General features: G+C 54.7%; 1 protein-coding gene across 1 annotated transcript; it reads left to right on the forward strand.

The window, feature by feature from the left end:
• Window positions 1-1,134: 1,134 nt before the first annotated feature.
• EPHA8 (EPH receptor A8) lies at window positions 1,135-48,142 on the forward strand (the record flags this gene model as incomplete). The annotated part of the gene is made up of 17 exons (XM_084274682.1): window positions 1,135-1,219; window positions 13,296-13,360; window positions 23,373-24,036; window positions 34,723-34,878; window positions 35,871-36,206; window positions 38,477-38,601; window positions 38,804-38,966; window positions 39,423-39,519; window positions 40,179-40,246; window positions 40,747-40,872; window positions 41,791-41,976; window positions 42,564-42,625; window positions 43,026-43,235; window positions 45,073-45,222; window positions 46,311-46,501; window positions 46,881-47,036; window positions 48,028-48,142. The coding sequence occupies 17 exons, from the start codon at window positions 1,135-1,137 to the stop codon at window positions 48,140-48,142; spliced, it is 2,955 nt and encodes a 984-aa protein (XP_084130808.1).
• Window positions 48,143-70,419: the final 22,277 nt, after the last annotated feature.

Here is a 70,419-nt window from a genome sequence, read left to right on the forward strand (position 1 = left end):
TTCCTGGGGTGGATTTCTGGGACAAGGGAGGGCTGCAATCACACATCCATCCCCTGGTCCTGAGCAGGTGAGTGAGGTGAATAGCCCCACCACATGTGGCATAGGTGGGAGTCAGCATCTGTGCTTACCATGGGCAGGTATTAGTGATCGCTCAGCATTTAGATGGGGAAAGAGTCGTGGCCACTGTAGGGGGTCTGTTGACAGATGCTGAGTGTTTAATGCTGAGCAAGGTACTCGCCCAGCTCGGCAATCCTGGCGGCTCCAAACGAGATGGATGCAGAGACTTCCTTGGCAGGGCACAGGCTCTGTGCTCCCAGGGCAGCTTCGGCACCAGTTGAAAGCTTCCCTTGCCCAACAACTGGCCTTGCTGCCCTGGAACAACTGCTGCATCCTCCTGAACTCTGCTTTTGGAGGGGTTGGCCCTGTCTTGGGTGGCCAGCGTGGCTGTAAACAGGCTGGGTGTTCTGAGCACTGGCCGTGTTGTCCCTTGCTTCTGCTGCCCCAGCTCAAGGGCGAGCAGAGGGTGCCTGTCCTGAGAGCAAGTGGCATGAAAGGCATCAAGGGGAGCAGGTTCTGCTTGTCCTCCCCAACCCAGGGCAGGGGGTGGGGGGAGCACAGACAAGGGGTTTTCCTCTCCATGCATACTGGGACTGAAGGGCAGCTCCATCCCCTTCATGCTCGAGCGTGGATCTTCCTGCTGGACCAGAGCTCAGGCTGCAAGTTCCACTTCAGCATCAGCCGGCCGAGAGCAGCGAAGAGAGATGAGGAGTGTGAGGAGCAGCGGGGGCTCATGGGGCGGGGTGTGGGGGGGAGGAAGGACGGATGGATGGATGGATGGCGGGGGCGGGGGGGGGGGAGCGGGCTCCCGCCGTCCGGATGCTGGGGCTGGGTACGGTGTGCGCGTGTAGCGTGGGAAGGGGGGCTCGCTGCAGAGCCCACCCACCCCATTGGCTTGCGAGCGGTGACAGGCAGGCTGCTCCCTCCCTGCCGAGCCACTCGCCTGTGTGGATGCGAGCAATGTGCGCAAAGTGCCTTTGCATGAGCCGGTGCCTGCTGTAGCTCCGGGCACTGCCTCGCAGAGGTGCTGGGACGACCAAGGTGGCCCTGTCCCGTGCCTGGTGGCCCCGCCAGACCATGGCATGGGCACAGAGCGACCTGACATCCCCGCTCTTCATCATCGTGGCTCTGGCTGCCTGCCTCTCCGCCACCACCAGCGAAGGTAGGAACTGGGGTGGCCCTTGTCATGACAGGGCGCTGTTGGGGGGACCTGCAGGATCGTTGTGGTTGCTTGAATGTGTCTGCAAGGGCTGGCTCGCTCTGCCAGGCTTATCTTCTCCCTGCTCCCAGGGGAGCACAGCTCTAGGTTCCTGCCTGCCTGAGTTTGCTGATCCTGGAGCTTTTGCACCGGAGGCTAAACTTCGGAGCTGGGCAGGAGGACTTGATTTCTGCAGCAGTGCCTGGCAGCTCTGCCTGGCCTCCCCTGCAAGGGCTCTGCTGCAGAGGGGACAGGGATGCAGGCACCAGCTCAGCTGTGGTGATCCACATGCCCAGAGCTGGCAGCAGCAGCACGGGGCCGTGCGTCGTGGCTGGGTGGTGTCTGCTGTGATGGAGCAAGCGGGTGGCCAAGGGAAGATGTGCGGAGGGTGCTGGGAGCTGGGAGGGCACTCGGGTGGGGGAAACTTGTCGTGAGGGAAAGGGCTGGAAACTTCTCAAGTGAGAAGCAGGGATGCAGCCAGGGACTCTCTCCCAACATCTCGGTGTCAGGCCTGCTCATGCCACCCAGATGCTCCACCCTGCTGCCGGCTGTGCGCATCCCTGGCCCTTGCCAGCGTTGCAACCCTGCTCTGGTATCTTGGGCCCCCCTTGGCTTCGGCAGCGCGGCTCCTGCTGCCTGCCACCCACCCGCACGCCTGCATCCTTCCGTGCTGGCAGCGGCGGCATGGCTGCTTCCCAGGTCTGCTGATCTTCATCACCCAGAGATCTGCCGTTCCCGCTCCCCAGTGTGTCCTTGGCACCGGCAGCAGCATCCTTCCTCCCTTCTGCTACATCTGAGAGCTGTGGGCAGCACGGTGCAGCCCTTCGCAGCAAGCGCCTGTTCGGGTGTCCCTATCCGGTGGTGGCAGGGGTATCCCTCCCTTCTCCTGCCCCTGCATCCCTGACATCCTTCCGGCACGCTGAGGCCCACAGGCTGACACCCACGGGCCTTGTGCACTTTGTAGCACCCCGCCGGGCTGGGTGCTTGCTTGTGCTGCCATCTTCCAACATCCATCCCCATCTCCCCTCCCACTCAGCCTGTCTTCCTCACCTGTATTACCCATTTCCAGCTATTTGTGGGTCCTCACGCTGTTTCCTGCCAGCTGCCCGCTCCCTGGCACTCATCCTGCCCCTTTTCCCACTGGCTCTCCTGCCTTTGCGACGGGATGCGTTGAGCTGGGAGTTGTCTGTGACTACAGGATAGGACCCCAGCACCCCAACACCCCTAGTCCCTGCTTGTCCTCTACTCCAGGGTGCAGCAGCTGCCTGTGCCCTGAGCCCCAGGCAGGGTGCCATGCAGGATGCTGCCCATGCTTCCCCGGACTCTCATCTAACCCTGGGCATTGGCGAGTGAGACTGAGGCCTCTTTGCTTTCCTTTGCGGAGGAGATCGCTGTCTGCTGGGGTGAGATTTATGGCATCAGTATGGACAGGCAGGCAGGCCCTGGACAGCTGGGAAAGACCTGGCTTTTGGAAAGTTAAAGCTATTCTGAAAGCAGCCTGGGGCTGGGGGTGAGCCAGGCTCTGGGCAAGACCAAGCAGGGTGGATCTGGGTTAGATCAGGCAGAAGGTGCTGGGCAGCACCACAACAACGCGCGGGATGCTGCGGAAAGCAGGCAGCGCCCTGCCCACCACCACAAGGATGCTGGTGCCTCGGCGTGTACTGGGGCACAGCTCCACAGTGCCAGCCAGCTCCACGTATGGGCAGCGGAGTTGGGGACGTGGCTGCAGCCTCCTGCCATCTCTGGGTGCTGGGACAAGCTGCTGGCAGCATCCGTTCTGGGGCAGGTTGCGGTGCAGCCTGGCGAGCGCTCCAGCATGGGGTTGGGACCAGAAATGTGGGGAGACACAGCACAACATCCCCTGTGCTCAGCTTGGCTGCTCTGGCTGTTCAGCTGTGGCGTGAGGGTGTAGCCGTGGGGGCACAACCCTGCCCGGAACCGCTGCTGCCCGGAACTGCTGCCCGCTCCTCGCCACGCAGCCCTGGCCACGCTCGCCAGCGAGCCCGGCACTCGTTTGGAAGAGCTGCAGGGTAGAAAATTACAGCCACAAAGCAAATTCCAGGCCAGCGTGTGCTGCGCTCTGCGTGTTGGGAGGCAATTGGGACATAAAGACACGCCATAATCTGAGCAAACCGCTTCGGGTGATGGGTTTTTTTTTTTCACCCCTTCCAAGAGCTCCCAGCACCTTTCTTTTGCCTGAAACGTTTGTTCCAAGAAGTTTTGAGGTTGTATATATATGTATTTTTATCCCTTGGAAATGGGGAGGGGAAAAAGGGACCTGCCATTCCATGGGAAATCCCTGTATTCCAGCCTGGCAGCCATTGAAAAATGCAATTGGAGCCAAAACTCAGGGATTTTTCTAGATGGGTGAAAATCTGCGGGATGGGGAAGATTTTTAATTTGGATCGCTGGAAAAAAAAAAAAAAAATTTAAAAAATTGCCTGAAATTGTTACACTTCTTAGGAGCAGGAGGTAGAAGATTTATCTTCAATAACGTGAAGACAGCGCGGTTGGTTCAGTATTTACACTGTTACACACTGAGTCGCAAAGGCAAAAATATTCAAGTGGGTATTTTATATGATACCATGAAGTGAAGTTAGATAATAAAAGATGAAATATTTTTGCTATATCGAAAGAAAATCAGAAGAGCAGAATTTGCCATATTTTGGGCTTATCTGAGGGGTGGAGAAATTGTATTTTCTGCCAGAAAATGGCATTTCAAATGCTACTGAGGTCTGTACCCTCCCAGGTGATGCCTCTGCCCTCTGTCCATGATGTGGGCAACCTTCCTCCCCATCACAGCATGGACCTCGTGGCATCTGGGTGAGCTTGGGTGGTACCTTCGTGGGGAACGTGGTGCAGCAGGGAAGGGGGATCCAGAGAACATCTTCCCTGGCTTTTCAGGGCATGCAGAGGTGGCCGAGGCAAGCAGCAGGGGTTGGGGACAGGGTGATGTACGGGGAGCGCACCTAGAATGATACAGAGCTGTTGACACAGGGATGCTTGCCTTTTTCCCCACCACAGATCTGGTAACAGAGACGTTTTCTTCTTCCCTGCAACAGGGATGGAGTATGGGAGAGCTCCAGGGTCCTTGGGAAAAGCCAGCGGCTCTAAACGGGGGCCAGAGGAAGGGTTTGTGGCAATCTCACCCTCTAATCTCTTGATTGTAATCTCATTAATTGCCTCTCTGCTCAAACAGAAAAAGAGGTAAAAACTCATCTGCCTGTTTATTCAACACTACTTTCCCACCCCTTCCGCAGCAGCGCCGAAGTCGGGGCTGAAGTCGGGGCTGTGGGAGAAGTCAGGCTCTGAAAGGGAAAGGAAACAGCTTTTCCAGTTGGAAAAAGGCTGTGAGGATGCCGGGTTCTCCCCTAGGAACAGGGAACAAGATGTTTTAGGTATACAGACTTTTTGGAGACAAGAGATGGAGAGGCATTAGTTTCGTTTCGAACAGGGAGTTGATTTGGGCTAAGAAAAAGCAAGAATGGAGGGTGTGTAATTTTTTGATTGCTCACAAACTGCTGATGTAAAGCAAATAATACTGGCATGATTTAGGTAGGCTCATGGGGAATGTGTTTCTGATATCTTCTTAATTTCTGAAATCTTTCTCGTTTCCACCCTTCTTGTGTTAATACCTTGTAAAACTTCTGGAAAATGAAATCCCCAAATTTGCAGGAAAATAACTCAGTGGCACACAAAATGCACCTACACTACAAGCCTTTTTTTTTTTTTTGATTCTTCTTGAATCCTTGTTTTCTGAAATGGTGAAGGGTTTATTTACAGTGACAATAAATAGGGACCCGTTTCGGTGATGCTGGAAGTAGATCTGAAAGCCTGACAGATTATTACAGGGATGAAGGAATTCCCTGGGTTTTTTTTTTCTATTGTTGAGAAATTATTAGAAAATTTAAATTTTTATTATTTTTTTTTTATTTTTAAAAAAGAAAAAACCCAACAAACCCCAGTCCCAAAGGATGCTCAGTCAGGGATTGAGGGAGAGCGGCTTGTCCCGCACATCTCGTTGGGGTTGGTGAGGGCAGGTGCAGGACTCTGCGGAGCGCTGGCTCCATCAAGACATCCTGATACCTCTGGTCTTTGTTTCGGTCAGGTCCTGTGCTTCCTGCATCCTTGCTGGCCTCTCTGGCAGCCTCTGGTGCTGCCTTTATCTCCGGGGGCAAATCCATTAATATGATAACTCTATTCATACTCTGACAGTTTTTGATAGTTCATTCTCCTAACCCCGGAGTGTTTGCATGACCAACACTCAAAATTATTCCTCTGCCACAGAGAAACAATTAACCCCTTCAGCCCTGGCTGTTCAGAAGTGAACAGCAGGATCATGCAGTTGGATTTCCTTCAAAAAGAAAAACACCCCCCCCACCCCACCCCATGTCCTGCATTTATGTGGTTATTCATGACCTGAAGTACTACACCTCCATGAAATACTACATGTGTAGTACTTCAGGTCATGAATAACCACATACAGGTTGTAAATCCTTTGTGGAACAGGTCCAGCCACAACAACAAAGCCTAATTAACTGTGTTTGGCACAGAGATACTGTCTGGAAAGGTATTCGACATTTATCTGAAGACATCAGCAAAGGCAGAACATCCCTGCCTTTTATAATCCCTTCCAATGGCTCATCAGCCCTGGCCTTAACAATTTGGACCCCACTTTCCCCTAACACAGATTTGCCTAGCTTCACTTCCCAGACATTTGCTCTTGTTAGGCTTTTCTTCCTGGATTAAAAGCCCCTATTTTTTTTATCACCAAAGTGCTCCGAGCGCAACCGGGTGCCTGGCTCCCACTGTGGGCACAGCAGATCAGGCTCTGCTGGTTCCCCTCTCTCTGTTTTTGTTCCTCCAGCCCCAATACCTTGGTTTCTCCTGTATCCTCTGCTCCTATCTAAAATTCCTTCACTGTGTAAGCAAGTGGCAACACCGCTGGCTGCGGCTGGACCGAGCATCTCCGTCCCAGCACCGATGGTGCACACTGATCGCTGTCTTCCTCCTCCCATGTGCAGTGCCTTTTGTGGTAGGAAATGCTCCCCAACAGTTTTTAAGGAGTCTCACAATATTTCATCACCGGTGGCATGAGATATTCAGCCTGTCCCCTCAAATGTTTTTAGTATTGGTGGTTTTGTCTGTGGAAATGTTCAGGTTCTGGAAGCTGTTTTTTTTAAGAGAGCAAAGAAATCGCCTTGAAAAGCGATTAACTTGCTTTAAAAATGCCACTGGGGTAAAAACAGCTACACACCAGTTCAGGGTGGCTGACTGGGGTGAAAGCAAAAGATGTCCTCAAAGAAATTCGGGAAAAAGCACCCGGCAGCCTGAAAAACTACCACACAAAGCCCCTCCGGATAATCCAGATAAGTGAGTGTATTTGCAAAAATCCACATTTCTCCAGTGAATCCTCTGGAGAGGATAAAAGTCAAATCTTTGCCAGGAGTGCTGGGATGCAGCCATCAGTGGAAAGGGCAGGGTGTCTTTTTGGGGTACTGCAAGCTGTGTCCCTCTGATGGACTCACAGGCTCTGCTACGGGCACAGGTCTCCAGTGCCAGGTCCACTGTGGGTGGCATGGAAATGGCATGAAAGAGACACCGGGGAGTCCTGGTTTTGGGTGAGAAAGCTGCAAAATCCCAGTCAGGAGATAATTGAGTGGGCATGCGGTGTACAGCCAGGGTGTGGAAGCCCTGAGATGCTCTGGGATAAGGACCTGGGATGGTATTAGGCCCCTGCCTGGCATTAATTTCAAGTCTGCAAAAATGCAGCAGAAGTTGGAAAACTCAGCAGCTGAAGCTGAAAATGCACCTGTGTCTGTTGTGCTGTGCCAAACGCTGTGAGAGAAGAGAAGAGGGTGTCAGGACCAGCGTGTGTGCCAGCCCAGAGGACCCCAGAGAGGCCACAAGCACAAACCAGAGAGGGCTCCCATTTCCCCCAGTCTGTGCACACAGGATTTGCTCACCCCAAGCAGAAGAGGAGTATTTTGTGTTAGAAAATCCTCCAGTCTAATTTTGAAAGCCCATCACGATGTTGCGTTACTGGTGGCATGAGATACTCAGCCTGTCCCTGCTTCTGAGTGGAAAATGGGAAATCTGGTCCCTTCACTGTTCACAGAGCTCCTGGGTTTGGGGACATGGGATGGGGATGCAGGCAGCTGCCCTTTGTCAGCGTGGGGGTTGAGTGGATTAGCTCTAGCCAGGCTTCAGCCAAATGTGGTGCTGAGGGGTGGCTGTGCCTGCTCTGCTAACAGACAGGTCCATGCCATCCTTCTGTCCTTTAGGCTGGGGATGTTGTGTTGGAAAGGAAGAGCTTCTGCTCTTTCCCCTGCTCACATCGGATGTTTCCATGGAATTTCTTGCTTCCCTGACCTTTCTCACTGCCCCCCCATCCCCAGAGCCTTCCCTCCTCCTCCTCTGGCTTCTGCCCTGAATTACAACAAGCCTGGCCACCCCTTGAGCCCGAAATAGCTCCTTCCCCACTGGCACCAGCTCCTGGACCGGGAATGTGGAGATGTGCGCTCGCCCCTGGCTCTGCTCATCAGGCCCAGCACTGTACTCCCTGTCCTCAAGCCCTGGGACATCCCATGGGATTTTAACATTTCCAATCACTTGTTTATGTCTGGCTCTGACCACACACATTTTGCACCGACAGCTGCACGTGCTGCAGTGTGGAGCTGGGCACTGGCACTGTAACCCAGCCTGCCAGCGGGTGGTGTGGGCTTTAATTTGTGGCACCCAAGCCAGCCTGCCCAGTTCACCCTGGATTTTCCACAAGCATCAGGACTCTCAAACAGAGTAGGAAACACCAGCATTTTACATCTATATTTCCTCACCTGTATTTCTCAGAGGGAACATTTTTTGTTGTGGGCTTTTGATGTCTTTTTTTATTATTATTATTATTTCTTTTCTTTTTTTTTTTTTTTTCTTCCTGGGGAAAAGATGCTGCCCTGTAATTTCAAGGGTTTTAGCCTTGGAAATACTTTATCCAGGGTGTTTTGGTTTGTTTCCTTTTTTACATTATTTGATGACATCTCAGTCCTTACCACAGGTTATGCTCTTGCACTGCATATTATCTTACCTGATATCATGCAGGGGCTGGTAGGACCAGGTTGATCATTTTATTTTTAAAACCTGAACTGTGGCTTTTTGTTAGCACTGATTGAACAAACAAGCTTTCTTCCTACATCAAAGTATCTTCTGCTCCTGGTATACTGAAAAGGGATGACTCTGGGCAGTCCTTATGGGCATTACCGCTCCCGATGCATTACAAAATGATATAAAATTAAATACAAGAAAGTTCACAGCAACAATCTGGAGGTCTGAGAAGAAATCCTGAAATGGGAATTAGGGCACATCCAGAAAGCAGCACTGCTTCTTTTTTTTTTTTTGGGTTTTTTTTTTTTTCACAGCAATTGTTTGAAAATGTTTCTTTTCAACACATTTATTTATTTATTTTTACAGCCTGAGCCCTGACATTTCCATAAATGTGGAAATCCCACGTTCCTGCTGGATTTGGTGACATCTTTTTTTATCTCCCTGCAATGCTTTCCTTAAACTCCCTCCCTGGGCAGCCGAGGCCAGCGGGTGCTGATGCGAGCACCATCCCCGCTGTGTCCTTCCTACGTGCAGCCTCTTAGATGAAGCAGCTGCCCAACAAAGCCTGCCTGGATCCAGCCACTAATGCCCAGAGCACTGGTGAGCATCACCCCACTGCTGTGGTGCCGACCTGGATCATGGGGCACATCCCTTCCACACAGCTCCCCAGTGGGAAGAGCTGACCTCCCCTCCCCAGGCTTGCTGCTTGTAAAGCCCCAGTGGTTGGCCTCATGTGTTGGTGAATAAATGACCCTTTTTCTTTCTTTTAAGATAAATATTGTGTGGGGAGGAGGAAGCTGAAAGCGAAGCACCCCGTGCCCCTGCGATGCTCTGAGGCTGGTAGGACGCAGCTTTGTTGCTCAGCTTTGCCTCCCAAGTTGGAAAGGTCGTGGCTGGTTATTCAGCACACCCTTGGATTAACTGGTGGGACATAAATAGCTGACCCACCCCGGCCCCACTTGCCCCTTCTAAGTCCTGCCTGAGTGTATGGGAAATGAATCCCAGTGGCTCTTGTTCCCCTCCTCTCCAGGAGCCTCTCCCTGCCCCTTTTGCTCTCCCCACTGCAGATAACCCTCCAGGTGTCCTTCCCCTGCTGAGTGGGGCTGGGGCTGTAGGGCTGGGGGGGGGGGCTATGCAGAACTATGTGGGGCTGTGGGGACTGCACCCACCTATCACTGGGTAGCAGGGAGCTGGAGCACCTAACCATGCTGATAAGAGTTTAATTATCAATGCAAAAGGCGTTGTTGCATGGAGGGGGGAAGCCTTGCTGTGAATCTTGGGAGGCCTTTGAAGTTGTGATGGAGAGGAACTGAAGCCCAAGGGAACAGGGCTGCTCCCACTGACCCTTCTTCCCCACGCCTGCACTACAAAGCCTCTGCCTGGGAGGGAGATGGTGGAGTAATTAGAGTGAGGTCTGCAGTGGGTTAACAATTAGTGAGGGAGCTTGGAGCCCTCACTGCTTTTTTAGAGGCTGGACCTCAGTTCATCCCCCAGCACACCACCCTTGAGCTTGTCCCACCACCCCATCATACACTTGCGGGAGGGCAGAGGGTCCACAGGCTCCTCTGAGCTGAGCAACCGTGGCTCCCATGGCATCCCACATATCACAGGATATTTGGATGTGGGATCCCAAGGTACCCAAGCCTCTGTAGGGACGTAATACATCCCTGCAGGAGCTGTGGCCACACCAGCACTAAGGTAGGCGAGTGTTTCTGAGCACTCACTCTTTATGGGCCCAGACAAAATGCATATCCTCTGGATGCTAGTCCCTGCCTCATCTTCCTGACTTGTCCCAAGTGGTGTTTAGAATTTGGTAGATATGGGTGTGGATATGGATCCAGATATAGATATACAGATACAAAAATAAAGAGGTAGGTGTAAATAAATTATACATGTGGATATAAGCATTGTGTATGTACACCTGGGCTTCTACTCCCACATAATCTGCATCGCTGGGCGTGCAATGTGCCCTCCTGACACAACATCACATCCATGCAGCTTTATAAAGTAGCAAGGAGGTCTGCCTTGCGTGAGAGCCCGTCTCAAGACCCCAGTTGGCACTGGGGAAGCGACCTGCTCGCTCCTAGGTGCTTCCATTTGAACGGGCAATCAGGCTTGACAGCTTTTCCACCAGGGTGAGAATTTCCCCTGACACCTCCTGGTGTTTTGGCTCAATACGCAGAGCCAAGGCCAAGGCACAGAATAGGGGAGAGACAAAATGGTGCTCAGGAGAACAAAATGGAGCTCACAGTTTGAGCCTGATACGTGCAGACAGTCCATAACATCAAACAGAATTGCCCAGCTGTAGGAGAGAGAGGTCTCCCAAACTGGTGTGCTTTCTGAGGAATGTTTTGGCTGAAAGGGGTCCTTTGTGGGGCTGGTTTCGCTCACCCTTTGGGATCAAGAGCAGGCTCTTTCTGAGCATCTCCCCTGAAGTGACACAGCTGGGAGATCATCTGCAGGGGGCTGAACAGGACCCTTGTTGCAGGCAGTGCAGCGGGTTCCCCTCTGCAGCCTCTCCCCGCAGCGGGCGGCTGAGTGTCAGGAGGGTTTGGCCTCCCCATATCTGGGCACAGCAGGTAGAAGAGCTGCTAGGTGGGTGCTCATACCCCCAGCTGTGTGTGCTGTGCCATAAGTTAACCCAGGAGCTCTTGGCCACACGATGCCAGTGTATTTGTGCGGTGCTCGCGGCGGTGGGTTTAATGCTCAGGACTCCTACTCACTTGGCTGGAAAACTGGCTTAGGAATAAAGGAAATATCCCAGCCTCCTCCCTGCCAAGAGACACGAGCAATCTCATCTCTGCACGTTGCAGGGAATGCAAGTTTGCCTGGTTATCTGTGCTCCTGAGAGGTGACAGCTCCTTCATCTGTATAAAGCTGGGTGACAACCCTACGGCCCACAGGGTGGGATGGGGTGTAACCAGCTGGCTCCAGGTCCCACACCCTGTGGTGCAGACAAGCCTGGGGAAGGTCTCACTGTGCCTGCTCCAGCCTCAGCGTCATTCCCCATGGAGTGATGCTCCAGCTGGACCCCAGCCCGTGCAGGCTCCTCGTGCTGCCTGGAGAGCAGTGAGAGGCAGCAGCATCCAGCACTGAGCATCTCAGCGTGGGAACAAGGGTGCAGAGACCACGGCAGGGGGGAAGAGAGAGTCTGTGAAAGCGGTCCCCTCTCTGCAGCCTGCCTGCTGAGGGTCACCGGGACCGTGCTCCTGCACTGTGAGCAGGAAAACTCCTGAGCCCAGGCTCCTGCTGGGCGAATTACCCAGGGAAAATAGGCAGAAAATCTTCAGATTAACAATAACAAATAAAAATGGATTTGAGATCTCTGAGGTAATTACTCCGTGCTGAGGGCAAGGGGCCTCTTTAGCAGTGGGAGCAGCGTCGTGCAGGGAGTGGAGGGGCTCAGCCTGCTGTTGGGCCAATGGAGTCACACAAGAAACCCTGGAAATTCTTTCAAATTGTTCTGCTAACATTAATAAATGCCTCAAAAGCTCCTAATCTGCTCTGTCAGGAGCATGACGTCCGGGCGTTTCACAGCCAGCTCACGTCTCTGCTCCTCTCTCCCCCCTCCCCTCCTTCCCTGCCTGGTAATAGTAAATGAAAGTGGCACCCGTTCCTCTGGCTGCTGGGACCAGCATCATGCTGAGCCCAGTCTCTGCTGGGGCTGGAGCTGCTGTCCCAACATGCCCCATCTCTGCTGCGACAAGCCAGTGCCTTACTTCAAGGCTGCCGTCCTTCCAGAGCCCAGGGAGCAGCTGAGAGCTGGTGCTGCAGCAGGGATGCTGTGCCAGGTTGCCTTGAGGCCTCACAGTGTCCAGAGAGGGCTTGGCCATACTGGGTGGCTGCAGAGCAAAGAGCACTGGAGGCACTGGGGGTCCCTGAGGAAGCCTGGTGCTGGTGAGGGGTGAGGGGGCATGGGTGCGCTGCCCTCAGTGCCTGCTGCAGTCACTGCCGAGGGTCAGGGCTCTGTGCTGGCACACCACAAATCCTCTGTCCCTCTGGATCTGAACCCTGGAGATGGGGATTGGATTCCTTCCCTGGATGCTCAGCCAAGTCAAGGGGAAGGCTCTCCTCTGCCTGGGGCTGCAGGGTCTGGGTGTGTGGCTCACAGGCAGCGTATGGCATGCAGGGGCAACTCACCCTGTGCCTGCAGCAATGCCCTGGCTTCCCACTTCTCCTCCCTGCTGACACTGCAGAGGTTTCCATGGGAAGCTCCTGAGCACATTCAGAGGTATCCTTGCCTCTCCCCTGACAGAAGCTGCTCCCCTCTCCTTGCAGATTTGCCTGTGTCTCCTTGTTAAGCCTGGCTCCCACTGGTTTTCATGGACCTCCTCAAGCAGCCAGGCCCCCATGGTCCAGCCTCTCCAGTGGGGTGTCAGCCAGGACCATGGAGGAGCACTTTGTGCTGGAGCTGGGCAGGGAGGTGTGTAATCACAGCAGCTGATGGAGTGCAGACTTCGAACTGGTGATGCTGGGAGGAATGTGAGGCTAAAGGACTCAGTGGAGCCTCTGGAGGAGAAATGTCCATGTGAGGAACAGCGTTCCAGCTCCATCAGTACTGGCTCAGAATGGGACTGGTGGACAACCTGATGTTCAGAGTTTGTTTCCCCAGCTGCCCCCTTGCTCTGCATGCCCTCTGACCTGCTCTGCGTCCCCTCCAACCTGATGTTTGTAGTCTCCTCTCCTCCAAAAGGACACGTTGCTTTCAGTCCCATGGTAGGGCTGATACAGCCCAACCCAAAATCTACCCCAAACCAACATAATTTATTGCCATCCCCTTGCTCCATACCTGCCTCAGCTGCAGACAGACAGGTCCTGGGCAGCAGGTTCATGGATTGATGGGGTGCAGTGAGTGGGGTCTGAAGAGGTATGATTTATGGTGGCTTGGTTCATTGCCCCTTGAGAGCTTTCTAATGCTGTGTTTTGCTACTGTGTTTTCCAGTGAACTTACTAGACACATCAACAATCCTGGGGGACTGGGGCTGGATGACGTATCCCTCACATGGGGTAAGTATGAGGCAGCTGTTGGCACATGGATGGGTCTCCACGAGTCCCTGTGGGCAGGGTGGATGGACGTCTCAGCCCCAGGCTGGTGTCTTGGTCAGTGCTGATGGGTCAAAGAGCCAGTGTCTGTGGGGGGAAATGCTAGTCTGGAAGAGCAGTGGTAGGATGAGGCCAGTTTGGAAATGTTTGACCCTCTGTGTCCGCTGGTAGGGATCAGGTTGTCATCAGGTTCTGAACTTTGAGGGAGCTCAAGAGCTGGGTCCCTCCATAGGCAGTCACATTGAGAAGCATCTCATTCCTTTCTGCACTGGGGGAGCATCAGGAGGAACAGACCTAAAAAATGACTGGGAAGCTCTCAACTGCCTGTAATCAGAGTTTTCAGTGGGAACTGGGAAAGAGGAGCAGGGGAGCATCCCCTGTGGATGGTTTCTGATGGGGAGTGGGGATGCACTGCCCTGCAATGTGGCTGATAGGGATGCAGGGGTGGTGACTCCCCTTGAGCCTGCCATCTCTACCAGCTGGATCCTCTTGGCACATTCCCTTCACTTGCATTTCCATGCTCAGGTTGTCCTGCCACAGCAGTTTCCTGGGAGCTGTGAGTTTTGGGTAGCAGTGGTGACCTGGCTGTGAGGATTTTGCTCATCCATTTGGTGAACAGAAACAATCCCATAAACACACACACACACACACACACAGGAGCAACTGCAAGGCACAGTGGGGTTTGCAGCACGCACAAAACATGCAAAATTGGGGTCCCTACCTGGCTGCTGCCTTGATTTTTCACATCCACTCTTTTTCATCCCCTCTCTGAACTAAACGTTCCTAATCTTTCCAATTCCACCTCCCACAGAAATCTTCCCAGGCCTCTAATCATTTTCATTGATCTGTTGCTTGAGACTTTCAGTCCCTGCACTGTTTGAGCAGGAGTGATCAGGACCGTGAATTAATAATCATAACAAAGATTGGATTTATATCAGGCATTGTTATATATGTAAATGTATTAAATCATTAACCCACCTCTAATTTTAGCAGTTAGCTGGTGGAGTGATGACTGTTGCAATAGATTCAGAGGTATAAGGTCAGAGGGGACCACAGAGCTAATGTGATGTGATGTCCTGCATAAATACAGGCTGTTGGACCTGTCAGTTCACTTGTGTCTCAGAAAAGCCCAGCTTTGAGGGAAAAAACCCGTCCTTGGCTACAAAACTGCCAGTGCTGATAAATCCTCATGGTCCTGGAGGGATGTTGTTAACAGGTCACTGTTTAAAAGCCATCCCTACAGGGGTCTGCCTGGCTTTACTTGCCAAGCATCCAACTCTCTTCTGCTGTTGCTCGGATGGGGAGATGTCCTCCTCTCTGTGGGCCTGCACAGGGCCTGCAGGGCCCTGCGCCATCACGCTGCTGCTGCCATCTCATGCCAGCCCTGCTGCCACCTCCTGGCATCTGCAGGGGCCTGGTGCAGGTACAGGGCATCAGGACAGGACCAGTGCTTCCCCTGCCCCCCCAGGAGGGGGGATGTTTCTGGGTGTTTCTGGGTGTTTCTGGGTGTTTCTGGGAGTGAGGCCTGTTTTGTTCGTTTGCACCGCTCTGCCACTCACCACATCCCAAGCAATTCCTGACCACAGACAGACCCTCCACTGCTCACACACTGCACAGGACTCTACTTCTGGATCCTCCACCATGAGTCCAGCTCTCCAGATGCCTGTGTAACCACATCCATAGGCCTGTTGCTAGGTGTCAGGCGTGCAGATGGCATCCATCATATCACCTAGGTGACCTGGGGGATGATGAACCCACCTGAGCTGGCTGTCCTGAGAACATATGGGTGTGACTGGGCAGGACTTTGCACTCCCAAAGAAGACACAGGATTGAGCCAACAGTGCCTCTTTCTCATGGCATCAGGGACTGCCATGACTGGTGCAGCATCCTGTATGGTACAGCTGAAAACTTAGGGGATGAATCCTGGGTCCCAGCCTGTTGGGGTTCTCGGATATAATAGGGTTCTGGGTCTGGCTTACAGGGTAGTCACCGCTGTGCTGCTCTCTTGCACTATAGCAGATGCCCAGCAGCCCTTCACCAGAAGCCCAGCAACTTCCAAACCACAATACATGTCTGAAGTCTCCAGTTTATTAGTGATCTTTATTAGGAATAGCTAATTCTGGATGCCAAAAAAGACTTGCACAATACCTAATGCCAAAGCCACCTCTTGGATATGCTGCTGTGTCCTACAAGTCCTAGGTAAGTCATGGGGCAGCATCACTCTTCACTTGCCCTGTGCTTTTACCCAGCTCGTGGGTCATGTACAACCACACAGCTGTGGGAAGACTGTCTTGAATACCTCCAGGGTTTCAATGAGAAGTTCTTTCACAAACAATTTTGCAAATCTTTTTCCAGATGGATGTTTGAATGGCTCCCCTGAACGCTTGCCTGGACTGTGGTTCTTCCACTATGGGCCATTGCATCACATCATCCTGAAAAAGCATCTCATTCCTTTACTTTACTGCTGCTCCTTCAGCTTCAGGTGCTTTTTGACTGGCAGATTTGCACTTGGATTCAGTTGCCATCACTGGAGAGGAGGTGGGACAGGGTGCTGGTGCCTCAGAGTAGCTGCTGTGCCATACATGCTCTCAGTGCCCATGGTTTGGCTCTGAGCTGGTGCCTCCTGAGCAGCCCCACAGCAGGGTTCAGATTCAGGTGGGAGAGACCTTGGGTGTGATCTCTGCTCTGGAAAAGGGACTGAGTTTGCTGGTCACCACCCCAGAAGTACTGCTGCTGTCCCTGAGACTGTCCCTGCCCACTGCAGCGTGCTGGGGCTCTGGCAGCTCTTCACTGGGTACAGCCCAGTTGCTGGTGTACTCTGGAGCTGGCGTGCTGCCAAGCCAAATTTTATTCAAGGCCCCTTAATTTTCTTGCTGTTTCCTTAATTCACATACTCCTGCTGGAATAAAAAAGGTGTCAGTGCTCCCCATGCCTGAGCCACAGCTGGAGACTGCACTGGGTGCCAGGGGCTGTGAGATTCCCCTGCACAGTGTCAGCTCCATCCACGAACAGACTCTTCTGCCACAGCATCCTCCTGCCTGGGGACAGCACTGCTGACTCTGGCTCCCCTGGTGAAGTCGTGCTTGGTTTTGCTTTACCCACATCTCCATTTCTCTGCCCTGTGTGAGCCCAGGGCCACTGCCTGGGTGACAGTGGGAGAGGGGTAGTTCTGGCTGGGTCTTTGCATGGTGCTGAGCAGCACAGAGCCCCAGCCCCCAGCCCGAGGAGCTTATGGAGGGGATTTCTGTCCTCTGTCTCAGTCCTTGGTGCCCTCCAGCTTGCTTTTCCAGCACCTGCAGGTCCTGTTCCACTTCTCAGGGCCTCCCAGGGATGCCAGAATAAAAGTGTCAGTCTCAGAGGTTTCCTCTTCTTGACTGGAAGATCCCAGAGCTTCCCACACAGCCAAGGCAACTGCTCAAAGCATCAACAGTGCAAAGCTGGAAGGGTTTATCCACACGTGAATAAGTCCTTATGTTTTCATCACACCTGAGGCAAGGTGATCTCACCTCACTGGAAGGGTGTGGGGTTTTTCCTCTCTCAGTTTGCTGTGGCCAGTGAGAGCAGAGGAGCAGGGGGCTGGGAGCTGTGGGCACAGTTGGGGGTCAGCAGTACCACCCGCCCTTGGGAGTGTCAAGCCATCAGGGAGGCACACGTGGCCTGTTTTGACATTTCCTCTTGCCAGACAATTAACTGTAGGGTAATTGGCTGTAATTGCCGCTCAGGGGATTAACTGTGTCCCCCCCCCCTTCACCTCCACCCTGGAGACACGTGCAGGAAGCGGAAGGGTCACCGGGAGCATCCCTGTCCCGCAGGCTGTGGCTCCTCTCAATTATAACTTCAAAGGGCTCCCAGGAGCTTTGCAGCTCACTCCAGCCCCAGAACAATTCCCTCTGCATTGAAAATTAAACTCTTATCGGCGCTGTCAAAGAGGCTACCCCTTCCCTTTCTGTGCCTCTGGTTTCCCAGCTCTCCCCAGCAACACGTCCCAGTGCCCCAGTGCCCTTCTCTCCCCTCTCCTTGCTTGGCATGTGACCTGCTGGTTCAGAGGGAGCCCGATCGGCCCCTTTGCAAATTGCTTTTCTACTGACTAATTAAAACGCTGATGAGATAAGTCAACATATTATTAATAATTATTGTATCGTCTACTTTGATTTACAAAGTCAAACAGGAAATGATTTTGTTCAGACACAGGGTATCTAAGGAGCTGGGATGATGCATTGCCAAAGCTCATTATAATGGGAGCATCTTGAATGCTGCCCACAGCCTCTGCCCCTCAGCAGCACCCCCATGGCCTGACACCCCAGCATCCCCCTCTGCATGGGGTCAGCCCAGAGAGATGGCAGGAATCTGCCACCCAGGCAACTGCCCCAACACCTGGGATGCTCCATGTTGTCTTTGCTGGTGGAAGAAGCAGGAAAGCCTTTCAGAGGTGGTCTGCACCTTCCCATCTCTGCCCCTTTGCTCTGCTGAAGGGGTGAATACCAAGGCCCCTGGGCACAATTAACCAGGAGCACTCTTCCCTCCTTCTGCAGTAGCTCGGGAAGCAATCTGGCATAAGGGCACCAGGTTTGCTTAGACGACCAGCTGAGAGCACAGATGACATGTTTGTGCCCGTAGGACAGTCTCTCAGCAGTGTCTGCACGTCAGGGGTGGGGATTTCATGCTGGCACACTGCCCTGCTTGTAAACTGCCCTGGCTGATGAGCTTGTCAGCTCTGTCAGAGTTGGGTCTCACTTTGCCCCAAGCCCACCCTGCAAAGACCCTCTCCTCAGTCCAAGCTGGGCAATTTCAACCCCCTTCAGGGTTGTGCCTTTCTCCTTCAAGCACCAAGACATATCAGAGCTCTCCCATCTGCCCAGGACACATCTTCTACCCTCCATCCCTTTGATGTTCTTGTGCCATTTACTGGGTTTCTCTTCCAACTGGGAGGCTGCGCCCGGATCCAGGAACACCTGGATCACAGGGCAAGCTGTGGCCAAACTCTTTTTGTTGGAAAAAAAGAAAAAGACAAGTAGGAATGGAACCTTGGAAAATAAAGATTTAGACTAGTCACTGAGATAAAAGCTCATCTCCCAGTGCTTGTTCAGTAAATGTTGGGTTATTGCTAATTCCCCAGTCTCTGGTCACTACCGGGAGTTAATCACCTGTGGTGCAGCTCAGGATAGTTAACTGCCTGACAAATCCCTCCTTAGCCACAGCAATGACTGATTTCACGGGGATTATCTCCATTAACGCCTCCCATCTAATGATTTATAACTGCAATAACATCCTTCTCTATTTTTTCCCCCCCTCTCTCTCAGTGGCAGTGGTGTGAGTGGCCTGGCAGGTGCTGGGGCGGTGCTGTGGCTCAGGGCTTGCTCTTGGGAGGAAGGAGTGTTGGATGTCTCAGCAGCAGCAGACCAGCAACCCCCCCAAAAGTCATCCCAGGGCTGGGGAGACCCCATCCCTCAGTCCCCTTCATGGGCACCACAAGGGTGGGAGGAGACTGAGCCGCTGCTCCGGGGGAAACGTGGTGTCTCCTTACGTGTTTGCCTCCCTCTCCTCCTCATCTCCTTTCTCCCAGCTCTGCTGTGCCACACAGGCCCTGGGAGATTTCTAAGACCTTGCTCAGCCACCCAGATATCTGGTGTTTGCATCTTCCACCTCTCATAATCTGCCAATTTTTGGTTTTTTTTATACTTGGTGTTGACTTTAATTTAAACTATTAGGCAAGGCCCTGCATACAGATGCAATCATGCCCCCCCCACACCCCCTGCAATGCCTGCACTCACCACCTTAATTATGATGTCCTCATTTCCGTCTCACTAGGGGATCTTATCGCAGTGATGGGGGCCAGGCTGAGCTCTGTTTAATAAAAGCCACTTCAAACCATCAGCCGAGAGCCGGCAGCGCGGGGAGGCTGGGTGTGTGCACAGCGCCTGTGCTCTTCAGCTGCTCCTACCCAGTGACAGACACGCCTCTGCCTGGCTGTAAGAGGCTGTGATTAAGGTGAAAGAGAAGTCAGGGTTCCTGAAGCTGGTTCCTCCAGCCCAGGTGCCTGGCAGGGCTGGGAACCTGGCAGAGCTGGTTGGACCTGTGTTGCCTTGTGCATGTTGGGAAGATGTACCTATGGGATCCAAACCAGCCCTTCAGCTGTCCTGTTACCTCTCCCAACATTTCACAGAATCCCAGAATCATAGGGGTTGGAAGGGACCTGGAGAGCTCCTGGGGTCCAACCCCCTGCCAAAGCAGCTCCCCAGCTCATATTGCACAGGGCGGCGTCCAGACGGGGCTGGAATCTCTCCAGAGATGGAGACTCCACACCCCCTGGGCAGCCTGTCCCAGGGCTCCCTCACCCTCACTGGGGAAAAGTTCTTCCCCAGGTTGCTGTGGAACTCCCTGTGCTCCAACTTGCAGCCATTGCCCCTTGTCCTGTCCCCACAGACACTGAAAAGGGGCTGCCCATTTCCCCCTGCATCCCATCCTTCAGATATTGATAAACATTAATCAGGTCCCCCCTTAGTCTTCTCTTCTCCAGGCTGAACAGCCCCAGCTCACTCAGCCTTTCCTCACAGGGGAGATGCTCCAGGCCCTTCATCATCCCCGTAGCCCCTCTGGATTCTCTCCAGGAGATCCCTGTCTTTTTTATCCCAGGGAGCCCAGCACTGGACACAACACTCCAGGTGGGGCCTGACCAGGGCAGAGCAGAGGGGGAGGATCCCCTCCTGTGACCTGCTGCCCACACTCCTCTTGATGTCCCCAGGATCCCATTGTCTCAGCCCCCAGGGCACACTGCTGGCTCATGGCCACCCTGTCATCTACCAGCACCCCCAGGTCCTTCTCCACAGAGCTCCTCTCCAGCAGCTCATCCCCCAGCCTGTACTGACTCCAGCAGTTATTCCTTCCCAGGGGCCAGACTCTCCACTTGCTTTTTTGAACCTCATCTGGTTTCTTACCGCTTTCCACCCATGGAAGAGCACTTGCCCTGCAGAGCATGGATAGAGGTGTGGTGTCTTGGGCTGGTCTCAGACAGAGATCCCAAGGCTCTGCCTATGCCCCTGGGAAAGAGCTGACAGTTCAACTGCAAAAAGACACCGGGTGTGAAAGAGGGATGCTGCAAATGCAAACCCTCCAGTTCTCCCTTGTGGTTGACTTGCCATTGCCAGAGCTTGGGGATCAGGGGTTTAAGCTCCCTGCTTTCTGCCAGCAGTGAAGATGCTGCCAGACCTGGAAGTGCCACAAGGGTTTGGGGACACTGCAGTCACAAGCACCGTCTCCTCTGCCAGATTTGAGATAGAAGTGAATGTCTGGAGACCCAATGCAACCACAGTAGCTAGATGTGCACAGACATTTCAGTGCACAAAATCACCTCATAATTCCCATGCTGGACACTCCTGGAGAGCCCTGAACCTCACAGGCCTTGGAGAGGGGAGCTGGCTGTGTACTGCAGGGAGCATCCCTGCTTGCCACCCTCAGCTCTGCCCTTGCCCTGAGTGTCTCCTCCCATGCACAGCTCTGCTTCACTTCCCCCCCCCAAGGAACTCAGCAGGGAAAAGACAGGAAACAGATGTTGTGTTAATTTGTGCTCGATTAATTTCGACAACGACTTCCACACCCTCTGCAGCACAGCAGTGCCTGTGCACTTGGATGCAGGAGTGGGAAGCTGGTTGGCTCCTGCCGGCCCCGGTGCAGGGGTGTGCATGCTTCAGGGCACCCCTGTACCCCTTGGCCAAGCAGCAGGAGTGTATCCTGGTGTCACAGCACTTCCTACAGGCTCATCTCTGTGGTTGGGGAAGCTGAGGCATGGTAAGGGGTACTCCTGCTCACCTCTCCACAAAGCTCACAGGTAGCCAGGCCCCTTGCCACAATGTCTATCCCAGTGCTGGGGTGCAGAGCATGTCTTCAGTGTTCCTAGGATGATCCTGGTCAATTCTGGAATTCAGAAGACTTTTTTTTTCTTTTTAAAAGATCCAGAAACACTTTTCCCTCCTGGCTGTGGTTTGACTTTCACACGCTTAGCAGCGTATTCCCCTCTGAACAAGCTTTCGTTGAAGTTGGCACGTGGAGCTGCTGCTGCCTTTTCCAGGTCTTCAGGAATGAGAAGCAGAGTTTTCTCCTAAATGCAGGATGCTGGGGGAGTTGGGAAGATGCTCTGATCACCCTAGCACTAGCCACCCTGGGAGCTGCAGGTCAAGGAGATTCAATGTGCAAGGAGTTTGCCATGTGAGAGGGGAGAAGGGAGCAGGCTGTCTGGCAGTAGCACTGATAACCCATTTCCAATCTCTCTTATGTTCCAGAGGTGTGATTCCCTGCCTTAGCCATGTCCTGTCCCTCCAGTGCCTGTGGCCACAGGGTGCCTGTCCCATCAGAACTCCTGCAGTCACAGAGGGGAAGTCTCCAGGCTCATCCCTCCCAGCTGAGCATCAGGCTCCTTCTGTCCCCACTGCTGTGGTGACCACCCTAAGAAAATATCGTGTTTGCCCTGTCAGAGCACACCCAGACTTTTATTTACTGTACTTGCAATGCTGCTTAAAAAGATCTGTTTTCCTGCTCTGTGCACCACTGCTAGAGCTGTTCTTGGCTCCCCCAGGCAGCACACAGGCAGGCAGGGCATGCACAGTGCTGAGGTGGGGGTGGCTTTGTCAGATGCCCTCAGTGGTACAGGCAGAGCACTGAGGAAGGTGAAGGCAGGGTGGTGCCAAGGCCTGGGGGGTTGATGGCTGCAGAGGTGCCAGTACCTTCCTCAGATTCTACAGGGCTGCATCTGGGCCTGCTCCTCACAGCTGGACTTTGGCATGGTGGTGGGACTTGGGCATCTTCAAAGCCTGTTGCTATGTCCAGGGAAAAGTCAGGTTTGAGGTCCTCTGCTCCTCTTCCCCCTCCTCCTTCGCCCATAAGAAGAAGTCAGGAGTCCCAAACCCATCCATGGGGGATGTGATCATGGTGCCTGGTTTGGACAGGGGTGTGAGCTGAAAAGGTAGTGGGAATCCCCCAGAGAAGCGAAGGCCTGTGGGTCCTGGTGAGAGGTTGGTGAGGGTGCAGAGGGAGATGTGAGTCAAGGGCGAGCCCTCAGAAGTGCCCTATTGTCCCCAACAGGTAAGTACAACTTGTCCCTCAGCTACTGAGCTAATTTATATCCAAAATCTAACTACTTCTTCCTTCTCACCAGTCAAAACCACTTAGCATCCCTCCCTTGGATGACACAGTTGTCACTGTCCCTCTAACCTCACCCACAGTACCATTGCAACCCTGCTTGCTGCAACCTGCTTTTGCCCATCATCTCCTCCCCAAACACACCCTGCTGTCACCACTGCACTGAATTTTAACCCCAGAGCTGTCCTGGCAATTCCCCTGGTTCCCAGAGCCAGCACCCAGTCCAGACTCTCTGCTGGGCTCACATGGAGGAACCACGCTGTCTTCACCTTGCCTGGGAAGAAGGGGGGCTCTGAGGCCCCATGGACCCCTGTTTCCTGCTGCAAGTCTTGTGTTCAGCACGTGCCTGCCCTTCACTCCACATTATGCACCCTGAAACTCATTCTCCAGCTTGGAAAGTGCCCCCTTCATTTTCTGCATGAAACAGAAGAGACCCAGGTGAGCACCACGCAGGTGCCTCCCTCCTGCTGCTGCGACTGGCAGGTTGAGGACCAAGAAAAGGGATTTGCAGACATGGTCTGGAGGGTTTGAAGTGTGTCCCCCCCCCCACAAGCTCACACTGCCATCAGATCAGACTCACACCAGCATTCCTGGCTGCCAACAGGGGTGCACGTCACCCAGCTCTGCATCTGGGCTGTGAGAATTGCTGCCCAAATTAGTGCTGGGTAAAACCTGCTCATCCTCATCTTCCTTTGGTCTCTGGCAGCAGTGATGTCTCCTCCACCCACACAAGCAGAGGGGCTTCATCCCAGGGTGGGGGGGATGGCACAGCCTCCTGCATGCCCCATGCTCACCCAGCGTTCGGGGGACACCAGGAATGACCTGTTCTCTCTCTGTCCCGCAGTGGGATTCCATCAATGAAATGGATGAGTTTTTCAGCCCCATCCACACCTACCAGGTCTGCAATGTCATGACCCCCAACCAGAACAACTGGCTCCGGACCAACTGGGTTCAACGGGACGGCGCACGGCGGGTCTACGCTGAGATTAAATTCACCCTGCGGGACTGTAACAGCATGCCAGGGGTGTTGGGCACCTGCAAGGAGACTTTCAACCTTTACTACCTGGAATCTGACCGGGACCTGGGCACCAGCACCCGAGAGAGCCAGTTTATGAAGATTGACACCATCGCAGCTGATGAGAGCTTCACCAACGTGGACCTGGGGGTGAGGCGCCTGAAGCTCAACACGGAGGTGCGGGGAGTGGGGCCGCTGAGCAAGAGGGGTTTCTACTTGGCCTTCCAGGACATAGGTGCCTGTATTGCCATCGTGTCGGTGCGGGTGTACTACAAGAAGTGCCCGGCGATGGTGAGGAACTTGGCGTCCTTCTCTGAGGCTGTGACTGGGGCAGATTCATCCTCCCTGGTGGAAGTGAGGGGAGAGTGCGTGGGCCATTCGGAGGAGAGGGACACCCCCAAAATGTACTGCAGTGCCGAAGGAGAATGGTTGGTGCCCATCGGGAAGTGCGTGTGCAGTGCTGGCTATGAGGAGCAGCAGGATTCCTGCATGGGTGAGTCGCCTGCTTCTTGCTAGTGGTGCCTGCAAAGGAAGGGATGGCTTGCAAGGGGCTCGTGTCTCTTTGGGGAAGGGCTGAGGGCAGAAATCATAGAGTCATAGAATTGTAGGGGTTGGAAGGGACCTCGAGAGATCATCGGGTCCAACCCCCCTACCAAAGCAGCTCCCTAGGACATATCACTCAGATAGGCATCCAGATGGGTCTTGAATATCTCCAGTGAAGGAGACTCCACCACCTCCCTGGGCAGCCTGTCCCAGGGCTCCCTCACCCTCACTGGGGAAAAGTTCTTCCCCATGGTGCTGTGGAACTTCCTGTGCTCCAACTTGCAGCCATTGCCCCTTGTCCTGTCCCCACAGACACTGAAAAGGGGCTGCCCATTTCCCCCTGCATCCCATCCTTCAGATATTGATAAACATTAATCAGGTCCCCCCTTAGTCTTCTTCTCTCCAGGCTGAACAGCCCCAGCTCACTCAGCCTTTCTTCACAGGGGAGATGCTCCAGGCCCTTCATCATCCCCATAGCCCCTCTGGACTCTCTCCAGGAGATCCCTGTCTTTTTTATCCCAGGGAGCCCAGAACTGGACATAACACTCCAGGTGGGGCCTGACCAGGGCAGAGTAAATCTGCTCACAAAGACTTGGACAGCCAGGCTCTGTGGGGGACAAGGGATGCCCAAGCCTTTGCTGGCCAACTTCATGGTTCAAAGATGTGTCTCTTAGAAGAGACAGCTCCTTGGGAGCTCCTGGGAGCCTGACTGTCACAGGTCCTGGTGCCCAGGGCACAGCCTTGGGGTGGAGACTGGCTACACAACAGGGTCTGGCATCAGGGCAGGGGCTGCCCTGACTCCCTCTTTCCATGCCATGGAACATGTGGCCCAGAGATGCCAGACTACCATCCCCAGCAGCTGATCAACCGGTGCTGAGATGTCTGCTGGTGCACTCCAGCAAAGCACCACCTGGCCTCTCCAAAATGTCCCTCCACTCACTTCCTTGTGGCAGGGGGGGGGGTTGAAAGTGAGGAAAGCAAAAAAGGAAACCACCAAGCTTTTATGACACAAAGTTACTGCATCCATCCATCACCCCTCCCCGGGGCTGCTGCAGAGCCCTGCTGTCTGGGGGTGCAGAGCACCTTCCCAGGGGTCCTTTGTGCTTCTGGGCAAACTTCAAGCTGCCGACTGTACAAACTGTGATAAGGAAGCAGGGTGACCAGCAGCAGCCGTGCAGCAGGCACGGGGAGGTGTGTGTTCAGAGCACGGCGCTCGGGGCTCCCCAGGAGAGGTCTCTGTGCAGGTTTGTTTGCTCTCCCTTTCTTTACGGGACGTGTTTAGGGGAGGAGCACAAATAAAAGTGTGGGGGGCCTTTGTTTGAGTTGGCTGGAAATGTCAAGTGGAGCATTTGTCTTAGGGAGGCTTGACACAAGGTTAGGACGTCCGATGCCAGACTGGAATGGATCCAGGTGCTGCTGGGATCTGCGCCGCCCCCAGTGGGTCCCCAGCTACACAGAGTGGAAACTCAGGGCAGAATAAATGCTCCTATCTGAAAGTCCTTCTGTCTGCCACCACTGATTTGAAAGTCATCCTGGGATGGAGCTGATAATTCAGAAGGGGACGTCTTCTCCTGTGTTAAAGAGTGGATGCAAAGCATGCACGGGGCTGCCTGGATGTCTGGGGCACAGCCCCACCACTGCCAAGGAGTTGGAGCTGGAGGTTTGGTGGAGAAAATCCTTCCCCCCTTCCCTGTATCCCCCTCCTGCAGTCCCGTGCAGCAGGCTCTGCACCAGGACATCACCACCACAAAGCCCGGGGGCAGAGAGAAGCCCTGGGGTCTTCTGTGTTGTGCTCAGCCTGCCTCATTTTGCTGTGTTCCCTTGGACATGTTTGGCTCTTTCCTGGGAGCAAGAGCTCTTCCTCTACCATCCTGCCCTCTCCTGGTGGGATTCTCCTACCCATTGGTGCAGCACAGGAGGGAAATACGGTCCAATCTGCCTCCCTGGATGGAGAGGACAGAGACAGAAGCTGCCCTTGGACTCCAAGCCATGCTGCTCAGCCAGCAGTTCTCCCAGGCGAAGCTCTCCAGGGCTTGTGGCATCAGAAACTGGGTAGCAATGTCACTGGGACTTTCTCTGACCTCGGCATTGTCTCACCATCCTGCCTTCCCTGTCCTTAACACAGGATGTTGGACTGCCCAGCCTCAAGAGAACAGGGGCAACACCTCCTCCTTGGGATCTCCTGTGGTGGGTGGGTGTGGAGTTCACATATCGACACCGGAAAACAAATAGATGCAAATCTCTGATCTGAGCTGCTCGTGCTTGGTTGGGGCAGAGTTCATTTTTCACGGTGAAAAGTGTCTTTTGGGAATGATTTATAAGCCCAGCAGCTCTGTGGGAGCTGGAAATTAGCCGTTTTAATTGTCAGGAGGACAAAAGCAGGATTCCAGCCGCTGTCGCCCCAGCAATTTTTCATTCTCTGTCACAGGGATGAGATGATATAAATCACTCCTTGTGGCCCTAATAATCTTTCTATAAATATCAGAAAAATTCATTTTTTGCTTGGGGAGGGGAGGGAAAAAAATTAGAGAGGAGATACTTTGCCTCTATGGCAGTGTTTAAAATGTGATTCCAAATTAATTTCGTTTCGCCTTTCACAGCCAGACGCCTTATTTGTCAAGGCTAAAGATGTTTGAACAGTGGAGGTTTCTCCCCCTCCTCCTTAATGCTCATTTTTCTAAGGACCTGCCAGAGTGATGGAAGGCGTTTCAGGAAACCAGCTCATGTCCAGAGCTATTCCCAGCCCTTTGGAGGAGAAGGGAGGCTGTGCCACAGAGCTGGGGAGGATGGGGTGAGGTGGAATGTGGTGGAGGATGCACAGGAACCCAGGGAACATCTCTCTGCCTCTCATCTCCTACTCTCAGCCATCATCTTGTTTGGGGAGGAGGGTGGTGGTGGATAACTCTGACCCCTTGTACTTACCTGGGCAGGACACACAGGTATGTGCCCTTGTGTTTGCCATAAGGATGTGAGGAGCACTTCCATAGGACTGGGGGGTTTGGGGGGCAGATCTCAGCCCAGGGGCACCACGGTCAGGACTACAGTGAGGTTGTCAGCCTGGCATGGGATGTGTCACAGCCCTGCATCGCACCAGGCATTTGTCTCTGCTGTGCCTCATGCATCTCTCTGGTTTATCTTCAGAGGCACAGGACCTCTCTTCCAGCTGTGGCTGGGCTCAAGTGCTGCAGTGCCTTACTGGGTGGAAACTGGGTTCAAGCATGAATTGCCACAGCTGCTGATGGGGCCCTGGGGTCTGCCAGCTCCTGAAATTCCTTTTGCCAAGGATGAAAACCCTTCAGGGTCTCTCTCCCATGGTTGCACAGCCCTGCTGCCCCACCTGCTTTTCCTCCCTGGTTTCCAGGCTCTGAAGGATCTTGCTTCCCTCATTCCCCATGAAGCACAGCCAGCCTCAGATGTGCTGCACTTTCCTCCTTTAAACGTATCAGCCCACAGCAAGACACGTTAGTATCTCTTGTGCACAGCAAATAGCAACTGCTTTGCCTAAATAGCAGAATAAGCAGTAAGTGCAAAGGATCTGTCCCAGCAATTTATCAGATAAGGCGACAATCAGCATGATTCACCTGATTTATATGCAGCTGCTGTACAGGACACAGAGAGACCCATTTCAATAAGGTCAGTACAATTAGAGAAATGAGAAAGGGGAGAGCTTGAATGCTGGGTCTGCTTCTATGGGAATGGAAGGAACCCACAAGCCACCTCCTCAATCAACCATGAGGCTGACAGCTGGGTCCTCACCCACACCCCTCCTATCAGCCCTGGCCAGACTCACTTTGGGGAGGGCAGCTGGGATCCTGAGCCACTGTTGCCTTGGGGTCATAGAATCATAGAATCCCAGACTGGTCTGGGTTGGAAGGGACCCCAAGGATCACAGAGCTCCAACCCCCTGCCACAGGCAGGGACACCAACCTCCAGGCCTGGAGCTACACAAGGTTGCCCAGGGCCCCATCCAACCTGGCCTTGAACACCCCCAGGGATGGGGCACCCACCCCCTCTCTGGGCAGCCTGTTCCAGCCCCTCACCACTCTCTCTGGAAAGAACTTCCCCCTAATATCCAATTTAAACCTTCCTTCCTGTAGCTTCACTCCATCCCCCTTGTCCTGCCATTATCTACCCTCTCCAACAGTCCCACATCTTTCTTGTACTGGGGCCCCAGCTCTGTTTGGGCTAAAATCTGTTCAGCTGATTTCAAGCTGTACTTGCACAGGGAATTGGTTTGGACCATTCATAGCACTGCCACAGCCATGGATCACGGTGCTGTTCCCTGGGAAGTGACACAAACCCAGCCAATGAGCCAGCCACCAGCCATGGAGACCAGAAGTGACAGGCCCCCTCCCCTGCTGCCAGAGTGGGTGGTTGAGCCTTTGGCTGAAGTTGCAGCTCCCCAGGGTCATCTTTGTGACATACCCTTGGGTTTCAGATGTGGGACTTGCTGTTTGGACTTCTTTGTCAAAGTTTGGGATCAGGTGTCTCAGCCTCAGGGTGCCCTGATTGCTCTGGCCCTTCCCCTCTGTGGGCCTGGGGCTTGGCTGGAAAACAGTGATGAGGGAGCAACAATTAAGTAATTAAGGAATTCTGCTCCATCAGCCCATTTGCACTCGAGGATGGGTGTTTGTAGCCTGTCAGGGCTGAGAGAGAACAGCTTCTGAAGAGGGGTCTGAGGTGCATGGTTGAGCGAGGATCCGTCCCTGGGCCAGACTTTCCCTGTCTGTCCCTAAGCTGAAGAAATGTCCTGGGTCCTTCTAGGCAAGGCTGCCACTGCTGGGACTCTCCATCTGCAAAACTGAAGGAGAGATGGGAATAGGAGAGGGATTGCTGGCCCTCACGGGCAGACCCCTCTGCTTCTGGGCTCTCTCGTGCCTCCCGTGGCACATGGGTGGTGTGAATGGATCTGGAGAGGCTGCTTAGCAATCTGGAAGCCAGTTATTTTTTTTTTCCAGTTGGTGGGATTCATGCTGATGAACCAATCAGCAAATTTAATGTACCTTAAACCTTCCTCGTGGGCAACTTTAATTGAGCAATTAAAGCACCACGGCATTGCTAATTAAGAGGAGAAAATACCCAGCTTGGTAATTATGTGCTTGTGAATACAGTTTTGCATCCATGGACCTTTATGAAGAAAGTCAGTGGGGAGATGTTACAGCTGGTGGAGCAGGGGGGAAGCAGAGCTCTGTGGTGTGAGATGAGGGGAAACCCTCTCCACTGCACCCCATCACCCAGGAACCATGGTGGTGGGTGGGCACGACCCTAGCACACAGGGGCATGGTGAGGCCTGGAAATGCAGGAGGACAAGATGAAACAAGTGATGCCATTGCAAGGGGGAAGCAGGTTCACAGCCCCTGACTCCAGCTGGGCTGGGCTGGGTGATGACCTGTGGCCACAGCAACAAACCTTTGCAGCTGCATGAACAGATGTGGTGTTGATGTTGGGAGGGAAGGAAAGGTGGAGGCACACAGTCTGCTCTTCTCAGGCTTGGGCACAAGGGGACAGACTCCTTCACCCAGAGCCCTGCAGGTGGGGATGCTGCTGGCCCCTGCACACATACACCAGGGAGAGCACAGCCTGGCTCCCTTCCTTCAGTGCAGAAGGGGTAGTGAACCATGCAGGCAGGAGGAAAGGTGTGTTAGGGAACCCACCAGAGCCTTGCTCCATTCCCCTTTTCCTCCAGCTTCCTTAGCCCTTCCTAAGTCAGAGAAGCTCTGAAAAGCCTCAGGTTTTCCTCTCCTTTTTCTGCTAACAGTGTGGCTTTTTTTTCCCCACCCATGTGAAAACATTAGGGAAAAACCAGGAGCTCCTTGTGTTGTGTCTTCACGAGGAACATCTGGGTCACGCTTCCTAATTGGAAACAGGACACTGGCCTGACTCCATGCAAAACCTGGTTTTCCTGGATCTGAGATACACAGGGGCCACAAAAATGGGCTGGGGGTGGTGGGGGGGGGGGGGGGGGTGGTCACCCATGCCTCTATCAACCAGCAAGCCTGGGGTTTCAGGGTACGTGTCACCAGGCTGTGCTCCACCTCCCTTAGGTGCTGCCTGGAAGCATATGTACCATATATCAAGGTGACAGATGCGTGTCAAACTACCCTGTCATTGCAACTCCAAAAAAGACATGTGGGAATACACTTCCCATCTCTGTGCAAATCAGGGTGGATTTCAAGGAGACTCTCCACACAAGCCCCAGCTCGCACGCCCACGCCGAGCCACAGGCTGGCTGGGCTGTATCCCACCTCAGTGATGCCTGCTCAGAGCCTGCTGGCAGGGTACCAGGCTGTTGTACCCAGAGCTAGACTGTACCAGCACCCTCAGTGCCTCACACAGAGGGCTTCTGCCAGGAGTGTACCTAAACAAACCTTTCAAGGGCAGGAGCGGTGACAGTGTGCAGGATGCGCTATGGGAGTTATGCAAATGTCCCTTCAGTGATGCCAGGCAAGAAAATCAAAGACACTTAGTGACTCACCACAGTTCCATTGTTGCTTTGCAAGCCAGTCAGCTGCTTTGTAAAACACAAGCGATACTGGCTGGTAAGGCTGTATCAGCTTCTGTGTATCTCCTGCAAAGCCCTGCATCCTCCAAACCAAACCCAACCCAACCAGGTTTATTTTCCAAACCACATAAGCTAAGTCTCTCCAGGATGTAGGGATCAGGCTTGAGATGGGAACAGACTGCAAAGAAGATGTGTCAGAGACGTGAACTGCTTGTGAGATTTGGGTTTGACATCAGGAAAAGCTTATTCCCCAAGAGGATGGTCCAGCCCTGGGATGGGTCACTGCAGACACAGCACAATCCCCATCCTTTTGGGACTGCTTCCAGATTGCAGCCCCAGACATGATTTGGTTTCAGTGTCTGTGTCATGGGGGAGCTGAGGTTGGAGGCATCATGGTGAACCTGGCTTGATAGGAGCTGGGATTTGTGTTAACTTCTGCAACAGCCTGGTAGCTATGACACCCTTACTTCCATCTCCACCTCTTCCCAGCACTGCCAAGGGGAGGCACATGGCCACTCTTGTGGTGCTTGCTGATGCCCAGTTTCATTGCAGAATCAGGGAAGGAGGCACCTGATGGCACCAGTGCCATAGAGCTGCCCCGTGGCACCCTCCTGTCTGTGCCCCTGTCCTGCCTAAACCTCCTGGGCTCTGGATGGAGCCAAGAGGGAGCGACACAGTGGTGATGCTCACATTGGCACCCTATTGAGATGGCTCTTGGTGGTCCCTCCAGGGCCACCTGTGGAGCACTAGTCCCAGACAGCAACTTGAGGCTGAGAAGAGCTGCTTGTTCCCAGCTAGTGTAGCCCTGACAGGTTCATCCATCATCTCCCTAGTTCTGCCAGCTTATTAACAGATGTTGTCCTGTCCCCAGAGGACAAAGAGGGAAGGAAACAAATGGACCAAACTCCAGATGGCTGGCAGAGCCCTCCCCACGCTCACTGTTTCTGAGACATGCCTGCTGCTCAGGGGCCCCTTGGGCTGGTGATGCATGAGGGAGTGATGCTGGTGGGATGGGAAAAGCAGGCAGGATGTGTAGTACAGGGGGGGATGTCAATGGGAGCCCCACAGCATTGACCCCAACAGGTTGGGGTGATAACTGAAGACCTGGAAAACCATGCCATGAGATGAAATTGCAAGGACAGGCAGCCTTGGCTGGGTTTTGCAAGGGGAATGGCACTGGGGGCTAAAGGAGGATACCAGTAGCAGGGCTCCTGGTGGTCCACAAAGAGGCAGGACCAGCAATCTTCAGACACAGAGCAAGGTCACCAATTGTAGAGAAGGATTTTATAAAAGAAATCCCCACCTTCTCAAGAGTCCTGGGAGGGCTCTTCTGGCAAGTGCCAGTGACTTGTTGCCGTGAAGACGACAGGACAATGGTTCTGCACCTCACTGCTGGGTGGCTTCAGATTTTGGTGGCTTTAGAGCGTGCTGTGAGGCTGTGGGGCCCTGTAGGTTTGAGACCTGGTGTATTTGATTGTATTTTTCTCACTGGCTCCTTGTCTGCTGGTTTGCTTTTCCCACAGCTAACCCAGGAGGTCCTGGTCTTCCACATGTCATTGGCCTGGCATGAGAGAGCTCCATCTGAGCAGGACATGCCTGTCATCCTATCCTGTAGGGATTGTTCATACCTTGTGCAAGTTCCAAGTTGGTGCCCTGGCTCCCATGCCTGTGGAAGGCTTTGCATGTTTGTCCTGCTTACATCTAAAGCAAGGACTGAGACACACAGAGGTGCATGACCCCATCCAGAGCACGCCTGCCCCAACCCTGGTTGCTCTCCAGGCCTCCTCATGTGTTTGTGCTGCCCAGGTGTAGGGATGTGGCTCCCAGCAACTCTGCTCTGGTGCAAAAATTCACCTGCAATTCGTCATTTAGGGTAATTTTCCCCCTGAGTGCATCTAAAATAATTGTGAATCATTGCTACAGGTAATTAACGTGGGCTTTTTTTTACAGCATTGAATGCTAAGTGATTACAATTGCTTGGTGAGGATCTGCTGTGCTTCATGTTCCCATTCTCCCTGCTGGTGCCTCTCCATCCCTGACACAGCACTGGTTTCTCTGCCCTTAAATATTGGTAGGGGGAACCACTCCAGTGCCTCTTGAATGAAGAGTCCCTGGTTGCTGCATGGGTAGAGATGATGGTGGTCTGCAGGTCCAGGGAGGATTCATGCAAGCTGAAGGCAGCAAATCCTGGATGGGTGGTAGGGCTGTCCCATTGCCTTGTTCCCATGCTGTGTCTTCATCCTTTCCAACATGGAAAACCTGGGAACTTTTCTTTCTGAGACATTTGGGTGGGGTTTTTCCACAGCCTGCTATCTTCCAAATGTGTCCCCACCTGGCAACAGGGTGCAACAACACTCCTCTCCATCCTACACCCAAAAACAAGGGCTGGCAGGCTGGAGGGTGTTGCAGGGTCAGGCAGTGGGCATTCAGTACAGGCAGAGACTCCCTGGGTGTCTTGGTGGCATCGGCACCAGAGCCTGGCAAATGTTCTGGGCTGGCTGGGGACAGCAAACCCCTTGTCCCAGCTCTGCCTCCCCTGTTTTCTCTCCTCTTCTGATGCCTTTGAGGAGGTGAGAGGTGTGGGGAGAGCTGGGAGCAAAGCCAGCCCCATCCTACTGTAATGTCCTCATGACTCACATCTGCTTTCCCCTGCATCCCCAAGTCTGGGCTTCTCTGCTTTCTTGCTCTGATATCTTTTGAGGGATGGAGAAGCAGGAATTTAGGAACAAACCCTGGAGTTTCTGGCCTTTGCATTTTCCAGCCTGCTATGCAGAGCTGTGACACCAACCTGTGGTACCAACCTCTCTGGCACGTGCAACACGTGTACATCCTGCCAGTGGTACTGCTCCTCTGGCATAGAATCATGGAATCCCAGAATCCCAGACTGGTCTGGGTTGGAAGGGACCCCAAAGATCACAGAGTTCCAACCCCTCCCACAGGCAGGGACACCAACCTCCAGGCCTGGAGCTACACAAGGATACAGGCAGACAGCACAAAGGGACCCGAACCGCTGGGGATGCTGGATCACAAACAAAAGTCTTCTGCATGCTTGGAAGCAAGAATTGAGGCTGTATGCAGAGCTGGCCAGTGGGGGTAAAGACAGGAAAATGAAGGTATTACTACCTCAGTAGGGAAACCCAGAAATGAATCAGAGCCAGGAATAATGCTCGAATCACTGGGACTGGTCCTAGAAGTGCTTGATGAATGTGGGGGCTCAGACAGAGCCTGTTTCTCCTTACTTGGAATCTAAATCTGTGAGGAGACAGATCCTTCCACTGCTAGACAGGTACCTGACATGCCACATGTCACTCGTGAGCTAATCAATTTCCCTAATGAGATATGAGTTGCCTGTGTGACAAATAATTCACCCAAGGGGCTGTTGGGAGAGGTGGGGGTAGGACATACCAGACCCCTGCCAGCCCTGGTGTGGGCTGAGCACCTGCCCTGCTGCACAGCCCCCAGGACTGGGAGGAGGCTGAGCAACTGGAGGTAAATCCTGTGCTGACTCCTTTAGCCTTGCTGTCCCTCTGCAGAGAGCAGGCAGCGTGTGGGAACTGCTGTTTTGCTGCCACGTGCAAGGAGAGAAGGTGTTTTTGCTTCGTTTTGTGCAAGGAAACTCATCACTTCACACCAGGGTCTCTTTTGACACTACCCACGAGCACAGTGAAGTGAGCAGCATCATTTCTTCCATAAATAAAGCTTCTTAGAAGGGCTTAGCAGGTGATTTCCAGTGCTGCCCAGTTTGATCCTAGCTCCCTGCCCCCCAGGCCAGGCAGTGCCCCAGAGGGGTGGATGTAGCTTTGGGCAGCCAGCAAAGGTTCAGAGCACATGGAGCTCTGCAGGCAGCTCACAAAAAGCAGGGGCACCAGAGTCTCCTTGTGAAACAGTGGTGAATGGGCACCAGCACAGCAGTAAGTACACACTGAGGGGGGACAAAAGCAGTATTCACAGAGCCCAGTTTCCAGCTGGAGAGCTGAGGGTGCACTCAGCCAGGTGCTGGGGAGAAGGGCTGTTTGAAGCACTGGGATGGGGGTCTGAGTGGGGTCCAGTGGGGGCACTGGTGGGATTCCCCAAGGTGTGGGGTGCTCCACGCCCCGTGCTCCCTCTGACCTCTGCCCCTCCCCTCCTTTGCAGCCTGCCAGCTGGGATTTTACAAGTCAGCCCCAGGAGACCAGCTGTGTGCCAAGTGCCCCTTGCACAGCCATTCGGAGAGCCGGGCAGCCCGCGTGTGCCGCTGCGACAGCAGCTTCTACCGGGCGGTGCAGGACCCCCCCTCAGCTGCCTGCACACGTGAGTACTCCAGCTGCCCAGGCACCCCTCAGCACTGCAGCAGGGCAGGGGTCAGGTCTTCAGGCAGAGACGGTGCTCCCTGGCCAAGCCCAGCATGCACCCTCACCTCTGTGCGTGCTGCTCAAGGCGCTTCAGCACACTAGATGAGACCCCCCACCTCCCTTAGCTGCATCCCCTCACTTCCCTCATCCTCATCATCATCCTTAGAGAGCATCTCCAAACGTCCCTGGCCAGAGTCTGCTTCCCTCCCAGGCCTCTCCTGGGAGGGAATGGAGCTTGCTTGCTCACACACCAGACAGCGAGCCAGCGTGCCAGCCCCTTGCTGGCTGCTTTCCTTGCAGAAATGCCCAGGGAGGCCTGGGGGCAGCACAAGTTCTCCTGCACTCTCCCTCGCTGTGACAGGACTATGGCACCAGGCTTGTTAGACAGTGTGCTCTCAGCTCACTGCAGGAGGCTGCTTTGAGGGGCCTGGTGCTACTAAAAAGGGACAAGAGGGTACCAGGAGGAGTCCTCCTTCCTCTCTGTGGTTGGTCCAGGAGGGCAGAAAGACTGCTAGCTGAAGCCAGGGTGAAAGAAGTATCTGATTGTGTTCCTAGGGGATGCCCACACAAGATTGTAAACTTTCCCTTTAGATGAGCAGGACCATCTCTCCACCTTCCAGCCCACTGACACCTAGATTCTTCCCCCAGTAGCTTTGTGCACCCCTAGGGCTTCCTGCTTCCCCCAGAACAAATATCAGCCTGCCCGACACTCGGCATCCTGATCCAGAGCACCTTACCTCCATGGTGTTTCACCCTGAGACCTGTCTGTGTCTCTGCCATTTTCTGTTTGGAGCATCTACTCATCTGGGCAACTCTGTATGTCCTGTGGCATCACTTGTATCCACAGGCAAATGCTGCCCAGGGTGCATCTCCCCATCGGTTCCGTGCTCTGACAGCTCCACGGTGCTCCAGCAGCCCCCCAGCCTGCCTGAACCTCTGCTTCTTTTCCAGGGCCCCCCTCTGCTCCTGTGAACCTGATCTCCAGTGTAAATGGCACCTCGGTGATGCTGGAGTGGGGACCACCCTTAGACAAGGGGGGACGTGCCGACGTCGTGTACAACGTGGTCTGCAGGCGCTGCGCCGGGGACGCCGGCCAGTGCGAGGCGTGCGGCAGTGGGATCCGCTTCGTGCCCCAGCAGATGAGCCTGGTGCAGGGAGCCCTGACAGTCACCAACCTCCTGGCCCACACCAACTACTCCTTTTGGGTGGAGGCCGTCAACGGCGTCTCCGACCTCAGCCTGGAGTCCAGGAGAGCTGCAGTTGCCAACATCACCACAAACCAGGCAGGTAGGAGGAGCAGACACCCCTCACCAGGCTTTGCCGCTGTGTGTGATGCTGATGTTTGCCCCTGTGTTGCTCCAGCCAGTATCTGCAGGAGCCAGAGCCTGCCCTAGCTGGTTTGATGATGGGCATGGGACCCTCCCACCCACCCAGGAGATGTGTCCCCTATCCTCTCTGCTGCTAGAGGTGGGTTCAGGAAGCTGTGGTGGGCTGGAGATGAGCTGCTGCCCAAGGCCCTTGCCTGGTTCATAGTGTCCTTTTTCATCCTCCTTCCCTTCAGCCTGCAGCTGCTGGTGGAGGCTCCTCTTCTGCAGGAGACAGGGGGCACAGAGAACACTTGTTTATTGACAGGAACACTAAGTGGAGCATGAATCTTTCAGCCTGTTCCTCCAGCCTTCTGTCCCTTCCCAAAGGGCTAAGCAGCAGTTCATGCTCCGCTCTTAGCTCACACCAATGCCAGACCCTGGCAGGTGACAGCAACATTTGCTGTGGGAATTCACTTTAATGAAAAATCCCTTGCCAAGGGATTGCAAATCTTTGCAAATCCCTTGCTGTAAAATGCTCTTTCCCCAGGAAATACTTCTTAGCAACTCCCTAGCCCAGCTGGGCCAGGACCCAGCACCTTGCTGCAGGGTCACCTGGGCACCTCCCCAGACCAGAGCCCAGCTAAGTCCCTTTCCATGGAGAATACTGTAGGCAGAGGGGAGAGGGCAGGAGCTGACCCTTTGTGTTAATCCTCCTAGTTGGAATTGAGCCCTCAGGAACTCCAGTCCCTGTGATGCCCCTTCTGCTGTCACGGCAGCGGTGCCAGGAGGAGAATCCTGTGGGAGCCTGGCTGGGTTAGCTGCTGGCTGGCAGGAGAACAAGGCCCTTTTGTCACCAGCTCCTGCCTGCAGAACCTCCTCACACCTTGGCCAAGCACCTGTGGGAATGGCCCAGTCCTGCCAACGTGCTCCTGCGTGATCCACGTGCAGCATCAGCCCAGAGCCTCAGAGGGGGATGCTCTTGGGAAGGGCTGAATATTCCCATTGCCACCTCTCTGCTGGAGATGGGATGCTGAGCAAGTGCTGTGAAACCAGCAGGGTTGGGAATTTGGTGGTGATTGAAATGTAGCTGCCATGCTGGTGTTGTGCTTCAGCCACTGCACACCAGAGAGCATCCCTGCTCACCAGGAGGGGCTGAGGGACCCCTGCTGCCCTGCAACAGGTGGCCTGCCCATTCTGGGTACTGGTACCTCACGTGCCCCCAGCCCCAGGCAGCTGAGCAGGGCAGGAGCAGGTGCAGCAGAGATGCCCTGGGGCTGTTTAGGGAGATGGTGCTGCATGTGTCCACAGGGTTCAGATGATCCCCTCCACCTTGCTCTGTCCCAGCTCCCCAGGTTCCTGTGCCTGACAGTGACTTCAGCTTCTTAGAGGAGCCATCCTGAAGATAAAATGAGCTAAAGCTGATACCTTTCATTCCTAGGTGCCCCACTGCTGCTGCAGTCCCTGCAGTCTCCTTCAGTCTCTGTGCTGGTCCAGCAACACCCCTGAGCTGCAGCCATGGCCAACAGCATCTCTGTCTTCATCAGAGCTGCTGCATCCCATTTTTTATCCCTCAGTTAGGGTCATAAGGGTTTCCTGACCCCTTCCCGTGAGCTGGACCCAGTGGCTGGCAAGCTCTGGGGTATATCCAGGGAGATTTTCCCAGCAAGAAAAGTTGAGATGGGTCCTCCAGTTTTGACAGCTCCAGTTTGGACATGGCAGGTACAAGGACCAATTCACAGGCTCCCAACCTGTTGAGGATTGCAGGTGCCTCCCAGGGCACCTTTCAACCAACGTTCAGTGCCTGATCACCCCTCTGGGCCTTTGACATATCCCCTTTCCCTCTTCCCCTTTCCCTCTCATCATTCCCCATGTGGGGCAGGAGAGATCAGGGTCCTGGCAGGGATCTCCATGACCTCTAGCCCTGCAGCCCCTTGTCCTTTCAGGTCCCAGACCACCACAAAGCACCAGTGTCCCCTTCCCTCCTGTGCTGGGACAGTCCCCTCCTTTTTCATCTGCTCAGAGCCTGGTCTCTCCATGGAAAAGAGACTGAAGTGAACAAAAGCCTGTTTGCAGGTCTCCTATCCCTCAGAGCACTCATACCCATGGAGTTTTAATTTAAGAGAAAACATGGTTTAAACTGTTTTCAGGGGGCCTGCACAGGGCTCCAGTCCCACCCACCCTTCCCTGCTGCCATGCCCTGTGGCCCCCACGTTTACAGGGCACCTAACCCCCTGCCATCTGCATCCCCAGCCCCATCCCAGGTGGTGGTGGTCCGCCAGGAGAGCACGGGCCAGAACAGCGTCACCTTGCTGTGGCAAGAGCCAGACCAGCCCAACGGCATCATCCTGGAGTACGAGATCAAGTACTACGAGAAGGTAAGGCTGAGCTTCCTGCTGCAATCCCCTCTCAGTGTGGCACATGTGGAGAGGGGTAGAGCACGGATTAAACCCCGCTGGGGAAACTGCTGCCATCAGCCAGCCCTGCCCACGGGGCTGTTTTGAAGGCTTGGGGGTTGCTGTGCTGATGCAGGGAGGTTTTTTGGTGGTGTTCTTTTTTCCTCCCTCCCTCCCTCCCCAGGACAAGGAAATGCAGAGCTATTCCACTCTGAAATCCAAGGGCACCACTGCCACCGTCTCTGGGCTCAAACCTGCCACCCGCTACATCTTCCAGGTGCGGGCGCGCACCTCAGCTGGCTGCGGCAGGTTCAGCCAGACCGTGGAGGTGGAAACGGGGAAGCCAGGTGAGCACCTGGGTGTAGGATGTGGGAAGTGTGGGGCAGGGACCATGGGAGGGATGGGGGGTGGTGATGCCCTTGTCTGTGACCATTGTTCCGCTGCTTCACAGGGAGGGAGGCTACAGATACATCTCCTGGGGTCTTGATTGAGGTAGCCCTCCTGAGGTGTCCTTATGCATTAGAAAGAATAGGGGGGGGATGTGCATAGGAGCAATTAGGGCCAGGAAGACCTGGTGATGTCCTGAGGCTCCAGACTCCTCTCTGCACTGGATTGCTGTATCACCATGGCTTTCCCAGATCTGCACTAGGTTTCCACATGTCTAAATGGTCTTTGTAAACTGGGAGAGCCCCAAATCTGAGGGGCTTTATCCTTGAAGACCATGACCTGTTTGGGGTGGGTCTCTGAGCTCAGCAGAGAATTCCCCACTCCAGCTCATCTCCTGCCTACCCTGCCTCTTCCAGTCTCCCTTCGATACGACACGATGACCATAGTTTGGATCTGCCTGACCCTCATCACTGGCCTCGTCGCGTTGCTGGTCGTCCTCATCTGCAAGAAGAGGTACGTGCCCTGCTCCTGGGGGTGGCTTGTTACCCGGTGGGGCAGGAGGGAAGGGACAACCTGGGGGCAACTTCTCTCAGTTTGTCAGAGCATCCCTAGCTCAGGAGTTAATAAGCAACCAGGAGACACATTCAGGGTCACCCTGCCTCCACTGTCCAGTCTCCAGACTTTCCCCTCATGCCAGCAGGCTGAAAAGCAGCAGCAGTAGCAGTAGCCATAGCAGCAGTGATAGTGATAGCAATACCAGTGCCACTACCATAGTGGTACCAGTAAAAGGGCTCACTAGTTGCCTAGGGGTCAGGTTGGGAGTGGAAATTGCTCTGCTCCATCAGGAAGGTCCAAGGGGGCCTGTGTCGGTTACATCTCAGCATGGCTGATCCAGGCATGTGGAGCACACATGCTGCTGCCCAGAGGAGACCAAAGGGCTGCAGCTTTTGGCACTGCCAACCTTGGAGAGCACTTGGAGAGCACCTTGCTCCAGGCAAATGTGCCAGTCCTGCAAGATGCAGGGATGCAGCTGGTGAAGAGCCAAGTGTCAGCTCCACCTCCTTCTGGGCTGCCTGCAGCCCCAGCATGCACTGTCTTCCACCCTGCCTTTGGGCTGCCTGTGGGAGTGAGGGACAGGAGCACCTCTGCTGACCCTTGTGTCCCCACGGCAGGCACTGCGGGTACAGCAAGGCTTTCCAGGACTCTGATGAGGAGAAGATGCATTATCAGAATGGGCAAGGTATGACCCTCCCTGCTGCTGCCCTGGGGTCTGAAGGGATATGGACTGGTTCCCCCTAGGCATGGCTGTGGTTTCCAGGGGAAGGGTTATGATCACTGGCTGCTTCTGGGCACGTGGAGAGCTGAGTAGGGGCTCTGATCCCAAGGGCATCCTGGTAGGGAGGTTGAAGGGTTGCACAGTGGGAGATGGGTCTGTGGCAGGTTCATCCCAGGCAGCAGCAGACCAGGATAGAGGAAAATTCACCCACAGGGATCGGTGTGGGAGGATCATGGAGAGGAACGATCATATTGAGGAGACCTGGGCAGCCAGGTCCTGGACTGGTCTGAGGGTACCACTGTGACAAACAGTGCCTTAGGTTTCCTTGGGGCTGCAGCTTCTGTGGCTCCTCACTGTATCAACCCAAGAAGTCCTCCCCCTGCCCATCCTCTGTAGGCAGCCCCACCTTCTCATCAGAGCTGTCTGAAAGAGCTTATCTTCTCCCTCCCCTTTGAACCTGGCAGTGAAGTTCCCTGAGTCCAAGTTCTATGTGGACCCACACACCTATGAGGACCCCTGCCAAGCTGTGCATGAGTTCACCCGTGAAATTGAGGCCTCCCGGATCAAGATTGAGAAGGTCATTGGGTCTGGTGAGTCCCTGGCTGCCTCTTTGCATCACATCTGCTGGTGGGAATTCACAGTCAGAGCTTGTGCCTTCCCTGCAGCCCACTGGGACCAGAGCAGGCTGCCCAGCAGTGGCACGGTGCTCAGCCAGGGCTTGTGACACGGCGCAGGCTGGCAGGGCAGGTGGCTCAGCCTGTCCTGTGTGGGTGCTCCCATGTAGCCACCCTGCTTTCCAACCTCAGAACAAGCGTCTGGGGTCACAAGATGAAGATGAAACTGCAAACAAAATGGTGAATTTTCAGCACAAAAAAGGAGTTTTGCACAGGGATGGGGGATTATAGGGAAGCAAGGGCAGAGGCAGAGCTGTACCTTCACCAGCAGCACCTCCAGAACTTACCCCAGAGCAGCATTAGGAAGCCTTTCTGAGACAAATGCCTCCTGCTCTAAGAGGCTCCCACATTTGTTCAGTCAAAGCAGCAAAGCAAGTGCCACTGCAGTCACTACTCTGGCCCACTGCTTTCAGTAAAAGGCATCAGAAGGAACTGGCTCCTGAGGGTGAGGGAGCCCTGGGACAAGCTGCCCAGGGGGTGTGGAGTCTCCATCTCTGGAGAGATTCCAGCCCCGTCTGGACGCCGCCCTGTGCAATATGAGCTGGGGAGCTGCTTTGGCAGGGGGTTGGACCCCAGGAGCTCTCCAGGTCCCTTCCAACCCTCATGATTCTGGGATCCTGTGATATTTCTGCCCAGTTCCCAGCGCTTGCACTGGAAGCTGGAGATGGACAACCCTTTCTGCATGCAGGCACATGGATGCACATAGAGCCCAGGAGTCCTGAGGGGCTGGAGCACGCTGCAAGCGTGCCCGCAGAATGGTTGATCCGTGGTGCTAGTGGGTCAGTGCAAGAAGCTGAGCAGTTCCCCATGCCCTCATCTTCCCTTGCCTTTCAGGGGAGTCTGGAGAAGTGTGCTACGGCCGCCTGAAGCTGCCAGGGAAGAGGGAGATTCCCGTGGCCATCAAGGCACTGAAAGCAGGCTACACAGAGAAGCAGAGACGGGACTTCCTGAGTGAAGCCAGCATCATGGCACAGTTTGACCACCCCAACGTCATCCATCTGGAGGGGGTGGTGACCAGGAGTATGTGGCTGGTGGGGATGGGTCTCAGAGCTGGGATATATCTCCCTGTGGGCACCCTGGGAGTCAGGGGATCACCTTTGGTGCACTTCATCCTTCAGCTGCCCTGGTTGCTCGCTTGTCAGATGCCCACCGACCTGGGGTCCCCTCCATCCCACCCCCTTGCCTTCTCTTACAGGACAAACTTTCCCCATGGCAGCTCCCCTTCCTGCTCTGCAGTGCACCCCAGGTCAGGGATATTGGTTTAGGAGATGTCCTAGCCATTAGCATTTATTTTCAAGTCTGCCTGAATTGAATCATAATTTGAAGTCTTCCCTTAAAAAAGCACATTCTGATGCAAAGTGTTATGCTAATGGCATGCACATGACAGCAGGGTAACGAAGCTGACCTACCCACATCAGTGGCACAGGGAGGAAGGGTCTATTGCCACATCCACTCCACAGTCCCATCCTGCACAGGATGAGGCCACTCTGCAGGGCTGCAGGATATCCCCAGACCAGGATTCATGCCTTTCCCAGCAAAATCCTGGCACTGGGCTTCCCAGAGGAAGGTGACTTCTCTGCTAACTTGACCTCCCTTGTCTTCTGCAGGCAAATTGGTAATGATTGTTACTGAATACATGGAGAACGGCTCGCTAGACACCTTCCTCAGGGTAAGGAACTCTTCTGTATTCTTATTCACTGCACATCCCCCCCGGGGTTGAGTGACTGGAGGAGAGGCTGGTTCCAGCTTATCAGCCTCATGGCCACTGCAACCCCTGTGAGAGCACAGTGTGCTCTGGGCTCCCACCTCTCCAGCAGACTGAGGCTCCAGAGCATCATGGTTGGCTTCCCAGGGTGGCACCGTGAAGTCAGGGCACCTGAGTGGCATATCAGAGGCACTGGGAGGGCACAAGAGGTGGGCTGGGGGGGGGCACAAGAGGGAGGCACTGTGGTTAAAGTAGCTGCTGAGCCCAAGAGAAGAAGTACTTAGGGGTTGGTTTAACAAGAGCAGCATCACCACCAAGGTGCTGGTGAAAACCACACGTGAGCGCTGGGTGCTTTCCTTTCCAGAAGCACGACGGGCAGTTCACCATCATCCAGCTGGTGGGCATGCTGCGCGGCATCGGAGCGGGCATGAGGTACCTGGCTGACCTGGGCTACGTGCACCGGGACCTGGCTGCCCGCAACATCCTGGTCAACAGCAACCTGGTCTGCAAAGTGTCTGACTTCGGCCTCTCCCGCATCCTGGAGGACGACCCCGACGCTGCCTACACCACCACGGTGTGTGGCTTCTAAGCCTCACTTATCCTTACAAACACATCCTTACAAGCCACTGGCAGGTGGAAAAGTTAAACACTCTCCAATCAGGATAGGCAGGGCAGGAATGGAGTTTGTCACCTCACTTGGTATCTGGACCAAGGGTATGAACCCATTAACGCATCATCCTTCATCCCAGAATGGAGGTGGGCAGTGAACAAAGAGAAGGGAGGTAGGAGAGCAGGGAACTGATGAAACCTCTGCAGCCAACAGCTCCTGTGGGCGTGTGTGGCGACTGCACAGGGGTGCTCCCATGTCCCTGTTGGTGCCCTTCCCTAGACTCCACTCCTTCAGTTGTCCTACAGCCATTGATCAGTAGGTGGGTGTTGTGGTGTGGTGCTGAACTGAGGGTGTTTTCTTGTTCAGGCACCTGTGGTAAGACAGTACCCTGTGTTCTTCCTCTGTCATCCTTGAGCTGCTCAGGAGGTGCTTTCCTCAAAGAGACTCTCCCAGAGGGCATCATTCATCTTCAGTCCCCATCAAGGACTGTGCCAGAGCAGGCAAGAGGCAGGATTCATACGGATTGGAGAAACTCTCCCTAGACAGGGATACCTCAGAGGTGTTTCCAGGCACATCATGCCTGCCCTGGTTGCTCTGGGAAACCCACCCAACATTCCCTGTGCCACAACTTTCCTCTCCAAATGGCTGGCAGCTACATATCTAGCTTAAATGTGTTCTTACCCCATTTATTGCTGATTTTTGTCGGCATGGTCCTGGTCCTGGTTCTGGCTGTGCACAGCAGCTTGTCTCCAATGAGACCCCTTTTTTTATGGGGAGTGATGCCACATGATGTGGAAAGCAGCCCAGAGCAACTCAGCTCACTTGTGATGGCTGCTTGGGGAAGTTAACTCTGTCCTGGCTGGAACCAGGACAGTCCTTGCCTGACAAAGCAGTAGCAGACAGGGCATACAAGCCATCACTCTCCTTGTCTGCTCGAGTCAGACTCTCTGCCTGTGCCCAGGGTCAGCTCCATGCTTTTATGTTCTGGTAGCCATGGGCTCCTCACATCACTCTGAATTGCTCACTCCTGAGCACTGATTGTGCATGAAGTAGACTGGTAAAAGAGCACAGCTTTCTCCTTGCTCTACTGGAAATATCTTGAGGTGCACCTTGAGGCTTATGTCATAGAATCATAGAATCATAAGATGGTCTGGGTTGGAAGGGACCCCAAGGGTCACAGAGCTCCAACCCCCTGCCACAGGCAGGGACACCAACCTCCAGGCCTGGAGCTACACAAGGTTGCCCAGGGCCCCATCCAACCTGGCCTTGAACACCCCCAGGGATGGGGCACCCACCCACTCTCTGGGCAGCCTGTTCCAGCCCCTCACCACTCTCTCTGCAAAGAACTTCCCCCTAATATCCAATTTAAACCTTCCTTCCTCCAGCTTCACTCCATCCCCCTTGTCCTGCCAGTCTCTGCCCTTTAACAAGCTGATTCCCCTCCTGTTCCTCTGCTCCCTTCAGGGACTGGGGGGCTGCAGTGAGGTCCCCCCACAGCCTTCTCTTCTCCAGGCTGAACCAGCGCAGCTCCCTCAGCCTCTCTCCGTAGGGGAGCTGCTCCAGCCCTCTGAGCATCTCCGTGGCTCCTCTGACCCCTCTCCACCAGTCCCACATCTTCCTTGTACTGGGGCCCCAGCTCTGGCCACAGGACTCCAGCTGGGGCCTCCCCAGGGCAGAGCAGAGTCCTCCCCAGAAGACACCAGCCCAGCATATTGTTTGCCTAACCCGCCCTCCCCTCTGCGGAGAGGCAGGGGTGCCCCAGCCCTGCTTGCTCAGCCTCCGCTGTCGCTCACTGTTTCAGGGGGGGAAGATCCCGATCCGCTGGACAGCTCCGGAGGCCATCGCCTTCCGCAAGTTCTCCTCGGCCAGCGACGTGTGGAGCTACGGCATCGTCATGTGGGAGGTGCTGGCCTACGGCGAGCGCCCGTACTGGAACATGACCAACCGGGATGTGAGTGGATGCCGGGCAGCGCCGTGCCAAGCCTCCTGCCCTCACCCAAGCCAGCCTGGCAGCGGGGGGTGCTGGGGAAAAGGGACCCAAAAGAGCAGCTCTTGCCTCTCCTCACCTCCCCTCCAGGCTGTGCACAGCGGCTCGTCCCCTCCGCGGGGACGTCGCTGTGTCGCCCGCGTTGCACCGCCAAACCTCCCGTGCGGCAGCAGTCTGGCTCCTGTGGGCACTGTGGGTCTCCCCATCCCAGTCTGCTGCTCTGCACAAGCCTTTCTGCTGGCTGGAGAGCTGCAGGATGTGTTGTGCCACCTGGCATTGCTCAGGCCTTCCCTAGGACCACCACAGCCCCACTACGTTAAGCTGCCAGTGCCTCCCGCACCCCAAGCTTGGGTTCCATCCCTTCCACTGACCATGGGGTAGACAAAGGCTTGCACCAGCCTGCAGCAGGCTTTGGGCTTGTCAAAGCTGTGTGGAACCATTCTTGCCTCAAGAGTAGCATGAAAACTGTAGGTAAATGTAGGCTCTGATCCCAAATACCACCTGGGCACAACATTTCCAAAAGGAGGCAATAAAATGAGTATTTTTGACTTTGCAGAACCACAGGACTCCTTTATTTTCCCTACAGGGGCTATATACCTACCTGCCTTCTCCCTGATCTGGGAGTCCTGAGAGTCCTCTCTCTTCCCAGTGTTTTTGTTAGGCACAGGACATTGATGCAGTGGCTTCTGCTGCCTCCTCTGCACAGTTCCTTCCATCACAGTTTCCTCCAGCCTTGCTGGAGCTGTGGCAAGCACTGGTTGTAGAACAACTGAACATGAGTGCAGCTCCTTGTAGCTTGTCTGCTGGAGGGAAGCTGCAGTATTTTAGGCCTGTTGGACCACTTAACAAATCCGCTGTCATAGCAGTGATTTCTTGCATGAGGATGGTATCCAGGCAGCTCCCAGCTCTCCAGAGACTGCACAAGCCCCCTGCTTCCCCATCTGATGGCCTCAGCAGCCCACACAACAGGGATCTTCCCTGTGTGCTCCCGTCTGGGGTGCAGGGGTGGTGGTGGGAGTGCAGCTCCTCCTCGGTCTGTGGCTTCCTTCCAGGTCATTAACTCGGTGGAGGAAGGCTACCGCCTGCCTGCCCCCATGGGCTGCCCCACTGCCCTGCACCAGCTCATGCTGGATTGCTGGCAGAAGGACCGGAGCGAGCGGCCACGCTTCTCCCAGATCGTGGGCATCCTGGACAAGCTCATCCGTAACCCTGACAACCTGAAGTGCACGGCCACCGTGAACCGGTAAGAGCTCCCTGGGCTGCCTGGAGGAGCAGGAGTTGGGAGGTGATGCTGGGCAGAACCTGTGGGCTGCCTCAAATAAGGGGTGTTTCTGTCCAGCCCTAGCGATGGTGGCTTCCCTGCGAGCATGGACACATGCACAGGGCCCCTGGGCACAGGTTGTGGGCTGTAGTGGGAAGCATCCCATGTTTCACTGCCTTCTCTCACCATGGCATCCCCATGGCAGGGAATGGTCAAGCCTGTGCAGCAGTGAGCTCACAGGGGCATGCCTGCCTGTACCAGCCTCGAGGGCTGCCTGTCCTGCTGGGTCACAGGCTCTTTGAGGTGGATCTCACAGCCTTACCATCACCTCCTGGGCTAACCCCTTCTGTTTTGCTCCCAGGTTCACCCAAACACCCTTTGATAGGGGTGTCCTCGACCTGTCCAGCTGTATGACAGTGGAGGACTGGCTGGAATCCATCCGGCTGGGGCACTACCGGGACAACTTTGCCATGGCAGGGTACTCCTCCCTGGGCATGGTGATGCGCATGAACATCGAGTGAGTACCAGAGAAACACCACTGCCAGGGTTGCCCTGCACCATCCCACTGGTCCCTAGCAGTCTCCATCCAGCCTTGGCTTGTTCAACCTAGTCAGCCCCTGAGCTGGATACATGGGCTGAAGGAAAAGGTGTTTGGCCCATATCAGGTTCCTTTTGAGACCTGGAACAATGTCCAAAGCTGTGCTGACCTTTGAGAGAGGTCTGGGAGTTGTCTGGAAAGGGTGTGATTATTGAGTCACCTCTGGTGCTCTGGGGTCCAATGTCATCACAGGGTGACAGCCTGTAGGGTCTTCAGGAGGTCATTCTATGATCCCATACAGATGAGGGCTGGAGCACCTTCCCTACAAGGACAGGCTGAGAGAGTTGGGGATGATCAGCCTGGAGAGAAGGCGGCTCTGGGGCGACCTTATAGCAGCCTTCCAGTACCTGGGCCTATAGGAAACCTGGGGAGGGACTTCTTACAAGGGCATGTAGTGGTAGGATGAGGGGTAATGGCTATAACCTGGAAGAGTGTAGATTTAGACTGCATGTAAGGAATGCATTTTCCACTGTGAGGGTGGTGAGGCCCTGGAACAGGTTGCCTAGAGAAGCTGTGGATGCCCCCTCCCCAGAACTGATCAAGGCCAGGCTGGATGGGGCTTTGAGCATCCTGGTCTAGTGGGAGGTGTCCTTGCCCATGGTGGGGGGGTGGAACAAGATGATCTCTCAGGTCCTTTCCAACCCAAACCATTCTGTGATGCCATCATCACAGATGTCCCTGGGACTGTCAGAAGGATGTGCCCAGTGATTGGCAGCCTCTCTGTCCCTGGGAGGATGCCCATGGACCTTCAGCAGCAGCAGCCACCTTGTGCGGACAGGCAAGCGGAGACAAACCAGGCACTGGATCCTGGGCTGGTCCTCCATGGGCTGTGCAGATGGGGAGGATCAGTGTCCTGGGTTCTGGCACAGGTCCAGCCCATGGGATGTTTAACAATGTCCTTGCTCTCCAGGGATGTTCGGAGTCTGGGTATCACCATGATGGGCCACCAGAAGAAGATCTTGAGCAGCATCCAGGCCATGAGATCCCAGCTGATGAACACAAATGGCCCTAGGAGGCATCTTTGAATACCAGCATTGCAGATCCACACCAGGCATTCCTTAACACTTACCCTGGCAAAGGGGCAGCAGGGTGGTGAGCAGGAAAAAGGGCACCAGACCAGGACCTGGAGCCCTGACAGCATCCTTCTGATTTCAGCGTCACTGGAAACACAGTTTTCCAGATACCTTGATGGTCCTGCTGCCTCCTTCCCCCATCTGAAGGGGGGAGCAACCTACCAAGTGGGCTAGGGACTTGTCATACCTCTCTCCATCCTCTACTGTGTTCCTGTGGATCCTCACACCACTATGCAGGACAGGTGGAAACCCCTTGGCACAGTGGGATGGCCCCAGCTGCACCTGCAGGTGAAGGGTATCAGACACAACAGCAATACCAGGAGCAGTGGGAGTGGGTTTGCCATGGCTCCTTCTGATCTGACAACTGGGCAGCTTGTTGGATCTCTGAACTGATGAGGGCACTGCCAGCTGCCACACAGCAGAGGCAACACTGCTCCCAGTACCTCCCAGTTCCAGTGGACTTCAGCCTGGACCTCCTGAACTGCACTAGCCTGTGTGTGACTTCATGGCTCAGCTGTACCAAGCCCAGGAGGGCAGTGCACCCAGTACAAGCTGGCAGTGCCAGGAACAGCTGGCTCTGCATACAGGGGAGACTTCCCCAGCATGGAGAAGAGGTGGCCAGGGTCTGCTATCTGGAGCCTCAAGAAGCCTCAGTGTGCTGCAGGATGCTCTCCACCTCTTGAACCCACCAGCACTGCTCCTCTCTGCATCCAGCACAGGCATCCCAGTGCAGCCCAGGTGTGTTTTCTAGGGCCACAAGCTCAGGTTTCTCCCCCACCACAGAACAACCATCGTGGCATCTGCCAAAGACACACCAGGGCAGAGAGGAGTGGGAGAGTTTGTTCCCATCTCACATGATGGAGGGGCAGAGAGAGACTTCTGCCCAAGTCCTCTTTCTTCTCATATTTCCCTGGAGCTGTCCCATTACCAAACTCAGGTCATGAGGAGGGGTCCTGAGCAGCACTTCAAGGGGCAGTTGCCCAGCCCTACAGCTGAGGACTGGGACTCTGGGCAAAGAGGATCTTTCAGCACTACCCAGCTGGTGAACCTGGTGGCTGGGAGCTTGTCTTTCCTCCACAGCTCTCCTATCTTCTCCACCCAGAGCATCTCCTTTGGTGAGCTTGCCTGGTGCAGAGCAGTGGCCTCTGAAGACTCAGAGCTGCTCTGCTAGGCTGAGCTCCCTGCAGAGATGCAGATGTGCTGGGGAGCAAGGGCAGGCTGTGGGCTGGGCAGGTTTCTCTTGGGTGTAAATACAATTTTCTATGGGTTTGGGAACTGTTTTAGTGAAATGCAATGTTAAGTACACAGGAATGGTCTCAAAGCACAGAAGTCTCAGTCATGGGGCTGAACTCACTGCTGGGAGCCTGGCTGGGGAAGGGGCTGCTGGAGGAGGAGAAGTGCTGGAGGGGAGCTCAGCCTGGCCCACAGCACCCTGTCCTTAGCACTGGCACGTAAATCCAGCATCACTCAAATGCAAGTACCAAGTACTGGGAGGATCTGGCCCTGAGGTCTGTTCCTCCCAGTGCTGTTGGGGCACAAGGAGGGTGGGGGGAGGGTTAAAGCCATTTCTCAGCTGCAATAATCCTGGCTAAACTTGCCTTTCTGGGGCTGGCTTAGCTTTCCAGCCAGGGCACTTGTGTCCTGATGGATTCTCTAACTGTGGTGGGCACTTTACTTCTTCCTATGGAAGCTCTTTGTAACAGGGGAACAGATGCAATGTGTTGTTGAATTTGTATTGCACCCTGCACCCTGCACACAGACCTGCCACCCACCCACCCACCCACCCTGCAGCCAGCAAAACCCATGGTGGCCAGTCCAAGCCCTGCAGCACAGCACTGTGGGTGCTGGCTGTGTCCTTTCTTCCCAACATTTGGGACTGCCTGGAGGTGAAGCCTTTGTGGATGAACTGGGAAGAGCAGAGGTCAGGCTGGTGACACAGAGCTGTGTCCTTGGGGGGTTTGCTGGCCAACCCTGGTAAGGTGGGCTGCAGGATCTGAGGCTGGGAGCTGCCAGATGGCCCCTTTCCAGGTGGTTCGTGGGTCAGATCTTGCAGTGTGGGGTTGTTGGGCTGCTCTTGGCTGCAGGGGTGATGGGGCAGGGTTTGCCTTTTCTGTTCAGAGTGTGCACCTCCTCGTAGACAATAAAACTCCTTCTTCCCATGGGCCATCTCCTTGCCTGTTATTGTCCCTGTGCTGCCACTTTCAGAGGTTGTTAGGGAATCCATGGGTGCTTTATAAGCACAGGGTGGGCAGCACAGGGATGCCCAGCTAGCCAACACCTTCCTCCACTGGCTGCATGGAGAGGTGGGTGATGCTGGTGCCTGGCTCCTTACCTGGGTACAGGCAGGGGCACACTCAGGTGGGCTGGTGGGCATCACTCTGCCTGGTATTCAGAGCTGCTCCACAGCTACTACAGCATCCCTCTGTGAAAGACTGTGAGGACCATGTGCAGGGCATCACCCTGCTCTCACCCCCCCCAGAAGACAGGGTAGGGTTGCATTGTTTTTAACATGTCATTTCTTCCCCCTCTGCAAGAAACTGCCACTGAAGTGCAGTCCTGGGAAGGGTCAGTCATCAGGGGCTCCTCCCCAGGGCATGGAGCAGCATCTCCAGACCTCACACCCTGCTCTGTGTTCCTGAAGCTGAGCCCTGGGGCAGGCAGCTGTATGGCCCAGCCAGGCTGGGGACAGGCTGGCACCCAGGCATCCTGATGGAACTGGCTCAGCAGCAAATCCCTTGTGCAGAGGACTTAGGAAACCTGCCCAGGGGAAGGAGCTGGTCAAGATGGAAACTCTTCCATCCGTGGAGAGGTGGTGGAAACTCTGGCTTATGTATGACAGCAGATAAACCCATCCATGTATCATAATAGCCCCCAGGATTTTCACACCTTCTTAAAGGTCCCCCAAGAGACATTTATTCCAACTTGGACCACTGGAGCTAGTCTTTCTACAGTAAAACAGCTTCTCTTTTATAATCACATCCTGTATTACCCCCAGCTACCAGCAAGTCACCTCCAAAGCATTTAATTTACAGCTGCCCAGGCCAAATGTGGCTGTGTCATCAGCAAGAGAGGCTCTGCAAGCTTTGTGTGCCTGGAGGTGGCAGTCTGGGCTTGTGGAGCACCTGCAGAGCCCTGCACGGAGCCCCCAGTCTCAGCTCTGCACCCAGGCTCAGTCTGTGCCAGCTTTGTGTGGGTTTGCAGGGGTCAGATGCACTCTGTGGCTGGTGTTAACAGATGGTGAACTCTGCGTCCTATTTACTGATATGATTCCTGTCTGATCACATACCAGCTCAGTCTGCCAAGGAAGGCTGTATTCCCACACCACCTCCTCTCTCTGCTTTTAGCACAGTCATTTAGCATCATGTCCAAGCAAATTACTTCTTAGGATAATCTGATGTAAGATGGAAATATCACTTGCAGCTGCTATTTTAACTCTTGGAAGGGCTGTGGGTTAAGTCCTGCAGGAGTTTTGAACTATCCCATAGCTCAGGTCTTGGAAACCACCATCAAGGACTGAGGTAGCAGCACAGTTTGTCCCAGGAGGCTGATGGAAGTGCCTGCTCTGCAATCAGGGCAGGGTCTCCCTGCCTCCAGTGAGCTGGGCTCAGGGAAGAACAAGTCAGGACTGCAGCAGCCCTGACCTGTGCTGCAGGGACTGGGAACATGGGACAGAAGAGCAGAAGCACACAGGTCTCCTGGATTGTGAGGTCTGTCATGGAGCAGTCACAGACACCTGCCACACTGAGCAGGAAAAGGAGGACACAGGTGTCACTTTGTCACCTGCATCACAAAGGTGACATCCTCTGTCTGTAGGGTGTTGAAGGGAACCTGGGCTGATCAGTTCCATGACACACATCCCACCCCTGCAACCAGGGTGGTCCCACCAGTTTATGGGGTGCAGCCCTAGGGAGCACCAGGGCAGTTCTGTTTAATATCTTCATTGATGACCTTGATGATGGAATAGCATCCACCCTCAGCAAGTGCCCGATGGTACAGAGATGGGAGGAGTGGCTGACACACAGGACACTGTGGTACCATCCAGAGAGACCTGGACAGGCTGGAGAGCTGGGCAGGGAGAAACCAGGTGAGGTTCAATAAAAGCAAGTGGAGAGTCTGGCACCTGGGAAGGAATAACTGCTGGAGTCAGGACAGGCTGGGGGTGACCTGCTGGAGAGGAGCTCTGTGGAGAAGGACCTGGGGGTGCTGGTAGATGACAGGGTGGCCATGAGCCAGCAGTGTGCCCTGGGGGCTGAGAGAGACAATGGGATCCTGGGGGCATCAAGAGGAGTGTGGGCAGCAGGTCACAGGAGGGGATCCTCTCCCTCTGCTCTGCCCTGGTCAGGCCCCACCTGGAGTGTTGTGTCCAGTTCTGGGCTCCCTGGGATAAAAAAGACAGGGATCTCCTGGAGAGAGTCCAGAGGGGCTACGGGGATGATGAAGGGCCTGGAGCATCTCCCCTGTGAGGAAAGGCTGAGAGAGCTGGGGCTGTTCAGCCTGGAGAGAAGAAGACTAAGGGGGGACCTGATTAATGTTTATCAATATCTGAAGGATGGGATGCAGGGGAAATGGGCAGCCCCTTTTCAGTGTTTGTGGGGACAGGACAAGGGGCAATGGCTGCAAGTTGGAGCACAGGGAGTTCCACAGCACCATGGGGAAGAACTTTTCCCCAGTGAGGGTGAGGGAGCCCTGGGACAGGCTGCCCAGGGGGTGTGGAGTCTCCATCTCTGGAGAGATTCCAGCCCCGTCTGGACGCCGCCCTGTGCAATATGAGCTGGGGAGCTGCTTTGGCAGGGGGTTGGACCCCAGGAGCTCTCCAGGTCCCTTCCAACCCCTACAATTCTATGATTCTATGATCATCAAGCCCAGCTCCTAAGAGAGATGGAGATGCAGCAGATAATGGAGAGGCAGGAGCAGCAGCCCAGTTGGACTGACCCCATCCTGTGTGGCCAAACAGCAGGGATGGATGAAACCCCTTTTAGTGCTGGGCTCCTCTAAACCTGTTATCCCAAGATGAGGTTCCTCATTACAATTCCTTTATTTCCTCCACACTCAGAGCTGCCAGTGAAGGGTCAGCAGCGCTTATGAAATGTTCAATTCTCCCAGGGTTTGAATTTACATGCTTCTTTCTGTGCCTGAGCTGGAGGAAGATGATGAATAAAAGATTAAAATTTGGAGGTCTCCAATCATTTAAGAGCAATTCAACAAGCATTTATTACTGGGAACAGGCACAAGCCAAACACCACTGCATGCATACCAAGAATTAGCAGCAAACTTCAACCAGGACCTGTGACTCTCAGCTGGGGTGCAGGGAGGAGCAAACCTGGGCAGCTGGAAATGTCTGGGCTCTGCAGGGTCCCAGGAGCAGAGCAACAGCCTCCTTGAGTCCAGATGCTCCAGAGGAGAAGCAGGTGCCACCTGCTCCATTGATGTTTCTCCATTGCTGAGCCCTGCTGCAAGGCATTGGCATCAGACAGGAGCACCTGGCAGAAGGGACAGGTCTCTTCAAGGGAGGATGGAGGGATAGGTGCTGGAAGACCTAGGATGTGCCTGACACTTGGGAAGAGCTGAGGCAGAAGGAGGATTTGGGATGAGCTGAGGAGCACAGGGGACCCAAGGTAGGTCTGAGAGGGGTGAGGAGAGTCTGGCAGGACCTCAGCCATGTGCAGCAAGGACACACCACATCCCTGGAGGGGTGTGAGAGGAACATGGTGCTATGGGACAACCTGGCCTGTTGACACAGAGCACTCAATTCAAGGACCACTTTTTCCAAGCTGGAGATCAGAGCATCCCAATGGATAGGAAATCAAGAGGGGGAGCCAGAAGACCCACATGGTTAAACAGGGGACTGCTGGGCAAACTCAAGTGGAAGAAGAGAGTCTGTAGGTCTGAGGAGAGGCTGAGGGGGCTGGGTCTTTTTAGCCTGGAGGACCCTGAGAGGTGACCTCTTAATAGGTAAATATGTAAAGTGTGAGTGTCAGGATGGAGCCAGGCTCTCCTCAGCGATAGGACAAGGGGCAATGGGTGCAAGCTGGAGCATGGGAGGTTCCATGTGAACATAAGAAAACACTGTTTCACTGGGCCTGGCTGCCCAGAGGGGCTGGGGAGTCCCTTCTCCTTCTCTGGAGACATTCAAACCCGCCTGGACATGTTCTTGTGCGACCTAATCCAGGTGATCCTGCTTTGGCTGGGGGGGGTGGGATGTTGGACTAGATGATCTTTCAAGGTCCCTTCCAACCCCTGACATTCTGTGATTGTTCAGTAAAATGCTGGGACACAGCTTCCCAAGGCATTCCCAGGCCTTTCACATTTTTCACCAGCAACACTTTGACAACGTGGTCACGGGCAGCATCCTCCCCCCCCCCCACCCTCCCCCCCAGCCTCTGCCTGTCCTGCATCTCTCACTCTCCCAGAGCAGGGGTGGGTTTCAGCCAAACATGACAGAGGCCAGCAAACATCATGAGCCCGTGGTTTCCACAGGCTTTATGGAAGCAGCTGACAGCTGGAGCCAGCGGGTGCTGAAGCAGAGCCCCCCCAGACAAGACGGTGGCAGCCTCAGCTTCCATCTACACCTGTCCAGGAGAAGGCATGGAAGGGACCTGTGACAGCTCCCTGACTACAGAGCTTTGCTCCTGTCGTGGTTTTACCCTGGCTGAGAGCTGAGATCTGAGATCCAGGCAGCTGCCTGCTCTTTAAAGGCAAAGAGGAGGGGGAGAAGGGGTGGGGGTGAGGGAAGGGAAAAGGAAGGGGCAAAAAACAACCCCAAACCAAGAAACCAAAAGCCTGTGGGTTGGGATAAGGATAGTTTACTAGAATAGCAGAAAGATCAAATATAACAATGCTGACAGGACTTTAGAGCAAAAAATCTCTGGAACTGTTGGTACCCAATGCAGTTTCTCACCGAACCCACAGCTCAGGCCGTGCCACCCAGAGCTGTCCCGTAACCCAACCGTCCCCCGAAAACTGCGTGTCCTGGAGCTGCCCCTGCTCCTCCTCCTCCCATCAGCCCCCTTTACACTGAGCAGCACGTGATTGGCATGGAATACTCTCTTTGGCCAGTTTGGGTCACCTGTCCTGGCTTTGCCCCTCCTTTCTCATGAATAGAGAAATAAGAAGAACTGAAAAAAGTCCTTGACTGTCTGACAGCAACTAAACCCATCAGGGTGTTACCAGCACTGCTTTCATTGTGACACCCAAACACAGCATTCCAGCCGCTGCTCCAAGAGAAGTTAACTCCATCCTGACCAAAACCAGGACAGCTCCAAGCTCACAGTGAGCCTCAGGCACTGTCCTGAAGAAAAGCACCCATGAGACCACTTGTAGCTCACGTGCTCTGGTTTGCCATGCCCTTGTCCCCTGCTCAGCTGATGCTGTGTCTTCAGCTGCCCTCTGAAAACATTCCAGGGCCTCTCCTTCACCTCCCTTCCCTGGCTGGTCCTGCAGCCTGCTGAGGGCAGCATGCAGGGTGGTGAAGCATCCTTGATGGTGAGGGGACCTGATGGTGCTCATAGCTGTGAGTTACACTGGGTTCCAGCTCCCTGCCCGTGTCCCTTGGGCAAGGCAGTGCCTGAAGAGGACAGCTGTGATGGAGACAATGCATTTGTCATCTGCAAGAGGGTGGTGACACAGCTGCAGCTCCTTCCTGGGAAGAGCAGAGTCACAGCCTCTTTGAAATTCCCTGCACACGCCTCCTGAGGAGCCAGGAGGGGCCCTGAGCTGGGGAGAGCCTGGGTTTGTGTTTTCTCTCTGCAGAGTGCCTGTCAGAGATGCCCACCTCTGGGAGGACAGGATGGACAGATGGACGTGGCTGGGCTGAGCAATGCCTGTGGTGGGCTGCTGGGAGCTCCCGGCACTCCAATAAGCTCCCCAACATCAGTGCTGACAGTGGCAGCACCAGCTCTTTGCCCTCCTACAGCACCTTCAGCTCCATCCTCTCCCAGGGCTGCTCCCATCACTGACAAAATCTCTTCCCCAGCTTTTCATAGAATCACAGAATCCCAGACTGGGCTGGGTTGGGAGGGACCCCAAGGATCACAGAGCTCCAACCCCCCTGCCACAGGCAGGGACACCAACCTCCAGGCCTGGAGCTACACAAGGTTGCTCAGAGCCCCATCCAACCTGGCCTTGAACACCCCCAGGGATGGGGCACCCACCCCCTCTCTGGGCAGCCTGTTCCAGCCCCTCACCACTCTCTCTGCAAAGAGCTTCCCCCTAATCTCTCATCTAACCCTTCCTTCCTCCAGCTTCACTCCATCCCCCTTGTCCTGCCAGTCTCTGCCCTTTAACAAGCTGATTCCCCTCCTGTTCCTCTGCTCCCTTCAGGGACTGGGAGGCTGCAATGAGGTCCCCCCACAGCCTTCTCCTCTCCAGGCTGAACAGGCCTTTTTACACATCCTCATTTTACCAAGCCCCCAGCATCACCTCTCTGGCTCCAGGGCAGAGCTCTCCTTGCCCACCCTGCTCTTGAGCATCCCCAGATTGCTGTGCCCACCCTGTCCCAGGGCTCCCACACATCCTGGCAAGAACTTCATTCTCACAGCCCATGACTGCCATGGGTGCTGTCTCCTCATCTTGCCAACCATGACCAAGCCCAGGCTTCCCTGGGCTCCCACCCCACCACTAGCAGCACTGAGGAGCAACTACCCCCCAACCAGGGCCAAGAAAAGCTTCCAGCACCCACGGAGCAGGTGGAGCAAAGCCCCATACAACCCATTTGCTTTGCTGACCTTCAGAATCCAGGACCTGAAGGCCAGGGAGCACTGCTTTGAGCTCACCCGGGACACGGCTGACCCTCTGGCAAGTCCTCCCACGCCCTGGCCCCAGCCCATGTGCACCTCAGACCCTAATTCCCCACACCCCTGGCCTCCTCCTCAAGGTTCTGGGATCCTACCCATGCTGGGCAGCTCTCTGCCACCTTCTGCACTGGGCTGTGTCTTGCTGAAGTGGAGCAGAGCATGAAATATGAACGAGCCGCCGCGGCCTGTCGCGTGCTGCCGGGCCGGGCCCTGATTCGATTAGCACTGATGTTTCTTTCATGAGCAAGAGGCTTTCTCCTCTCCACTGCAAACCCTGAGCTCAGTCACGGAAGCAGCCAGCTGATTAACCACCCCACTGCCTGCTGCTGCTGCTGCCCAACTGCTGCCCAACCCGCTGGCTGCCTCCTGCCCCAGCCCAGCGCCTCTCTGCCTGCAGCCTGCTCCCTCCTGGCTGTTTCCTCCCTCTTCCCCAGGCTGGATCACCATGGGTACCCTCCTGTGCCATAGGTGGTTGTGCTGATGGGGCTGGGTTTGGCCAGGGGGGTGTGGAGTCTCCATCTCTGGAGAGATTCCAGCCCCGTCTGGACGCCGCCCTGTGCAATATGAGCTGGGGAGCTGCTTTGGCAGGGGGTTGGACCCCAGGAGCTCTCCAGGTCCCTTCCAACCCCTGTGAGTCTGTGATTCTGTGATTCTGTGATTCTTTGACCCTGCCTGATGCCCAGGCTGCGCTCTGAGGTGTGCAACCAGCTCCCTCCCACATAAAGGATGCAGCTTCTGCTGTGGAGACGCAGGGTCTGCTCTCACACAGGCTGCTAAACGCTCTCTCTTCAGCGAGATCTTGATGATTTTCCTAATGACCAGGCCTGCAGGATAAGCCTGGCTCCTGAGAATTCAGCTGGGCTATTTCAGGCAGCTAATTGTACCTCGCAAGGACATTCCTACTGTTCAAATTTTTCAGTTATCTGGGACAACGTGAGCACTAACTGGCTTCCCCAGAGCTGCTCTGTGGGGCAGGGAGAAGGGGACACAGGGAAGATTGTAGTGCATCTGTCTCTCTCTGTCCCTATGCTTTTGTAAGGTAACCTTGAAACTCTGTGCATCCCAACCTGCCTCAGCTTGCTTTGTGCAAGGACAGCCGTTCTTCCTGGCTCTATCCACACACATGAACACATGGCTTGTGCTCAGCAGGATCTTGGGTGTATTTTTTACCATGCAACCAGCTGCAGGAGGTATTGAAGGCACTAGGACGTTGCCCAGAATTAAATGTTTGAGTATCTGAAAAGGGGTGGGGGGGTTTTGCTGGTGAAAACTTTCCCTCTGCCTTTTGCATCCCCGAATTGCACCCGTGCTGTTGATCATGTGCACATGTAGAGTCTCCCAGGCAGTGCTGGTGGGGGCCAGAAACTCCATTTCTGTGAAGACTTTCAGCTCTAGAGCAACCTGATCTGACTCACAAGTCAGCTGTGCTTGGAGCTGGGGGCTGGACTGTGGGACTCCAGGAGCCTTCCCAACCTGGGTGCCCTGGGGTTTGGAGTTGGGGCTGCAGAGGATCCGAGTCCTGTTACACACCAGCAGAAGAGGAAATACTGGCAGCACGTGGAGGGGTTGGAGCCACTTCCAAAGTGATTGGTGGTGTGGCTCCTTCTTGGGTGTGACTTCCTGGGTGCTGTTTGAGGAATGGCAGTGTCTCCATCCCTCTGGCAGGATCACACGTGCCAGCTTTCTGTGCCTCCCCCCCATGCTGCCCCTTAGCACGGAGCACAGGGCTTTCCATGCTCTTCTGCCCTCCTTCCAACGTGATGGACGTCCAAGGTGTTGGAGCTTATACCTCCAAGGCTTGAGAGGTGTAAGCCAGGCTGCTAAATTAAACAGAGCTGCAACGGGGCAGGAGCTGAGATGCTGTAAAGCAGCCTAAACACACCGACTTTGGTGCTTCAGCCTCTGGAGGAGTGACCCAGTTCTTGCCCCCCCAAATCCCACCCCCCACCCTGGAGCGGCTGTTTTGGGGAGCTGCCCTGGGATGCAGCCTTACCTTGGCAGCTCCCTGCCCAGCAGGAGGGCTGCTTGCTCTGCTGGAATGCCACTGCCAGGAGCTTTCCAGTGCTCTGCCTTTGCCTCCCACACGGGGAGGGCAGGGCTGGAGGCAGGAGGGGCGAGCACTGAGCCCGCAGCCCCGGGGAGCACTTGACACGCGATGCCTCTCGCACAGACAGAGCTTTACACGCTACTGCTGCCACAACACAGCCTGCTGCCAGGGGTTCCTCTGACACACAGCACTCCCCCTGCCCCCCCACTGCAGCTCCCTGGGCTCACCTTTGTCCCAGCCATCATCCCAAAGTCACCGGGTGCTGCTCTGGCAGCCTGTGCTCATCAGATGGGGATGGCATCACTCCTGCAACATCCCCTGGACCAGAGTCACTGAGGGGAGATGAGCATCCCAGCTGCAGCAGGCAATTAGCCACACCACCCGTCCAGTATGGTTAATAAGAGTGTTTTTCCCATTGGATTTATCAGTCTTGAGGTCAAGATGAGTGGTCTGTCTCAGTCCTCTCCCAGCTCCAGCTGACAATGGTTGTTGCTCTGGTGGGCCAGGTTTAGTGTTGCAAACCCAGCCCCTTCCTGCACTGGTTACAGTGGTCCTGCCATGGAAGACCTCTGCTGACCCTGAAGCTTCTCCTGGTCCCTCACCCAGCCTGAGGAGTGACCAGACTCTACAGCCTTATGTGCTCAGGGACACGGTTTGGTGGTGGCCTTGGCAGAACTGTGATTCTGTGATGCTACAGGGTGGTGATGGCACCTCTGGGTCTTCTTAAACCCTGGGCCACTTCTCCAGCCCTGGCACTTCAGCTGGGAGCTGTTTACATCTGCAGAGGGGGTTCAGTATGGTTTTTCCCCTATGCCTTTGTCTGCAGTGCAGGTCCTCTGCCACTCACTGCCTTGGCCATACACTGTGAGCAGCCAGGTGTCCCTGACAAACTGAATCTGGGGCTCAAAGCTGCAAGAAAGAGGGACTGCTGGGGCAGGGTGAGTGACTCTGTCAGCACCACTAGCTGCTACAAGCACTGGAAAGAAAGAGCAGCATCACTGAGGCAGTGCCAGCTACATCCACCCAAGCACAGGTGATGTCCCAGAGGGTCCAGTCCAGGTGGGAAGTTGTGGGTCTGTGGAACTAGGAATCTCTTGAGGAAAAGGAAAGCACTATCCCATGCTGCTCAAACAGCTGATGTCTGCAAGGGGGAACCTCTGCTTGAGTCTATGACAGTGGAGATGCTGACCCTGGAGGGATGCAGGAGGATGAGCCTCTGCCCAGAGATGTGCACTGTGCCCTGGCTCACAGAGGGGAGGCTGGTGAGCCCTGCGCAGGCTGTGGCTGCAGAGGGCAGTGGGCATGCTGCTCCTGCATGTCAGGCTTCGCACTCCATCTGCTGTAATAAAAGTGCAATTTCCCCAGCTTGTGCTGAGCTGCCTGTGCTGGGGGAACGCTGCCTGTGCTCAGCAGGGAGCAGGATGAAAGTAGGGCAGGCAGGGATGAACTGGGCTGTGGCTGCAGCCTTGGGAAACACGGGTGTTTCCCAGGAAGGATGAAACCTCTCCTCAGGTTGGTTATCAAGAAAGCCAGGAGTGGTTTAGCTCAGCAGAAAGGGGACAGAGCTGCTCCAGCTGGTCCTTTCCAGCATCACTCCTGTGAGTCAGGGTGTTTTGCAACATCCCTGAGGTACATGACATTCTTCTCTGCAGGTGCCCAGTGCCATGGGACAGGGGAGATGCTGCCCTAGTTTCCTTTTTGGGAGTGTCCCATCAAGGATGCAGGTCTGTGTGGTCATGCACTTGTGGCAGAGGCTGCACTGGAGCATGCACAGGGCAGGTCTGCAGTTCTTCAGCAGAAAAAAAAGGCTTGTTTCCCTCTTCTTGTCACTCTCCCTGGGTAGTCTGGGGCTTTACCTCTGGGTGGGATCCCCCTGCTCCCTTACTCACATCCCAGGGCTGTGTGTCTCCCCATCCATGCCCCTTACACCCTGCACATCAGGAGTCAGCTGTGTTTGCTGCAGAGAGAGGGGAAACCAAGCCCTCACTTTTGGGGCAGGGCTGGATGTGGTTCTGTTGCCCAGTGCAGGGCAGCGTGGGGCTGGTGCTGGAGCTGTCTGCATCCCTCCTCCTGGCTGCCTGGGTCCACCTGCTCTGCTGGCAGGGACATGTGGGCAGCTCCTGCCCATTTATGTGTGAGGAAAGAGAAAATACAGACTGGTGATTTTCTCTGGGGGGCTGAGCACAGATCAATCTCACTGTGTGCTGTGAAGCCTAAAGGACACCTTGAAAACTTTTGTCAGGAAAGAAACTGATTTCTCTCTCCCCAGGTCTCCCCAGGGACTTCTGAACAGATTTCCAGCATCTGAGAGAGCATCTTCCCTACACCCACATCCCCTGAGTCCCACCAGCAGAGCATGCCCATGGGATCTCACCAAGCCCTGGGCAAGGATGGGGTGCAGGGATGTCATGTCATGGCTGCATGGTTTTTGCCCAGGGGGGGTTGCAGTCTCTGCTCTCTGACCTCTGCACAAGAGGCCTCGTATTCCTAGATGGAGAATGTGCCCAGGAGGAGTTTCCTCCCAGTCCCACAGGTCCTGGCACAGGGGCAGGGCTGGGTGTCCCTCTGTAGGTCAGGCACGCAGATGACCCAGAGTGGTGGGACATCTCTGCAGGGCCAGCTCTGCCCTCAGCTTTCCCAGGTGCCAGCCAAGGAGATGTCAGGGCAGAGGGACAGGTCAGGGCATGGGCAGCATCCTCTCCTCACAGGGGATGGATTCAGGAGGTTTCCATGGAAAGGAGGGTGTCCCTCTGCTCCCTTCCCATGGTGGCTGCTCCCTTTATCTTCCCTGGCTCGTTTGGTTCTCAAGCCTGGCTGTGCCTCATCCTCTTCACTTGGCAGAGCAGAGGGGACAAAACCCCCCTGTAGAGTGGGGAGAAGAGTTTGTCAGGCAAGGAGGGTCCAGCAGACACATCACAGACTCCCACATGCCCTTGTCTTCTCCCCCAGCTGCTTTTGGCATGCTCAGGTTTGGGAGGAAATGTTAACAGGACAAGCACCACACTGGCTTTTCCAAGACAGCCACCACCACCCCATGACCCAACCCTGTGCCAAGCTAAGGTCACCCCAGCCCTTCCCTTGCTCCAGATGGGAGAGCTCACCACAGGCATGGGAATGTCCCCACGTCCTGCAAGCCTCAGCCAGGGTCCCCTCACTTTGATACTGTAATTTAGAGCCACAAAAACAGTTGCATTCTGAAATTAAGCATACAAGGAGCTCTCCTTAATCTGGGGGAATTATTTCCACATCATTTCAAATTTTCTGCTCTATTAATTTCCCTCAAGCCTGTCATTTTCTTCATTTGTCCCAAGGAATCCTGGGGTTCAGCAGAGATGGTGCCAGGCATGATGCTTAGACCCTTCTCCTTGGGCCAGGTCCTGGTGGCTGTCTGGTCACCTGGCTTTCCAGATGATTGGAGGCTCAGCCAGGTCCTGGACTTGCAGATCAGAGCTGTGCCAGGGTGATGGATGCTCCTCCAGCTCAGCATCACCTCCCATCCTTCAAAAGGAAACTTTGCATTCAGCACAGGGGCAGAACGACCCTTCCCTGCCTGTCTGGTGTCCCCCAGCAGTCTGTCCCCTCTCAACAGGCTCCAACCTTTACCTCAGGCTGGAGGGGGCTGGGAAAGGCTGCAACTGGCCTTTCTGAGGGCTGCTGGAGGTGGTGAGGGCTGCTGCCAACTCTTGTCCTCTCCTAGTAGGACGTCTCATGGTGTGGAGAGCTGCTGTTGGCAGCAGGGTGCAGTCTACAGCCAGTGACCATGTTCACAGAGGCCTCTGTGGTCAGCTGGGCATGGGGCAAAGCTCCCCAAAACCAAAGGCTTTTGCCTCAGATCCCCACAGGGTGGGTCCAGCATGGCCCAGGAGCACAGCCCCATGCCTCACCCCTCTCCTCTGCGCTGGGGGTCACGTGAATGTGCTTGCTAACAGCACGAGCCCTTGAAGATGGGAAGCAGTCTGGGAGGTTTTAAGTTCCTGCAGTTCCTGCACTGCATCCAGGCTCCAGCCCCCAGTCAGCTTTACAAGAGCTTCTTTGCAATCAGGGGTTGCCTTGGCTTGCATCCTGATCCATCCCTGCAGCATCCCAGGACTGTTCCCCTGCTAAACACAGTGTCACCCTCACTACTTGCTCTGCCAGTGTCTCCCCACTGCTGCTTTGGGAAGGACCTGGTATCAGCTGCTGCTCTGCAAAGGGCCACAGCACTCAGATTTGGGGGGCTGAAAGCTTCCTGGATGCAGTGCAACCAGAAGACAGTGCTGAAGGGATGTGCATGTGGTGTCCTGCTGGGATGCAGCCTAAAATCACCACACTGGAGCAGCACATGACAAGCACAAGGTGGAGAAGCTCCTCTGGCACAGCACAGGTTTGCCACCCTGTGTTGCTGATCCAAGTGTCCCAATTTGCTCCCTCCATGGTTGACTTGCACCCTCAGTTATGCAGCTACTGGTGTGGGTGAGCATGGTGGGGTGGGGGCATAGGTTTGGTTGGTTTTGGGTGCAGCACCCTGCTCCCAGCCTCCCAGGATCCAGAGGGATGTCACAGAACCTGAGTCAGAGATGAGGCTCCCCCACACTGACATTTCCATCCTTCTGCCTCACCTCCCAGCTGCTCTTCCTGGGTGATCTCATGGGATAACTTCAGCTCTTGAGCAGCAATTTGCTTTAGAAAGACACTGCAGCACCAGCTTTGCCTTGACTTCCATCCACACCCAGCAGCTGAGTGACAGGCACCAGCACAGGGCTGCTCTCAGCTGCTTCAGCCTGTGGTAAGCAGAGGGATGTATTCCTGCTAATGCTCTTCAGGGAGGTGGAGGATCAAGGTTCCAGCTCTTTTCATTTCAGTGAGAGGCTGAATAATGCTCTGTCTTGGTTTGCTCTTCCCTGCAGCCTCTGCTCTACCAGTAAGCAGGTCCCTGGGGAGCAGCCCCTCCACCCTGCTCTGTGTGGAGGGTTAAACAGGGAGCTGAGGAGCTGCTGGAGCAGACAGTCTGTGTGCTCCTGTCCAACAGCAGGACACATCCTTACCTGACTCAGGACCTCTGCTGAGATGGGAGGTGATCCCCTATGTCAGATGCTGCAACTCCCACCTGACAGCCTGCCTCTTGCTTATGTGGGGCTGCTGTCCAGCCCTGTCCCTCTGTATCCCTCTGTATCCCTCTGTATCCCTCTGTATCCCTCTGTATCCCTCTGTATCCCTCTGCATTTCTGAGAGCTCAGAGCTATTTGTGTTGTCTCCTGGCTCTACCACTCGCATTCTTCTTGCCTTTCCTGGCCTCCAGGGACTCTCTTGCAGACCTCTTATTTCAGGACTGATCCCTGCTTGGCTGGACAGCTTGAGCTCTGCCCTGTGCTGCAGGTGAGCAATGGACGTGGGATGCCCTCCAGTGATGGGCACTGGATTTACCCCCCCTCCTCCTCCTCCCCAGTCTTCCTACATTTACTTCCCCCATGGTGCTCCTTCATTAGCACCCCACCTCTGTCCTCCAGCTGCTTTTCCTGCTTATACCATTTCCAAGACTCTGGTAGGACTTGATGAATCATTTATCTTAAGCAGCAATTATTGTACAAACAACTTATTAATACTGTGGCCATCAGCTTGCTCTGAACATCAAAGACAAAGCATGAAGCATAAACACTGCAGAAGATGGATTGAGAGAAGGATTGTTTCAATTATGTGAGCCCCCCCCCCCCTCCTTCCACTCATGGGAGCAATTTCAGAGTTGCCTGTGGGCTCTGAGCAGCTCCTCAGCTCGAAGGCAGAAGGCAGGGACAGCCTGGCAGAAGCAGGGCAGCAGTGCTGGCCCAGGGCATGCAGCTGAGCACCAGGTCATATGTACCAGGGGTTTTTGCAGGGCAGCTAAGGAGAGGGGTCAGTGGATGCTCTGGAGGAGCGGTGCCTTCTCCCAAACATCACCAGCAGCCTCTGCAGAGGTAATAATAGCCCAGAAGGGCATGAGGCTGTCCAGGCTCTGGCAGCTCTGTCTCAGGGAGCAAGACTCATGCCTGGATGGTTTCCTGCAGGGCCAAGGAGCTGTGGGGCTTGACAAGTGGTTGTGCAGGATCTGAGGGGAATGATGCTCCAGCCTGGTGTGTGCCAGGGAAACCTGCAGGAAGGAGAAGTGCCAGGCTGCCTGTAAAGTAATGTCTTTCTTCAGGGGGGGCAAACAATGCAACCCTCAGCATCTGGCCAGTGGGGGAAACTTCAAAGCTGAAAGCAAAGCCAACTGAGTCACAGCTGAGAGTTTATCCTGCTAGGATAAACTGTGTTTGCACAACCCCAATTAGTTCAGTTAATTTGCAATAGGATATCCAAGGCTTCCTGGTGACAACTGGCCTGGCAGCACTGCTGTGCCCCACACAGCCCCTGCCAGCCACAACCTGATCCAAGCCCTTGAGAAATGTGTGGCCCAAACTGGTCCTGGCACCAGTGAGCAGCCTTCATGGGGTGCACCCCCAGTCAGGCTGGCTGGGACCCATTGCCAGGGGATGAACTGGCCCCTGGGACTTGTCAGCCTTGTCCTGGCTGTGCTGGATGTGCTTCAGTGCATGAAAACATGTCAGGATCCAGCTTCAAAGCATTGAGACAAGCAGGTGGGCAATGAGGGGCTTCCTCTCACCTTGCAGGCAAGAGACTCAGGGCTGGGAGGGTTAAAGTCCTTGGAGGGAAGGGGAGTGCCAGGTCCAGGAGGAGAACTCACAGCCACAGAGTTGACACTTGGCAGCTTCTCCCCACTTGCCCTTGGAGAGGAGAAGGATGGATTTGAGCCCTGCTGAGTGTGCAGAACGCTGTGAGCAGCCCCTGTGTGCAGGAGAGGCTCTGCCAGCCAGGCACGTGGCTAATTGGAGCTGAAAGCATCTCCTCCTCCGTTCCCCCCAGCCAGCCATCCCCATCCCCATCCCCAGCACGTGTGGGGCAGGTTGGCCTCTCCCTGCAGCCCCCTCAGGGAGCATCCCCCACTTCCCAACCCCTTGGAGGGACCTTGGTGCAGCTGAGGGTGCAGTTTGCAGTCGGGAGAGCGGCAGGAAAGCTTTTGGAGTGACTTCTTCAAAGGCAGAGTGTTTGAGGCTGGGGTCACTGTGAGGCCATTCCCTGTCACTTCTTCCCCCAAACACACAAAGCTGTTTTCAAACCAATTGAAGTCAATCACCTCTACTCCTCAGACAAACTTTTCTCCCCCCCCCGCCCCCCCATCCCACCCCCTCGTTCTCCTTTGAAGAGCCTCACAACATGTTGGACTTATCAAGACTAATTTTAGAGGAAAACAGTAAAAAAAAACCCTGGCAAACTACAGACTCAGGCCCCTGAAGACTAAAGCACTGTCTGAGAGCTCTTCTAAGGCGTGCAGATGCGATGAGGCTGCCTTATCTCAGAGTCAGTGCTGGAGTAGAGAGCCACGTAACGAGGGACCATTTCCCATCTGCTGCATAAATCTAAAGTTACTTCAGGCAGAATGAGGAATCAGAAGATACTTCAAAGGCATTTGAGCTCTGTATCTGTGTCAAACCGCAGCTCTAAGCACTCTGTGTTGCCCTCCTATTAAAGATGAACTTTTGTACTCTGTTAGGCATCTTAAAAAGCATAAAACATAAGTTCATTTGCTTTTCAAGTGCTCCCACCCCCATCCCCTGCTCAGCTCCTTTGCAAAATAGAAGCCTGTTAGGATATTTGTGAACAAACAACCCTGGTTTTGCTGCAGAGGTTTCATCTTCCCTGGCAGGACAGGAGGGTTAGGTTGGGTGGAGCTGCAGTTCTCCAGCCTTGCCCTGAACCAAGGGAAATGTCATTTGCAGTGTCAGTGGCACGCTGGGGAACGAGCACCTCTTCCCCATGGCCATGTCCTCAGCATCTTCTGCAGCTCTGGCCTCCTGGAGACCTGGAGGCCTTTGCTTGGGAGGAGAGTGAGTAAGACTGACTGTCAAGATAACCCTGTTCCTTGTGGAGTTTGTGGGTTTATCAGCATTTCTTTCTCTTTTTTTTGCCAAATGAGAGGAGATGTGGATGGTGTTCAGCAGGGAAAATGAATCACTTGATGTTCAGCTAGCACCTGACCCATGGGGTGCTGTGGCATCCCCATGCAGGTCAGTGGCCACTCTTATAGGAAGAATTCCACGTTCCAGTGCCATGAGTGCTGTGGGAGATGCTGGCTGGGTAGTGGAAGAGGGAGAACAGCACAGGAGACCCTTGGCTGGAATTAATTGATGCCATTGTAATAAAACAAAGGGCCTTGCTGTTTCCAAAACCCACAGTGCCTGTGCCAGAAAATCAGCTGTGCCTGGTGTTTCCTCACAGGACTGGAGTCATGAGGAACAGTCCCATTGCTGATGGGGCAGTCAGGAGGGGGGATGGCCCCAAAAGGATGTGCCCAGCCAGGGGCTGGAGAGGATGGGAGAGCCCAAGGGAAGCTTTCACATCCTTTGGAGCCTGAAGGGAGTACTTGTCAGGGGCAGAGTGGAGAAAGGGTGTAAGAAAAGAAGGAGAAAGTGTTAGGGTGATGGAGAAGACAACATGGGTAGGGCGGTTTACAAAGAGATCAGAGGCAGGGAGCACAGTGGGAGTAATTAGGGGTTTGTGATTCGGGTGTGAGAGAGAAGGAGGGAGCATCCATAAGGGAAGAGGAAACACAGCAAGGAAGAATTCAGTCTGGCAGCAGACAGGCAGGGGGGGATTAGTGCAAATTCAGGGAGAGAAGAGCTAGAGGACCAGTGAAGGAGGACATGGGTGTAGTACAGCAGGCTTGCAGAGGGCTGCACTGTCTTGCTCAGAGAAGGAGCATGGTCAGCAGAGGGGAGGGCTGTGCAATGCTGGTACCTGGTAAAGTCAGCAGGGGTGAGATGAGGTGCCAGATGATGCAAGCCAGGGGGCATGGGCACAGCAGTATCCCTAAGGCATAGAGTGTACTCAGAGAGCAGAGGGTGGTGATGTGGCAAAGCCTGCAGAAGGGATGGATATGGGTACAAAAGTGAGGAGATTTCAAATTAGAAAAGAAAGTGATGCTGGCCACTGGGCCTTAAATGTGTGATGCTGTAGCTGGGGATGCTGCCCACAGAGCCAGAGACGGGTGCAGGATGAGGCCAGGTTTGTATTTTGTACAGATTTGCACTTGCATCTTGCCCTGAGAGGTCCAGGGTCCGGGGCAGGGCACTGACAGGGTGTCTCTTCTCCTCCTGGCCCAGGGGACCTCTGCTTGTGCCTTGGTGCACTGGGCCCTGGCCCCAGGTGAGGTCAGGATCCATGAGCTGAAGGAGGTCCTGGAGAGACCCATTCCAAGCCTGTGAGAAGTGGTCCCATGCCAGCAGTGACTCTGATGGGTTGGTTGCTCTCCTGCAGTCCTGCAAAGACAGGAGCCAGTCTGGGCTGAGGGCAGTGCAGGACCAAGGTTACCCAGCAGGCAGAGGAGGCTGGAGGTGTGTGTTTGGAAAGTTTCATCAAATCAAATGCAGAAGAAATCTTCTCTCCTGGCTTGTTAGTGACTTACAAACCCCTTTCTAATTCTTATTATCAGCAGCAAATGAGCAGTTCAGGGAAACAATTTTCTAGTAAACTCAGTGGATGAATTTGGCCTGGACTTTGCCATGTGTTTTTCCATCCTTTCCATCCCATGCTGGGGCATCTCAGGGGCTGCAGCTTCCCCCCTGAGCAGTCCCACACAAAGCAGCAGTGCAGATTGAGCCCGGGACCAGCACGGCCTCAGCCAGGCTCTGTGCTGTGTGGGGGCTGGAAGGATGGGTTGCAGGTCACCCCCAGCAGCACAGCAACCCCCAGCCAGCCCAGAGAATCACAGAATCACAGGGTTGGAAAAGACCTTTAAGATCATCCAGTCCAACCATTCCCATCCTAAGCTAAACCAGATCCCTGAGCACCTCATCTCCCCTCTGTTAAACACACCCAGGGGGTGACTCAGCCCCTCCCTGGGCAGCCTGTGCCACAGCCCCACAACTCTGCCAGGGAAGAACTTTTCCCTCCCAGCTGAGCTGACCCTGCCCTGGGGCAGCTTGAGCCCATTGCCCCTTGTCCCATCTCCTGTCCCCTGGCTGAAGAGACCATCGCCCACCTCTCTGCACCCTCCTGGCAGGGCAGGGCAGGTGGGGAGAAGATCTCCCCTCAGCCTCCTCTTCTCCAGGTTGAACACCCCCAGCTCCCTCAGCAGCTCCTCAGAGGATTTGCCCTCCAGCCCCTTCCCCAGCCTGGTTGCCCTTCTCTGGACTCGCTCCAGGACCTCAATGTCCTTCTGATGGTGAGGAGCCCAGAACTGGACCCAGCACTTGAGGTGCAGCCTCCCCAGTGCCCAGCCCAGAGCAGAGCTGTCGTCCGGAATCATATCCCTTCCCCTTCCCCTTTCCAGCTCCAAGCCCTCCAGCACTCCACAGCCAGCAGGACTGCAGAGATCTCCATTGCATCCCTCTGGTTTTCATGTTCCCAGGCTGAGAAAGCACTAATCCATCAGTCTCTCATGGCATAGCTGTCCTTCCTCTCCCACCACCCCACCTCATTCCTTTCACCCTGTTCCTAGCTGTAAGATGTTGGGTTTTGGGTGCAAATTGAGGATTTTTGGGTGCTGTTCCTCTCACGTGAGCTCCATCAAAGTGTCTGTGTTGTCCTCAATACTTTTCTTAATAAACTTGCCTTTCTCTTTGCTGCTGGCCATAGTTTCAAGGGACTATCAGGGAGCTCTGCGTGGCTGCAAGATCCTTTTCATGTGGTTGTTGCTAATTTGGGCCCCATTAACAGGTACAGCTTGGGTTTCTTTGTATCTGAATCACTTTGTGTCTTTTGGCAGGGACTCAGGGTGCCATATTATCGCTCAGCCAGTCCTGATTTTGACTTTTTCTTGCAGTTTTTCATGTTCACTTGCGGATCTGAACCTTTTTAATAGATCTGCTGCCTCAGCTTTCACCAGCTCTCTGGGTGTTACAAACATGCTAACGAGTCTAGGTCTCTATCTATATCCCTGGGCCTCTCACAATGAGCTCTTCCACCATGGAAACTGAACATCCATTCCAGCTTTTATTTTCTCTCCATTAAGCTGGTTATCCAGCTGCATGGTACCATGGTACCATGGCATTATAACAACCTCTGCTGAGGGACCTTATTTGAGATCCAAGAACAAAATGTTGACCACATCATCCTCCTTCATGCCCTTTCTGACCTTTTCAAAGATCTCTCCAAGGTCTGAGGGACCTGCCCCCCCATCACAGAAAGTCTCAGGATGCTTCTTAATAAACTATTTTTATCCAGATGTGTATGAAGTCCCTTTCTCACTATAGTTTGCCCCAGTTGCTTGGTGGGGCATTTGGATCCACGGGCCATGTGCTGTCCAGATGGCCACAGAGACTTTGTATGGATTGGCCAAGGGTATCCTGGGCTCCATCAGCAGAGGGGTGGCAGCAGGG

Source organism: Gallinula chloropus (genome assembly GCF_964237585.1).
Source record: "Gallinula chloropus genome assembly, chromosome: 23".
In the NCBI taxonomy this organism is placed as follows: domain Eukaryota; kingdom Metazoa; phylum Chordata; class Aves; order Gruiformes; family Rallidae; genus Gallinula; species Gallinula chloropus.